The sequence below is a fragment of the Rosa chinensis genome, chromosome 1, assembly GCF_002994745.2.
Source record: "Rosa chinensis cultivar Old Blush chromosome 1, RchiOBHm-V2, whole genome shotgun sequence".
NCBI lineage: Eukaryota > Viridiplantae > Streptophyta > Magnoliopsida > Rosales > Rosaceae > Rosa > Rosa chinensis.
In genome coordinates, this window is record NC_037088.1 from 20373686 (window position 1) to 20443907 (window position 70222).

At 36.2% G+C, this 70222-nt stretch overlaps 7 protein-coding genes and 1 long non-coding RNA gene across 34 annotated transcripts in view; 2 read left to right on the top strand and 6 right to left on the bottom strand.

Moving 5' to 3' along the window:
• Positions 1-1054: 1054 nt before the first annotated feature.
• Positions 1055-2087, bottom strand: LOC112193002. 2 transcript variants are annotated; one of them, XM_040511633.1, is made up of 3 exons: positions 1603-2087; positions 1432-1513; positions 1055-1352 (listed from the first exon to the last, which is right to left on the bottom strand). In XM_040511633.1, exons 1-3 carry the CDS (start codon positions 2080-2082, stop codon positions 1333-1335), a joined length of 582 nt encoding a protein of 193 aa, XP_040367567.1. In that variant the 5' UTR covers positions 2083-2087; the 3' UTR covers positions 1055-1332. The 2 variants fall into 2 exon arrangements, with proteins under 2 accessions (XP_040367567.1, XP_040367559.1); XM_040511625.1 differs by having other exon boundaries at positions 1340-1513.
• LOC112192996 (formin-like protein 7) lies at positions 1431-5817 on the bottom strand. 3 transcript variants are annotated; one of them, XM_024332982.2, is made up of 3 exons: positions 5716-5817; positions 3236-4191; positions 1431-3082 (listed from the first exon to the last, which is right to left on the bottom strand). In XM_024332982.2, the coding sequence occupies exons 2-3, from the start codon at positions 4152-4154 to the stop codon at positions 2088-2090; spliced, it is 1914 nt and encodes a 637-aa protein (XP_024188750.1). In that variant the 5' UTR covers positions 4155-4191; positions 5716-5817; the 3' UTR covers positions 1431-2087. The 3 variants fall into 3 exon arrangements, with proteins under 3 accessions (XP_024188750.1, XP_040367545.1, XP_040367552.1); XM_040511611.1 differs by lacking the exon at positions 5716-5817 and adding an exon at positions 4527-5709; XM_040511618.1 differs by lacking the exon at positions 5716-5817 and having other exon boundaries at positions 1431-2777; positions 2955-3082; positions 3236-5709.
• Positions 5818-5916: 99 nt separating this feature from the next.
• Positions 5917-12718, top strand: LOC112192958. 11 transcript variants are annotated; one of them, XM_040512358.1, is made up of 6 exons: positions 5917-6074; positions 6151-6289; positions 7152-7322; positions 7426-7599; positions 7826-7915; positions 8013-12314. In XM_040512358.1, exons 3-6 carry the CDS (start codon positions 7154-7156, stop codon positions 12263-12265), a joined length of 4686 nt encoding a protein of 1561 aa, XP_040368292.1. In that variant the 5' UTR covers positions 5917-6074; positions 6151-6289; positions 7152-7153; the 3' UTR covers positions 12266-12314. The 11 variants fall into 11 exon arrangements, with proteins under 11 accessions (XP_040368292.1, XP_040368295.1, XP_040368293.1 ...); XM_040512359.1 differs by having other exon boundaries at positions 5936-6302; XM_040512363.1 differs by having other exon boundaries at positions 5967-6289; positions 7996-12314.
• Positions 12719-19154: 6436 nt separating this feature from the next.
• LOC121051681 (NAC domain-containing protein 67-like) lies at positions 19155-20529 on the top strand. Its single transcript, XM_040514630.1, has 2 exons — positions 19155-20020; positions 20063-20529. Exons 1-2 carry the CDS (start codon positions 19267-19269, stop codon positions 20437-20439), a joined length of 1131 nt encoding a protein of 376 aa, XP_040370564.1. The 5' UTR covers positions 19155-19266; the 3' UTR covers positions 20440-20529.
• Positions 20530-24183: 3654 nt separating this feature from the next.
• LOC112181790 lies at positions 24184-24943 on the bottom strand. The gene is made up of 2 exons (XR_002929102.2): positions 24835-24943; positions 24184-24548 (listed from the first exon to the last, which is right to left on the bottom strand). It is a non-coding gene; the product is annotated as an uncharacterized LOC112181790 (long non-coding RNA).
• Positions 24944-35445: 10502 nt separating this feature from the next.
• Positions 35446-36578, bottom strand: LOC112203430 (pre-mRNA-splicing factor CWC21-like). The gene is made up of 2 exons (XM_024344400.1): positions 36269-36578; positions 35446-35888 (listed from the first exon to the last, which is right to left on the bottom strand). Exons 1-2 carry the CDS (start codon positions 36576-36578, stop codon positions 35446-35448), a joined length of 753 nt encoding a protein of 250 aa, XP_024200168.1.
• A 17230-nt stretch (positions 36579-53808) lies between these two features.
• On the bottom strand, positions 53809-58395 carry LOC112180535 (40S ribosomal protein S18-like). Of its 13 annotated transcripts, none has more exons than XR_005802647.1 (8): positions 58144-58395; positions 57878-58037; positions 57034-57119; positions 56872-56961; positions 55099-55199; positions 54927-55004; positions 54733-54801; positions 53809-54140 (listed from the first exon to the last, which is right to left on the bottom strand). XR_005802647.1 is itself a non-coding variant. In XM_040509827.1 (4 exons), the coding sequence occupies exons 1-4, from the start codon at positions 58134-58136 to the stop codon at positions 56946-56948; spliced, it is 264 nt and encodes an 87-aa protein (XP_040365761.1). In that variant the 5' UTR covers positions 58137-58395; the 3' UTR covers positions 56296-56945. The 13 variants fall into 13 exon arrangements, 1 of the variants encoding a protein (XP_040365761.1); XR_005802636.1 differs by having other exon boundaries at positions 53809-54128; positions 58144-58394; XR_005802624.1 differs by having other exon boundaries at positions 54733-55004.
• A 9912-nt stretch (positions 58396-68307) lies between these two features.
• Positions 68308-70222, bottom strand: part of LOC112181559 — a 4189-nt gene continuing 2274 nt past the window's right edge. The window contains exons 7-8 of one of the 2 annotated variants that reach the window (XM_040512877.1): positions 69922-69950; positions 68308-68349 (exon numbers count right to left, since the gene is read on the bottom strand). In XM_040512877.1, coding sequence (XP_040368811.1) covers positions 69939-69950 — 12 coding nt within the window. In that variant the 3' untranslated portion in view covers positions 68308-68349; positions 69922-69938. Of the gene's footprint in view, positions 68350-69577; positions 69951-70222 lie in introns of those variants that run through there. The other variant, XM_024319934.2, reaches the window with a different exon arrangement.

The window sequence follows — 70222 nt, forward strand, 5'->3', positions numbered from 1 at the left end:
CTTTTTGATCCTAAAACTCAATTACAGACCTCAATTTTAGTTTTTAGCTTATGCCTTTTTGAAATTCAACTTTCCAGTTTTCTGACAGCTATTTCTCATAAAGTGACTTTGTAACACATTTGAATACAAAAAATTACAAATATTGAAACAAGCAACTAAATCAAGCAAATTACCTAATGTTACATTGTTACAAACTTGCAACATTACAATTGAACTCAGTTCAAGACTATGTGACTGAACTGAGAATGTGAATTGCAACATTCTAAAATCACAAGTCACAAGCCACAATCTTAACTCACAAAGTCGTAATGCAAATTATCTTATCACTACCTGTACATGGACCGGATTTGAAGTGGATTGACCTAAATCCAAATCCGTTTAGTAACCAAAAAAAAAAAAAAATCAACCCAAATCCGTATCTTGCGGATTAGCGGATACCCAGTCCATTAGTCCGATCCGGTTTTTTAGAGGTATTTAACAAATATATTAACAACATAAAATGTAAGTCCTTCACTAAGGAATAAGATTGGTTCAGTTGGCACACTACATTTCTTTTTCTTACATTACTCCTAGCCTAGCTAGGTTCGAATCATTTTCTGTTATGTATATATTTTTTCTTTTTAATTATTATGATTTTTTTTTTTTGGGGCAAAGGTGTAGGTCCATTTTAATTTTTTCACCTCAGGTTCGGCATTCAGCCTCTTCCGTGTAGTCAATATCATGTACTAGAATTCTAAACCTCATTGTAAATCCGACGGCCTACACTATCATTCCATATAAGATAACAATTTGACGAGAAAAATTTAGGTCGGTCGGACCTCAAATTATGAAAGTGAAATTTTGAGAAAATAGTGAATTGGACGTGGCATGGCACAAGTAAGGATTAAAATATCGTTTGATATATATCCATAGAAATTTTGAAAAAAAAAAACAAAAAACAAAGATATCAGATGATTTGGAAATATCCGAAATATATATATATATTTTAAATAATCAATTTATTGGAACTACATATAAATACATCTGAATGTCAACTTCATCTACATCTAAAACGAGACTCTAGGTGGTTGAAAAGTCGCATGCTGGTCTACAAACAGACTACGTAGACCACATAGAGTCAATTAGATACTACAAACTACATGGTACCAAATGATTCATATAATTGCATCACATTTTTTTACACTCTTGTGCAGATGATAACACAATAGTCTATTCACTTTGTCTAAAAGTTTAACACAATTAAGGATAATCCCATATAATTGAGAAGGATGAAGTGGATGAGTTGCTTTATGAATCATAATTTGTGTTTGGAATCCCCCAAAAGAAAATCTATCAGCAAGTCCACATTTTTCCTGAAAACAAGCGTAAAAGATTATATACCAACAAACAAGAAACCGGAAAAAGGTACATGTGTCCAAGAATGAAGCCTACTTGATTCTTGAAGACCACACACCCACATCAAATCTGTCAAAGCAGAACTGGATAAAATCATCGCAAAATGGCCTCTTAAAAACTGTGAAAAGAAGAGAGAGGAGAGAATGAGGCTCCATACCACTTTAAGAGAATACATCTCTATAGATATTTAAATACACTATCACCTACTTTCCATGATATAACTTTGTCTGGTTTAAAACTACTGCAGTTAGAATCTTCCATCTGAACAATATCAGCAAGCAGCCCATTAATATCAAGAATGAGAAGCTTTTTCTGAGAACACTTAAGAAGAGATTTTTCAGGTGAAGATTGTGCCATCTGCAAAAGACTGCCCTCTCTACTGATAGCAACTACTTCAGTATCAGCTTTTGGAGCCAAATGTGACGAGGAAGGAACTTCATCAAACTTGGTATCTTTCCACTCTGTACTAGTATCAAGTGGATGTGTCACCTCTACCTCTTGTTCAGAGAATATTGCAAGAAGAGGCTGAAGAGATGGATCTGCTTCTGGCGTCATTATTTCCACTAATAGCTCTATATTTTCACAAGAATTGCGCTTTCTCTTTGGATTTTTTTTCCTCATCTCTTGTGAGCAGCTAATATCTACATTGGGCTTGGGACTACTTTCCGAGTTTATTCTTGTGCTCATTCCCTCTAGTACTTGTTCAGAGAAATTGTAAGAGAAGGCTGAAGAGATGATTCTGCTTCTGGCATCATTGGTTCCATTAATATTTCTCTCTTTCGCTTTTTCTTCTTTGTTTCTTGTGAGCAGTTAAAATCTGCATTCAGCCTGGGCTTTTCTGGGTTTAATGTTCTGCTCATTCCCTCCACAAGTGGTCCTGCATCAACATTAAGTGGTTGTGACACCTCTAATTCTTGTTCAGAGAACATTGCAAAAGAACGCTGAAACGATGGATCTGCTTCTGGCATCATTGTTTCCACTGGTAGCTCTTTATTCTCATTGGTTTTGTGACTTCTCTTCTGCTTCTTTTTCTTTGTTTCTTGTAAGCAGCCAAAATCTGCATTAGGTTTGGGGCTTTTTGAGTTTGTTGTTGTACTCATTCCCTCCACAAGTGGCTGCACAACAAGCTGCTCCATAGAAGGCTGTATATATGGATCAACTGCTGGCATATTGCTTTCCATAACAGAAGTACCAACAGAAACGTCGCACACTTCCATACTACAGTCAAGGAGTTTACAGCTTTTCTTGTTTTTCGCTGAGAAACTCAAATCCTGAGGCATTTCTACCTCTTGATCTGTCACTTGTACAAGTTGAGGCTGTATAGAGGGACTTTCACAACTTTTAATATTTGTCTCGGGGGTTTTACACCTTTTCTTCTTCTTACTACTTTGTGAAAGACTCAGCTCCACATGTGACTGGCAACATATTTCTGTTGTTGTAGTAATTTTCTCTCTAAGTGGTTGCGGTGCTTGTTCATCTGAGAGTCGTACAAGTTGAGGCTGTAGGGAGGGAATTTCACTACTTGTATCATTCGTCTCAGAGGTTGTACACCCTTTCTTCTTCTTCTTCTTCTTCTTCATCTTCTTATTTTGTGAAAGACTCAGCTCCTCATGTGATTGAGGACACTTTGAATTTGTTATTTCAATTAAGAGACCACGATCGGCACTGAAAATTCTTATAAGAGGATCTTATAAAAGACCAAGAATGTGGTGATCAGAAATTATAATCTCACAAATTATAATCTCACAAATGACAACCTTCCCTAGCATATACACCAAATTTGACAGACTTATAGATAACAGGGAAAAAAATGGAAAATAAAGCATACTAAGTTACTAACCTTCAATCTCCATGTCAGAAGCATTTAGAGGCCTCGTTTCAGTCAACAGAAGTTTATTAGACCTACGATCAATGTGGGGATGACTAGGAAAACTGAAAGCATCAAGCTTTGGCAATGAAGTTGAAGGTGAAGGAGCGGTGGGCAATGGCGCAAAGGGTGATTGAGGATTTGCTGCTGGTAGGAGAGCCAAGGAAGCCATTTCAGAAGCGCCGGCTGTTAAATGTCCAGAAGTTCCAAGTGAAGTGGGATTGACAATAATAGAGGCGGGAGGGGGTGGTGGATTATGCTGAAGACCAGCCTGTGGTTGTGCTGGATACAAAGCTCTACACCATGTTGGTCCTTGTGCAGCACAACCAGAAGTAGTATTATTTGAAGGGGGTAATGCTCCATGTGGTACTGCAGCCTTTGACATGTATGGGTAGGGAGGAGCATGCGGAGTCACAAGTGCTGGTGGATGAATCCGTTGGAAATTCCAGTTTCCTGCTGTTGAAGAATGTTGCATGTTATGCCATGTGCTTCCATGGACTGGTGGAACGGGGTGTCCATAAGATTGCCCTGTATTTGGCATCCCACTGAACGGGACAGATGAACTTTGGTGAGTAGGGAGAGGTGGGGCAACAAAACCGTGCTGATATAAATAACGACCCTGCTGACCTATCGGAGGTGGGACTGCATATATAGCCTGCTGAACTACATTTGGTGGTACTGGTGCTGCCCGAGAGCCCTGTTGGAAATGGAAATGAAGGGGAGGTGGTGGACGTTGTTGGTTTGCAGGTGGCATAGGTGTCTGATATAAATAAGGACCCTGCTGACCTATAGCCTGCTGAACTACATTTGGCGGTGCCGGTGGTGCCAGAGAGCCCTGTTGGAAATGGAAATGAAGGGGAGGTGGTGGACGCTGTTGGTTTGCAGGTGGCATGGGTGTCTGACCCTGCCCAAATAATAGGATTGATGTACTGCAGAGTGCAGACAAATACAAATGTTACAATTCCTCAAAGATCAAAAGGATATAGAACAGCAAACTCAATACATAAATCACAAACCCTAAGACAGCTTCCATAAAAGCTCAAAGTTTATATTTTCATTAAGAATATTGTCATCTTAAGAATCTATACAATCAAATACATCACTTTTTCAATTCAATCGATAATACTACATAAAAGAGAGAATTTCGTTTTAAAAAGAAAAATGAAGCGCCATAATCAAAAACTCATTACGGCAAACCTAACCAAATACAGGAAATAAGAGAAACTCAAAGAACCTAGTAAGGACATGAAATCAAAGTTTGCACCTTCAAAGAAAACAGTTGACAATAAAAGCCATAGTTTCTGGTAAAGCAATAATAAACGATTAGGATCTGCATCTTCACATTGAAATGTAAACACAAAAGGAAGTTTGGTATTTGAAAGGTGTAAATTGTAAGTAAAGGAGGCAATATATTTGACTCTGATATAATTAATGAAACTGAAAATGAAGGGCTTAGGGTTTGAAGGGTTTGAGTCATTTGCTATCTGATGGTCCATAGCCTGGAAGACAACCACCAGCATCCAAAAGCAGGGTGTAAATAAACAAAATCATGAAAGTAAGAGATACACGTGATATACAAAACCACCATTCACCACATCTACTTGGAAACAGTAATCAGAACAGGAATCACAATAACACATTAAACCGGTCTCATACTAAGACTAACTAATTAATTTTTTTAGCAAAGTACCTAAATCAAACGAATCCCCCAGCAAAACAAAACGAAAACCTAAAACCTTTATAGCTAAGTTCAATTCCCCTATATAGTTACTCATAAACTTAAGGTAATCAATGTCACAAAATGTGCCAGCAGTCCAGCAACAAAAGTATCTTCCACAAAACAAAATAATGCGCTCAACAATCCGGAAACAATAAAGTTAACTCCTTTATACACTTTGCATATGCAGGTGTTTTTTTAATAGAACCATTTCAGCAAACACATGATGGGCAATTCCAAGCAATTACAGACCATGGAACATAAAAATTTCAATAACCAATTTCATAGAACAACAACAACTTGCTTAACATGAATAAACAGAAACCGCCTCAAAATTTCACAAAAATGGGAGATAGTTTCAGGTAACATAGAATTAAAAATTCCAAAATAATCAAAACCCAGAAATACAAATGATCAAAGTTGATAAGCGAGCTCAATCCTCCAAGTTGATCATGGAAAAGGAGCAAACTTGGTATGGGTAGCCAACACTTTCATTCCTCTACTACATATCATCGGAATTAAATCAAAACCCGTAATCAAGATCTCATTCTTCCTATTCCTTCATTTAGCCACTAAACCAAACAGAGCTCCACACACAATCAAATCCCTCAAAACAGATTGAAGATAAAGCCGCAGCAAATGAAAACAATCCGAAAAATCAAAACCCGATAATAATGAAAGCGATAATGATTTGAATCAAAATAAGCGATCGATGGTAGGGTTTTCGGAAGGCTACCTTGTTACCTATTATTATCTATATACTAAAGTTCCTACACTATTCATTTTACTGTTCACCATAACAGTAGAAAGACGGTTCTGCCCTTGAATTACTCTGATAGAAGTTGACATCGATTGGGCCAAAAAATCTAACCGACTAAAAGAAAAAGTTGAGATGCCTGAAGCTATCTAGAAGTGTCGAGGCCTTTATCATGAAATCTCGAAGCCTCTATCACCGACTTATTTACACCGACGGAAGCGTCTATATATACCGAAATTCGTTGTTCCCGATCATCGGGTTTGGTTGTCGATGAATGCTTGGATAGAGTTTGATAACGTTAACTCTTCCTGATAACGTTAGCTCTTCCGGATTATCAGGTTTGATTATCAAGTTTGGTTGTGATCAAAGTTTGATAGTGTTGGGGTCTCTTCTGATTTTGTGTTTTCTTTTCAGATTTTGTTGTTTGTCAAGCACACAGAGAACGAGGGAGGGAAAAAAAAAAAAAAAAGGGGGAAGAAGGAAAAGAAGGAGAGAGGGATCAGAAGTGCCGGTCTTAACTGTGAATAACGAAGCAGCAGCTGTAAGCGGCTCGGTGAGTGTTGATTGTAAGTGGGCTTATTGGAGTAATAGGATGCGTAATCAGATTTCCTTTTTGCGTTCTGAGAGAGCTTTCTTTCTTGGCCATTTATTTTGGTTAATAAAATTAATTGGTCTTTGTATGACATGTGGGTCAATTGATAAAATCCATTAGATGAAAATACACTGGATATTCAATGTTGACGTGAGAACCGTTTGAGGTAAAACTGGAAGTGAATGGAGCTGTTGGATTTTCTTTATTAATGTCTTGCTGTTATGCTTATGTCTACAACAGGGTGTTTGAAGTCAATAAGTATAGTACTTGAGTTTAGTTTTAGTTTTGCCGACCAAGCTATTGTTTATGTGCCAAATATATGTGCAAACAAATCGTATGATTTAAACCGTAAGAGAACTTAGGCTTAATCCACGTTTTCACTCATGTTAGGAGTAACTAAAGTATGTAATTTTTGTTCCTTACTTGGATATAAAGTGGAAACTTATAATAAATTATTTGTGTATTGAGTTTATAATACATATAAGCATTATAGTGTCATATTATGTAATTGGTCTTTTTAGTTTGGCCTCTGTGAAGAATGGCTTGCAGACTGTGTGATCAATCTGTTCCATTTGTGTGTGTGCTTTTTTTTTTTTTTTTTCCTTTCTCTTCCTCCCTTTTCTTTCCTTCTTTCTTTTGTGTATGGAATTTAGGTGTGTGTGATCAATCTGTTCCATTTCTGTGTGTGTGTGTGTTTTTTTTTTCCTTTCTCTTCCTCCCTTTTCTTTCTTTCTTTTTCTCTCCCTCTCTCTTATCTCTCCCTTCGCTTTTTTGGAGTGATCTGCAACTTCTTTTACGGATTTTAAATGATTTAAAATTGCAGGGATGGCATCAAACAATCGAAAGCTGAAGGGAAAAAGATACTTAAGAATGAATGATGGACCAAATGATAATGATCAACAAAATGTGCAGAATGCATTGGATGGTCACACTACTGCTACCTTTTTTGATAACAATATCAATTGTCGAATCAAATCAAGAAGATGGATAGAAGGTTAGTATATTAGTGTGAAAAAAAAAAGAGTTTACCAACATTTGGTTGTTATTTATGGAATGAAAATGACTTAACAGTATTTTTATTTTTATTTTTTAAATAGTGTCTGAAGCGGTGGTTGAGGATAGCCGGGTAAAGCAACACAATGATGATGGTATCAATGTAATACAACATCGAGATAAGCGAGTTAGAAATAATCGAGAGACGTCAAATGTGACAATGAAGCGAACTACTGTTACTGAGGCTAATTCGAATGGTAATGGTCAGGGTGGAACTGGTAAGTGCAATATTCTAGGTAATAGATGGTTATCATGGGAAACGAGTATGAGTGTAAAAAACAAAAAAAAGTTAAGCATGCATACGAGTGTGACTTACCTTTTTTTAATAACAATAATTTAAGTATGAATATTCTATGCAATTTGAGTTTTTTGAGGTTAATGTAAACATAGTTTTTGTACATGTTTAACAATATGATCATTCTTTGCAATTTAATATTTCCACAGCCCCCTTCCTCCTTCTCACTTTTGGCAAATTGTATGCAGGCGAACATTTACATTCATTCGGTCAAGCAAGCTATCAAAGCACTAGACAAGGTAATTTTTTTTTTTTTTTTCAAAACTGTATCTATTATACTTATCAAAATAGATAGTTGCATATGTCGTTTGACAAAAAGGGAAATTGTATTGATAGGTTCAATCATTAGATATGAAGATGCAGGCGACAATATTTATGTTTGTGATTACTGTGATGCACTGTTTTGGCTTGAAGAGGCAATTAAACAAACATCGACGAAAGTGTCTCCTATCTATACAAACTGTTGCAAAAAAGGGAAAATTAAACTTCCACATGCTAAACCAACTCCGAATTTTCTTAGAACATTATTAGATCCAAATAACGGTCAGGAAAGTAAACTTTTTAGGGAAAATATTCGAATTTATAATTCAATGTTTTCGTTTACATCAATGGGAGCAATAATTGATCGAAAAATAAATACTGGATTAGGTCCGTACGTATTTAAAATCAGTGGTCAAGTACATCATTTAATGGGTTCTATATTGCCATCTGAGGGAGAATTTCCTAAATATGCACAATTATATATATATGATACTCAAAATGAGATTTATAATCGCATTAATGCTATTGATCCTACCCATATGAATAACAACATCAAACCATATATAGTTGAAGGACTTATTAAGATGTTCGATGAAATTAATGAATTGGTTAAACAATTTCGAACGATAAGAGATAAATTTGAAAATCAGTGTTTACCTTTATTTACTGTGAATGTACTTGATTGTTTACGTACTGATAGTAAACAATATGAAAGACCAACATCTGAGGAAATTAGTGGTCTCATTGTGGGCGATATTGGAGAACATAATTCAGAGAGAGACATAATTATTGAATCAAATAATAGACAATTGCAACGAGTTTCGAAAATACATCCAAAATATATGTCATTACAATATCCGATTCTTTTTCCGTATGGTGAAGATGGATATAAACCAAATTTATTGATGCACAAAACATCTACAAATTCCCAACAAAAAAGAGAGAGAATATCAATGCGAAGTTATATTACGTATCAAATTCAAGACAGACGTAACGTAGAAAATACTTTATTACAGGGTGGACGATTATTTCAACAATTTTTAGTTGATGCTTATGCAACTGTTGAGGAAGATCGTTTAGATTGGATAAGGAAAAATCAAAAAAATTTCCGAAATGAAATTCTTAAAGAAATGTATACTGCATCTTCATCTGGAATTCATAAAGGTCATGACTTAGGACAAAAAATTATTTTACCAAGTTCTCATACTGGAAGTCCTAGAGATATGATTAATAATTATCAAGATGCTATGGCAATTTGCAGACAATATGGCAATCCTGATTTATTTATAACTTTTACTTGCAATGTTAAATGGATAGAAATACAAAGATATTTTAAAAATGATCCTAAATCTAAAATTGAAGACAGGCCTGATATAATTTCGAGAATATTTAACATAAAATTACAAAATATGATTACATATATTAAATCTGGGGAACCTTTTGGACAAGTTGAGGCAGATGTTTGCACAATAGAATTTCAAAAAAGAGGACTTCCTCATGCTCATATGTTGTTTTGGTTAAAAAGAGATTATAAATGTTATACAGCAGCAGATATAGACTCTATTATTTCAGCTGAATTACCAGATAAAAATGTTAATCCAGAACTTTTTGATATTGTAAGTCAATTTATGATTCATGGGCCATGTGGACAAATTAATCCAAAAAGCCCTTGCATGAAAGATGGAAAATGCTCTAAATTCTTTCCAAAACCATATAACACAAAAACTATATTCGAAGCTAATTCACCACCAACATATAAACGTATCAATGATGACACAAAATTCGTTGAAAAAAATGGCGTTCATGTTGGTAATAATTTTGTTGTACCATATAATTCAAACTTATTATTGAGATACAATGCTCATATTAATGTTGAATTATGTTCCCAATCTATGTTAATTAAATATTTATTCAAATATATTAATAAAGGTCCAGATAGAGCTCGAATTTTGTTACAAGAAAACTTAAATGATGAAATTCAAACTTATCTTAATTGTCGTTATCTAACTCCTCATGAATCTGTTTGGAGATTGTTTGAATATCTAATTCATTCTAAGCATCCTGCTGTACAACGTTTACAAATACATCTACCGTTAGAACAAAATGTTATTTTTAATGAATCTGAATCTCTTGAATCAATCATAGAACGTAAAAGTACAGAAGATACTACATTAACCGGATGGTTTCAAGCAAATAAAATTTACCCAGAGGCACGCGAATTAACTTATGTAGAATTTCCAACTAAGTTTGTTTGGCATGATCGCACAAAATGTTGGGCACCAAGAAAACGGTATGAAACAATTGGACGAATAACATATATACATCCTACAAAAGGCGAACTATATTTTATGAGAATGTTATTAAATATTCAAAAAGGTTGTAGTGATTTCAATTTAATAAAGACCGTTAATGAGATTACATACCCTTCTTATCAAGAAGCCTGTCAAGCCTTGGGGTTATTAGGAGATGATAAAGAATGGATTGAAGCATTAACAAATTCTTCATATATTGCAATGGCTTCTGAAATACGCCAACTTTTTGTTACAATAATCTTATTTTGCGATGTTGCAAGTCCTCAAACATTATTTGATTTACATTGGTCAAATATGTGTGATGATATTTTATATAAAGCTAGATTAGAAACTCAAAATCCAAATTTGACCTTACCAGAATCAGAACTGAAGAACACATTGTTATTTGAACTAGAACACCTATTTAATATGTCATCAAGTTCATTAAAAGATCATCAATTACCAATGCCTGATAAAAATAAAATATTAGAATTGAAAAATAAATTATTAAAAGAAGAATTAGATTATAACTGTCAAGAATTAAAACATTTACATACAAATTTAGTTGCTCAGTTAAATACGTGTCAAAAAATTGTTTATGATGAAGTAATTGAAGGGATTGAAAAAAAAACATGCAACGCTTTTTTTGTTCATGGTCATGGAGGAACTGGCAAAACTTTTTTATGGCATACAATAATAAGTAAATTAAGATCTGAAGGAAAAATTGTTTTAGCTGTTGCATCATCAGGAATTGCTTCAATATTACTTCCAAATGGTAGAACCGCTCATTCTAGATTTAAAATACCTATTACAATAAATAATTTATCAATATGTCCGATAAAGAAAGGTACTCATCTTGCAAAATTAATTGATAGAGCAGAACTAATTATTTGGGATGAAGCTCCAATGTGTCATAAACATTGTTTTGAGTCATTAGATAAATCTTTACGAGATATTTTATCAGATTCAAATAATATACAAAAAGATAAACCATTCGGTGGTAAACCCATTTTATTAGGTGGTGATTTTAGACAAATTTTACCTGTTATCACCGGAGGAACTAAAGAACAAATAATTGAAGCTTCATTAAACTACTCATACCTTTGGCAATCATTTAAAGTATTTCATTTAACAGAAAATATGAGATTATCAAAAAAAAATTTAACTGATGAGGATAGAAAAAATATTTCAGCTTTTGCAAATTGGCTATTACAAATTGGAGAAGGTAAAATACAATCTATAAATTATGAAAATGATATAGATACATCATGGGTTGAAATTCCAAACGATATACTTATTGATAATTATATAGATCCAATAAAAGCAATTTTTCTAGCAACTTATCAAAATTTCAATGAAAATTACAACAAATTTGATTATTTAAGAGAACGTGCAATAGTTACACCACGAAATACTACAGTAACAGAAATAAACAATTATGCTATAAATTTATTGCCAGGTAATGTGAGTACTTACCTAAGCTCAGATACTATTGTTCAAAATTCAAAAAATCATGAAAATATGGATGTTTTATATCCAACAGAATTCTTAAATAAATTGGAATTTCCTGGATTACCATCGCATAAATTAATTTTGAAGATCGGAATGCCTATTATGTTATTAAGAAATTTAAATCAACGATCTGGATTATGTAATGGTACAAGATTAATAATAACAGCATTATTTGATAGATTAATAGAAGCAAAAATATTAACAGGAACAAATATAAATCAAAAAATTTTTATACCTAGAATTGTTCTTACAGCTACTGAAAATAAGTGGCCATTCATTTTTAAAAGACGACAATTTCCAGTTAGACCATGTTATGCTATGACAATTAATAAAAGTCAAGGTCAATCTTTAAATCAAGTTGGCATATATTTACCTGAACCTGTTTTTACTCACGGACAATTATATGTTGCACTTTCAAGAGTTACATCAAGAAATGGTTTAAAAATTTTAATAAATAATAGTAATAATATACCAAATAAATACACTAAAAACATAGTGTACAAAGATGTGTTACTAAATTTATAAATCAAAACATACATTATATAATGTTAATATATAATGTATGTTTTCATCTGGAAAGATGTGGGATTGATTGACATTGAGAAAGAAAGAAAGAGAGGTGAGGAACAATGTCCTCCCGATTTGGACAGTGCCAGGAATGAACTGGACATAGCAAGAAAATACCACAAATGGAGCAAAAGAAACACCACAAAGGTGAGAGAAGAGCAGCAGATTCTTGAGGATGCTGAAAAGGATGAAGGAGAAAGGACCTCCCCCCAACTCTTAGGCCTTCAATCTAGATCTTCAGGGAGGCCCTATCCAAATCAAGCTTCGTAACCAACTGAGCTTGGCCGGAGAAATCGAAATCAAAGAGAGTAAAGATTGGTCCGTTTGAAATTTGTATTTAACTGAAATTGATCTATTTGAAATTTGTATCTAGCTCATCCAATCCAACTACCAATTGTTTTTTAACATGTATCTATTCTTTTCCAACATTATGGTTATGATCCATATCCCGCAGCAAAGCGCGGGCAAACCTTGCTAGTACACACTAAAGCTCCTATACCGTTCTTAAGCACTGTTCATATCAACAGTGAACCGACGCGTTTGTCCATGAGGTTTATTTATGCCGAGAGAAAAGGGTCAGCTTGTTTGCGCGTTCCATCGACCGTCCGATCTCACTGTCCTGCCCCCTGCCCATCTTTTCTTCATCACTGTTTACGGGTTTTACCCCCAGCTTTTGACTCAAGTTACAATTCTGCTATGACCTTTTCATTTTTTTTACCCAATTCTGTCATATTCTTTTTTTTTTACGGGTGTGAAATTTACACACCCAATTTTACAAACCGCATGCCTTATTATTTTTTTAATTATATTTCATCTCACTTAATTTTACACTTCCTAATATACCCTCAAAGTCAGATTTTCCTTTTTCTTCTTCTTGGCTCTCTCTCTCTCTCAAACCACGACTGCCCATAGATGAACAGTAAATTTGTGGCTGGGTTCCTCTTGAATCATTGCCTGGAAACGTGTCTTTCTACCCAACAAGTTTCCTACCCCATTGAATCATTGGGTATTCTTCTATTTATACCCCCCAAACCACCAAGTACCATCCCACTCTAAATCTAACCCCTTCCACTCCCAGTCTCCATCTTCCTCTAGTTTTGAGGTTTTGGTTTTCCCATTTTAGGAGGGGGTCTGTAGCAATGGCCGTGGTCAAGTTTGTTGCTGCCTTGATCCTTCTCAAATCCTAAGGAAAATCCACAATTGCTATCCAAACCCAAACACTCTACTCCAAGGCCAGCCCCCGAATCCAAACTAGAAATGAAGAAAGAAGGCAAAGATTTGGCGTGCAGCAGACACCAACAGCGAAGAAACCGTTCGCGGTGGCCGGAGTCGAAGAAACTGACACTGATGGCATAACCCTCTATGCTTCTTCTTTCTTGTTTGATCTCTTCCCCTTTGCTTGTTTCTTTGCCCACAGACCCTTCTTGTGATTATGATCATCACCATCCATTGATTTTGGATTTGGGATTTGATGAGGGACAGAGGAAATATTCTAATGGCCGAGGAAGAAGAGAAGGAATTCATCTGTTTGTGTTGTCGGAGTTTTTGTGTGTTTGGGGAGAACACGTGTCGATCTGCGAAAAAGCCACGTCGTGGTTCGTGAGGACTAGTCAGCCCGTATTATCCAAAAAAGAAGAAGGGTATATTAGGAAGTGTAAAATTGAGTGAGATGAAATGTTATGGTGTGCGGTTTGTAAAACTGGGTGTGCAAATTTCACACCCATTTTTTTAAAGGAGAATAATTTTTGTTTTGTATTTGTAAATTTTGTATTTGTAAATTTCTACAAATCATGAAAAAAGTTTATTTATTGTTGTATCTCATTTGTTGCTAATCTATTATTAACAACAAAACAAATTATATTATGAGTAGTGCCTATATTTTTTAGATTGCAAGTATTCATTTATTGCATATGAAACTTGAAGGAAAAAACAAAAAAACCAAACCCGCAGCATCGCGCGGGTCAATTTACTAGTTATCAAACTAAAGAAGAAGACTTTGCCAAAAAGAAAAAGATAAAGTAAAAAAACCAAAGAAGAACAGTAACGATACGTTACTTTCAATAAAAAAACCGTTGGTATTTTAGTGAAAATTAAACACTTTTAATTTGAATTAGTGACTCTTTAGTGTAAAGGGCCAAGGCCCCGCCCCCCGGGGACCCGGATATTTACTATATACTAAACGTGAGTTTCACTGTAGGGCTGTTCACTGGGAATTTGAAAAGACTCTTTTGCCCTTTCTGTTCGGTTTAGCTACGGTTTTGTTGTTGGAGTCCTGACCTGGATATATCGCCTGGCGTTGATTTCCTCCTTCTAGAGAAGTCCCGTAACCATCTTTATCAATTATCAAGAACGATCGAGGGGAGAGAGCGAGAGAGAGAGAGAGACAGAGATCGGTTGTGTTTCTTTGCTTTGCACGAAGAGAGAGAGAGAGAGAGAGAGAGAGAGAGAGAGATCGGAGGCAAATTCTCACCCCATCGTCTGAGATCGGAGGTTAGTTGCTCTTCCTCAAGTTTCAACCTTTATTGCTTTGGATCGTTCGTCTTATCGTTTGTTTAGATTTTGGTGAAACACGTCATGAGGTTGAATCAAGTTACTGTGATTAGAATCAAGTCACACTTTGGTCTGAATTTCATGTGCTTCCTTCTGATCAGATTCCTACTTCTGAATCTGTGTAATCATCTATTGACACATTTTATTTCTCCTAATTAGTTTGAGCCATTATCTGGAATAGATCTATTTTTTCAGTGTCCTAATAAGGGACTTCGATTTATCATACCCTCTTCAATTGAATTTCTGTATTCAAGTTTTTGTTGCTAGAAATTCCTAGAACAAATGTGTCTTATGAGGAGAAGCATGATTTTGGTTTTTGTTGAAGAAAGAAAGAAAAAATAATAATAATAAAAAAAAGGTAGTCTATAGTGAAGAATCAGGACTCAAATCCTTTTCTGAATTCAACCATGCTTTGTTCTTTATTTATTCAACTCTTAAACTATGGAGATATATCATTTGTGTTTATCTACTGGATATGTGGTTGTAAATAGCATCATGGTCTCAGAGTTTACTGCATGATTATTTTTATTTGTTGCAAATAGGATCATGGTCTGAAAGTTGCACAGTTGTCAAATAGGTATGCATGTCTGGAAATCGATGTCAAAAATAGGTATATAAAGGCAGCAATATCTCAGAGCAGTCAATTTCAAATAGTTTTTATATGTTTAGATCCTGTTTATAAGATGGCCTGCGATCAATCATAATTATATGTAATAACAGAGTTTTGTCTGTTGAAGGTCTTAATGTCAGTTGTTATGTGGCTATTGTCTATATGTGTGGTGTTTCACATTTTCTTGACTCATTGATTATTGTTCTTACTGTTTCTTTTTTCTTTATTTGTTTTTAGGCATTGAAAATGTAATTTTCTGTTTGTATGTAGTTCAGACTCAAAAGTTGCATATACTCAAGAACTTGGGAAAACCAGTTTTTTAAACTTCTTGACGCAGAAGTTTGACAGTTTAAGGATTCTGCTCCAAGGTTAGCATTTTGTATATATGCTAAAGAGAGAATTGTTTTAGAGTTGTAATCTGTAAAGGTCTTTTCTATTGCTCAGCTGAATAGTAAGTCATGTGAAGAAGAATTATATATCTTTTCATTCTTTTGGAATTAACTAAGAACAAATTTTGATGCAAGAGATATACTTTTGTTTAATATACTCCATTCCATAGTAGTTAGAAATATTCAATTTGGCACTATGGCAAGGTATTAGTTAGAGTGCAGGTGTGTGTCATGTTAGGGAACAAGAAGAGAGGGAAACAAATTTATAGAAACAGATTGGTTACAATGACTTTGTTTTCATCCATATATGTTGGAAAAACTGAAAATCGTTACACTTTAACACTTAGGCTTTTGGTCCAAACAGCTTTCTCTTTTCAATGAGAAAAAAACAACTTAAATTTTCTTCATTAGTAAAGATTTAGTACAATGAAGCTGCAGAAGAACTAAAACACAAATAAGTACCAAAATTAATCACCTGTATCAACTTTGTACTTTACAATGACTAAAAGTTTTGGTTCTTCCAAATTCTCATCAATTAAATTGTGAAATGATAGCTTATCAATAATATCAATCATGCTCTTTCCAACCAATTTTTTATCGTTTGTTCACTGGTTTGTTAATCTGCATCTACTAATTAACTAAACTAAAAACCAGCTCTTCACTTTATTTATACCAGTAACATGCTTTTAAACAGTACCTTCTGCAGCCTTGCCTTTCTGTCAAAAGCTGAAATCAATTGGGAAGCACGAACAAACAAGTGGTGACTCTGTATCCTCTACATCAAAGGTGAGTAAATTTGATTTCAACTAGAAATCATAAAACTAAATGATTTTGTCGGTTTATCAACTTTCCATCAATTCTGGATCGATTTTGGGAAGTCATTGTTGTTAATAATCAAAAAGATTTTTAATTTTTTACTAACAGTTATGATCAACCTTGCATCTTTTCAATTAGTTTTAAACATAACAGTTATGATCAAATTTGCTTACAACTTCAATTTTTTATATGTTATTTATTAACTTTGTATCAAATCTAGATTGCCATCAAAATTTGTGAATTCTGTTTAATGGCTGATACTTGGTCCTTCAAATTTATGTTTTCTCATACCTGGTCTGAATTTTTCATCATTCATGTTCACAACTTTTAATTGATTACGAATTGCTTTGTTCAGTTGGAATATAGAGTGTGTTTTACAAAAGATTAATGGAAGAGCTGGAGTCATTTGATTGGTAATATATGAAATTAACAGGGGAAGAAGGTAGATAAGTAACTCGGAGAAAAGGAAGAGGGGACGGAAAGCTCAAAAAATTAGCATCAAAGAAATATAGTTGAAATGGTATAGTACTCAATACATGTGTAGAAATATAGTTGCACGTCTTCTGTTACTAAAATTTGATATTTCATTTGGTTTCTGATTTAATTAAAACTGTGTTATTCATTCAGAGAAACAATATGCTATCAAATTCTCTGACTGTTTATTTCTATTTTATATCAAACTGCAATTTCCAAATTCCTTCCTATAGCTCTAACTCTGTTTTCTTTGTATTAAAGTGACAGGAAATTAACCCAAAAAAAAGTGGCAGGCAAGGTAAACATGGAGCAGCAACATCATCACCATCAGGAACTAAAGCACAGCCTCGCAAGCAGAAAAATGACGAAACATAAATTACTATTGTTGTACAGCTATAACTGGAAGAACCAATGCCTTGAACCAGCTCCAACAACTCCAGCATTTTGCGCAGCTTTTGCTAACCAACTCCAACATTTTGAGCTGCTGAAACTGAAGCAATCAACTAGAGCATTTTGTACAGCGACAACTGGAGCAATCACTTTTTTGAACAAACTCCAGACGGAGCTTTTTCCAAGTTTTATAACTAAACCAGCTAGCTCTTTCAATATACTGCATGCAGCTGCTACTTTTACTATGTTAATAGCTCCAACTAAAGCACCCAGCTTTTTTGTACAGCTAACGTTTATGTAAAATGTATAATAACTCTTTCACTATTTTAATAATATGTAATTATTTCCCTTTTGTATTTTATCGTTCTAATTTATACACAAGAACAAATTCCGCAGCAAAGCTTAAAATGAAAGAGAGAAAGCGGAAGCATACATTCATTCAATACAAACTTCTTTTAGGGAGTCAAAAGTATAGTGCAATTGGTACCTCCCTGAAAAATGATTACATCCAACCATGCAAACAAGTTCCAGATTACCTCAATACGATGTCTGTTTAGAAGGCTGGAAATCCAGTGCAATGCTTCGATTCTAGTAGCCTCCCATTCACTAGATAGAAAGTGACCTTAGCTCTCTGTTCAAACAAATCTAAAAGAGGTGGGGGTTAATGATGGTATGAATTAATCCATTAGGAATGATACCACTCAGAGAAAAGCATTATGGACTGTTAAAGAGACCTCAGAAGCTTATAATGCAGCAAATACCAATTCCTTATAATTAAAACAAGGGTCAAATTAATACCAACAACTATCTTCAACTTCAATTGAAGAAGTAGATATAAAGTACAGAAGAAGAAAAAATTCCTGACAACCATATATATATATGAACCCCCTATTAGAGTATTAGGTGCAGGTCTTATATGTAGCCGTATTTTACAGTCCAGCTTATCCGTATTTCTTAAATTGCAGAGCAAACTCATATCTGCATCTAATAAATGTTAGTGATTCTCTGCGATATTTGAGACCTTGTGAAAGAAATTGCAGGCTTTTAAATATTAACGTGCAGGCAACCAATGGACTACACAACACTTTTAAATTCATCCACAGAAACAGGACTCTAAAATTGAGTGAGACCAGGGGTTTCAATATATGGGATTTCAAATGTGACATCATCAGGAGGTTCTGCAGAAACAGCTCTTTCAAAATTGAACAGCTATGCCTTTCAAATACATTTATGGAAAATCATAGACAAGCCAGAATTTTAAACAAGAAAACAAGTCATGGAAAATCCACCAAAACAAATCTTCCAACTCTCTATTCAATACCAAAGACAAGACAAGCAAATGCTATCTTTTTCACTCTTCCAAATAGTTCCGCCATTCGGTGGGAAGGAGTGAGCTGGAGGAATCTTTAGATGCTAGGCGGTGAGTTGCAAGGTGCCCCAACGTCGTCGTTTTGTACGAGTACTTCTGGCGCGAGGACGAGGACACGTGTTGGCTCATAGGCTAGTGTTGTGCTCAAGAGGAAACCTTCCTTATAAACTAAGCTTCTAATCCTTCTATATAAACTGAAGTCCTAAGTTTCTATAAACTATAGCCCTAAGTTTCCAAACCCATCAAAACCCTAGCTCGTCTTCTTTCCAGAAACAATTCTATCCATCAAAACCTAGCTACTCATCTTCTTTCCAAAACAAATCTTTCCGAAACCAAGAAAAGCAAGAGAAGATCGAGAAACATGCAGAAAGAATTTCCGATGGAGGAGAGCAGAGGCAATCAACTTCCTGGCCAGAGGTTCTGCCCCATGGAAGATGAACTAGTTCTCTTCTACCTCAAGCCCATGTTGTGCGGACAGATCGTGCCCGGCAGAAACCGCGTGGTGTTCGACTGCGACCTCTACGGTCACCAAGAACCTTGGGAGATATGGGAGGCCTTCAAGACCAAAAGACCACACGACTTGAGGCTCAACAAGGACATTTACTTCTTCACCCAACACAAGAAGATGAGTTCCACAGCCAAGCGCGTACGCCGGAATGTTGGAAGTGGCACCTGGAAGGGCGACGACTCCGGCAAGCCAGTACGATCTGTTGAAACTGGTCGTGTTGTTGGCTTGAAGAAAAGATATACTTACAAGAACGATGACTCGGTTCACAACGGCTGTTGGATCTTGTATGAGTTCTACCTTGATCAATCACTCAGAGACAATAAACAAAAGCTGGAAGACTATGTTCTTTGTCTACTACGAAAGAATGGTGAACCCAAAACCAAGATCGAAAAGAAAAGAAAGCAACGTGAAGAGGAAGAAGTTCTTGAAAACAATTATGCCTTTGATGATGGTGAAAAATCGAAAAGGGAGCAGGAAGAGTTGCTTGAGCCACAAGCGAAGCGGCAACGAACGGTGCCATCCATTGGTAATGCACCACTAACAATGCCATCAGAAGATGATGCTGCATTCGCAGCTGAACTAGAAGAGTCATTGGAATGCTTTGAAGATGATAATGCACCCACAGAAGCTCGAGCAATTGGCTTTGAAGGTGGGGAGAATGGTGGACTCCAACAATTAGCAGCCGAGGTGCAATCAGGCCCTTCATTTGTAGACGATCATGGAATATTTAATCCGCTGCCGGAGGAAGACTTTCTCTTAGCGGAAATGTTAGAAGAAATGGGTATGGTGGACATGGAAGAACTAGTTCTTATTAATGGTAAGAGTATTAATATAGATGTGGCAGCTGAAGAAAACGTGGAAAACAGCACCCTTCTCTCTGCTCCCACATCATCCATGTCTTTGGTGGAGGTCTCAAGTACTGTTGAGCAACAAAAGACAGCTGATGAAGATTGTTCAGATTGGTTGGAGTCAATCAATTTTAGTCCTGAGGAGAACAACTTCCTTTTCAGTGAAATGCAATGGTGATCGTAGCTGATATTGGCATGAAAATTGCCTAGCTGTTTAAGATTAATTGACAACAATGTCAGTAAATTTTGTTTTAATTTGTTATATGTATGAACGCGTGGTACTCTTTCCTTTGGCCGGGGTTTTATCCCAATTGGATTTTACCCGGAAAAGGTTTTAACGATCGAGGCCACATATATTTGCGTTCTCTCACTTTTGTAAGAAAGTCTAGTATTAATGAAATCTTCACACCTTCATAAAAAACAACAAAGAGTCTACATTTCATATTCAACTAAATTGATAAAAGCTTTTATTAGACTCCAAATCGTATTACCTGCCATTGGCTAAATTCAGTAGGTGCAACCGTGCAACATTATTTGCGAGGAAATGTTTTGTTCTCTTGATGTCACCTCAAGAAGTTAGCAGATGGCATGGTAACTAATCTGAAGATTTATGCAGCTAGTCTTAAAGAGATTATTCAAACTGACATCACCTAGTACTTGCATTAGACTACTGTTGATGGACTACTAAAGGAATTGGACTGGAAGGTGATAAAAGAAGTAAAATTCTCAAATCATACAAAATGTATTTCCGAATATCAAACCCATTCCTGTAATAGTTTACATTCTTCACTTCCCTGTCTTCGGGTTCTTTGGGTTGATGCAATCTTTACACTTGAATCGGGTTTATGGAGGACTGTAGAAGACTTCAAGTTTGTTAGATTGCATAAGCGTGGGTGCCTAGTCAATGGAACTCTACATTGGCTAGAATACAAAACTCCCATTTTGTACGGATTCTTCATACGCTGCTCATTAATGAAACTAAAACTCCCAAATGGAAACATCGATGATTGAAAACTTCCCAACCTTACATAGACAACAACATAATGCGGTTGTATCATTTTCTAAACAAATCCAAATTACGCTCTCACAATCTCTCTTGATTAAACATAACTACGAACCTCAACATTTGGTTTTCAGATTACATTGATAAGGAAGTAGCAATTATCGGAGAAGTAGCAGGGATTCTCCGATATCCAATTGTCATTGACAGTCAACTTTGTTGCACTATATATACATCCAACACACTTTATATTTCTGTACGTGTAGCTTCAATTGGAATAGGAGCAATTGATAAGCTGCCCTATTCTGTATATCCTTTGGATGAAGCAACCTTATGTCTCTAATCACAATTCACAACTGTGTGTTTGTAGTCACCCTGGTAAAAGTCCCGAAATCAATTAGTTATATAGCCACATTATAAGAACAGAACTATAAACACAAGTGAGAGGAATTGTGTACAAAGAAAACTAGGCATTGATCATTGTTAGTTACCACAAGTTAGCATTGCACTAAACCATGGTCAGTGTGTGATATTATCTTGTGTCGGAAATCTAGACTTCTTAATAATTATTGATTCTCATGCTCGTTATATTCATTGTCTTATTATTGATAGAGTTTTTCTATTGGAACCTCCAAATTTACTCACTTGACCTCTATGCTTTTTACACCTCCTATCAAATTTTCAAATACTAAATTCACTCATTAAACCTCACTAAAGTTCCTCAAATAACCTCACTCATATAATTAATTTACAAACAAACAAAGATCTTTATAATAAAAAACTTAGTCATTTCAATGATTTAATTACTCTATAAATCTTAATTACATCTCTATTCCTTAATCAGATAACATAAATCTCTTATCCAATAAAAAAAAATCAAACACAAGGTATTGAGTTTTAAAAATTGATAAAAATAAAATAACATGAACTATTATGTGATTTTTTTTATTTACTTTTTCTTTTTTAGCTGTTCAAAAAAAAGATTAATAATTTTTCTTAATGTTTCTCTATTTTCTGTCCCTCATGATTAATTATTTAAATATTTTTTATTTATTTTTATTTGCTAGTTTTTTTTATTCTTCTTTTTACAAATATAATAGATAGATTTAGATTTAGGGCATAATACAATTTATTTTGTTCTCCTTGACTAATATGCGTTCAATATGCATATCATACATTTTTATCTTAATCATAGTTTTATTTCTTAATATATATATATATATATATATATGTGAATGTTTTAATGAGTACGTAGTGAAATTGTAAAATGAAAATAGATAGGGAAAATAATAAAGAATGCAATCTAATATTATTGAATTGGAAAGTCTAGAGAAAATAAATATAACCATTTTTTGGGTATAATTATTGTCCCTAATAGTCATTTTATAGTAGGTTATATATGTCATTTAATAATTCATAACAGAATGAGGTCAAGTGAGCAGATTTGGAGGTCCCAATAGAAACTCTCTTATTGATATCAATTCAAATGTTGCTTGGTCTACACCCTTTATTTTTTCTTTTCCATAGAAACATAAACAATGCAACAACCCAAAAGGGAAAAGTATAAGTAGGTAATGTTCTCTTTCCTAACAATCTAAAATTGTACATTGTTATACAGTTAAATGTATAATATTGACTGCCTACCACATTTCCATTGGCATCACCATAAGAGAGGAACAACATAAATGCTAACAATAAATTGCATACTCGACCACCCTTGAGGGGGGGATTGGTTTATTGACAAACTGACAGATTCTATAAGAAATTGACCTAAGGCAGTCAAATAGAATTTAAAATGCATCAATCATGAAGATTTTCACAGAGAGCCAATAATATAAGTACTGCATAAATTATAGGGCATGAAAAAGCAATAGAGGTGTGTACATGGTGACATATCAGCAGGTTGAAATTTCAAGTTGCAAAACTGTCTTGTGCATATCATCAGCTTGGAACAGAGGCAACTTTAGCCAGTTATGTTGCATACTACTGCTTTTTTCCTTCTTTTGCAATTTTCCAGCCAAAACACACTCCACTTTTAGTTTTTTAGAGCATCATCTCTTAAATTTCTAAGCCAGTCATATACAGATTGACTATAATATAATGCATAAGGAACCCTCAGATCTTTGTAGAATCTATCCTACATAGGATAAGCAATTTACTAGGATTAAGTGGAAAGACCATCTTCATTTGAAACTAACCATTAAATGGATTCAACTTCTTACTTCTATGAGGAAACATCCTGAATGATTTTGCTGGCCATCTTTTTCCATCACCTTATCTGTTAAACAGTATATCTTATCCCTCAACTCAGTCAAGGTTTTACGTCCAACGACTAAGAATCCTTGGGTCTGCAAGCAAAACTAGTATCAGTTCAGGTCATCATTGCTTGATAATGACTTATTACAGGGGATAATACCATTAATAAGTAAATAAAAAGAAGTGACAAAAAAAAAACAGAAAAAAAATTTCACAAGCTTATTCAATGACTTTTTTTGGTTTTTCTTTAATTGCTATGGGATATGAAGCTTTGGAAACATAGCTCAGCCACAAGGCTTATTACAACCCTACACCCAACAACCAGCTGGCTGGTTAAGAGCTTAAGACCAACTCCAAATTGAAAGGAGAGGTATCGGTTGTTGAGGATTTACTCAGACGTTCCATCACTACAGATACCATGATATTGCAATCTCTGTATAGGAAGTCAACGGTGCAAAATCTGCAACAAAGTTCCCATCCAAGGTTATGAATGGAAGCATCTTCAGCCAGCCAGATTTAAGCATGGATATCTCTTTGGAGTTGGTTAATGCTTGAATCCTATCAATTGTGTGAATTCCTTTCTTCTTTTCTTTTTTAACAATATATAGCATATGGGTTGCACTTACACAAATATACTCGCAAATAAAGCGGGACCCCAAAAAAAATTTGCAAATCTATCATGCCAAAAAATTGATAATGCTCAGATTGGGATGTGCATATGGAAACTAAATATCTAATCGAACTATGGTCCATAAATAACAAGTTACAAGATAAACAAGGAGCTCTCGATCAGCTAGCAATAATCTTTGCTCATTAGCCTATTTAAGTGTACTAATGGGGTGAACTTGCTGAGACAAGGAGGAAGAGTGAAAGAAGAGGCAAATAGCGGAAATGTCATCCATTGCACAACTCCACCTCTTCTTCCTCCATGCTGCAGCTGCACATTCCACCAGTCGCTTGGCACACTTTTCCCTCTCTGCTGTTGAACCCACAATTTCCACTGCTTCTTCGTTCGAAATCACATCCCATACCTACAAACAACGAACGTACTTGAATCAATAACAACTACTAAGATTAATGTACAAGCACTTTTTAATGCTTTATAGAGAAGTATGTGACAGGTGCTTTCCTAGTTTCCCAGATAGTGTTTTCAAGTGAATTTCCCAGAAGTAGTTTTGACAAACTGGTGAGTTGTAACCAATGCGCTTTGCGCAAAAGTGTTACTGAACAATGCCAAAGGGAACTCGATCACAATTCACAAGTAGCTAGCTGCCTTTTTCAAATTGCAAAGTATTATTAGTTCTGTTTTGTTCATACCCCATCAGTTGCTAGCACAACAAATTGATCTCTGCTTGTTATGTTTCTGTGAGTAACTTCAGGCTCGGAAATAAGTCCAAAATCCTTGACGCACTAGTCTCCGAATGCCCTAGCAAATCTAGCGAGAAAGGGAAAGGTCGAGAGTCTTCCGGAAGGCAAAAAAAAAAAAAAAATGAGAAAGAAGCACTTTCTGACACACATATACATCCCTAATTTTGATCTCGGAGCTTTAGATGAAGTAACAGCAGTTCTCAGGAGAGTCAATAGGCAATAGCAATATGATTTGCTTGATTCTGATTGGTATCAAGAGAATTCCAGAGAAAAAGCTTGCTAAAATTCATATTCTTCGTTACTTTAGTTTTGACTTTTGAATTTAATTCTTCTTTGTTCTTGTGTGGAAAGACATCGTCTTAGTTTAACACCTCTGTTGTTTGTATGATCTCTTTGTTGATGAAGCAACTTTCCAAAGAAGTATATTCATATGGGTGCATTCATGTGATCCAGTAGAGACCTAACTAAAGGAAATTTAGATGCCACCAATACAATTATAGAGAAGTTGTGCAGAAGTAAAAGATGCACAGAGAGTTAAACTAGCCTCCATACTTGATTTTGGAAGGTTTTCTGTATTTCCCTCATGTGTATTTATTTGTTTATATAGAAGTGTATTATTCTTTTCTGCTATGTATTTGTATATGTAATTATACATATATCCCGTCAACGAAGCCTGGGAAGGATGCAATAATCTCCGCTCCACCGGAAATTCCCTCTGCCCCTACCGTACTCCAGCTTGGTAGTTTCCACCGCCTGTCCAGGGTTCAGCCCTGGGATTTGACGGGGGACTTAAAAAGCCACCTACAGACACTTTACGCCCAATCATTCCAGATAACGCTTGCATCCTCTGTATTACCGCGGCTGTTGGCATAGAGTTAGCCAATGCTTATTCCCCAGATACCGTCATTGCTTCTTCTCCGAGAAAAGAAGTTCATGACCCGTAGGCCTTCTACCTCCATGCGGCATTGCTCCGTCAGGCTTTCGCCCATTGCAGAAAACTCCCCACTACTGCCTCCAGTAGGAGTCTGGGCCATGTCTCAGTCCCAGTGTGGCTGATCATCCTCTCGGACTAGCTACTGATCATCACCTTGGTAAGCTATTGCCTCACCAACTAGCTAATCAGACGCGAGCCCCTCCTCGGGCGGACAAATGCCCCAATGCCACGTCCTTTTGCTATGACTTCCCCTTCTTCTTTTTTTCAATTTATTTCATGTCTTCCAACAAATATTCAACGCATTTATCATATTACTCGATTGATTAACAGTTTGAGATCATTTCTATTTCTAAATATCTAAATAAATATAAATAACGAAAATATGATATAAATATGATATTAAGTCGTAATCTTAAATATATTTATTACCAATTGGTTTTCTTTCTAAACGGAGCCTGGATACTTCATTTGATTGGTCTAACCAAGCCCTCCCTAATATTTATATTTAATATTGGAATTGAATAAACCAAACACTAGAAAGAGAATATTCATTGGGGGGGGGGGGGGGGGGGGGGGGGATATTTTTACAACTCAAAAATATCGTAACCTTTTTTACAATTATTCTAGATCGTCTATATCTTTATTTATACCTTAATTGTATATTTATCTTCCCTAAGTGGATTGCCGGTCCAACATACATACATTATTGGACCTTTTGAATAACAGTCAAGAAGATCTTATAAAAATGAAACATTTGCGCATAGAAGATGTAAAACATATATTGAATATTGTAGAAATAAAAAAGCATTTAGAATAAATTTAAATGTGTTTTTTTTTTCTAAGATTTTGTCTAAAAAGATAAAAATTTGTTTTAAATCTTTAGCACAATCCATATATTCGGAATAGGTCAAAAATTAAATTGAATAGATGTATCTAGGGAAATTTCACTTTGAAGCCACTTTAATATAATAGAAATATAATAGAAGTCTTTTACTATTTTTAATATAATTATATGTTATATGAGACCAAAAAGAAGCAAGCTACGTATGAGTTAAACTTGGAGGTGGAAGTCTTCTTTCGTTTCTTGACGGTGAAGTAAGACTAAGCCCATTAGCTATTCAAAAAATGGTTGCCAAGTGATTAATAATTCAGGAATGCAGGTAATTATAAAACATGACCCACCCTTGCAAGCTACGTTAGAATTGAGCCATACAACGCTATCCTAAAGCAACCTAAATGTAGCTACCCCAGGCTGAAGCTATATATCATTTATATCCCAAGCTATATAGGAACCGTGTAAGGCTATCCAAAAACAACCTAAATGTAGCTGCCCTAGTATGAAGCTATATATTGTGTTATAAGGCCTTTCTCGTGAGGGATCCTTTTTTTTTTTTTGCTATTTTAAGTAATCGCTTATTAAACTCACTTTTCAATCACTTATCCACATCTTGACCGTTCAGGTTTTAGGTCTATTTGAGTAGATCACCTCTGCAAATTTTTAGCCAAATTGATAATGGTTAAGACATTAATAACTGCGATTTACAATTATAAACATAAACGGTTCAGATTTTACAGATTTAGTTCGTCCATTTATTTAATCTATTCAGATACCTTAACGATCATCAATTTAGTTGAAAATTTGCAGAAGTGACCTATACATTAGGACCTAAAAACTACGGTCGAGATGTCAAAATGTGATCGAAAAGTGACTTTCACAAGAGATCCCTTAAAATGACCCAAAAAAAAAAAAAATCCTTTAATGGAAGAGCCCTCTATCACTACATATCATTTATATCCCAAGCTATATTATATAGGCACGGCTGAGCTGAGTTGAAATGTCGGTAAGCCAATAAGTTGTCCCAATGCGGTACGGGCCAGTTCAAAAATCAGCTGATTTAGCCCATTCGGCCCAAAATGCTAGCGTTGAAAATTTGTATGTACCGGTACCGCCACATTTTAGGTTCCAATGTAAATTGTTCAATTTTCCTCACTTTCTGTTAAATATCCACCTAGGCTCAACTTTCTGCCATTTTCAATCCCTTCAGGAATTTCCGGACAGAAGAAAACTCTCCTGGGCAATCTCATAACAAACAAAACAAATACATAATCTCCAACTCATGTGATTCATCAATTACACAAATTATGGTCATCAACGCAGTTCGGGCCGTCATCAAAAACAAAACAAAAACCGCAGTTCGAGAAATAGCACTAGAATGATGGATAAACCATTGCATCCTGCTAATAAGGCCAAGAACAACGAAACAGATCACAACATCTCAGGTCTAGATCAGATGGCCAACTAAAATATTAAAGGGCTAAATATTGTTTAGTCCCTGAACTTTGGCTGAAAAAACGCTTCAGTCCCTTGCCTTTTAATTTGACACGTTTACTCCTTGTTTTTTCAGTTTTACACCCAATAGGTCCATTCCGTTAAATTGTGCCATTAACTTCCTATTTTAAGAATAAAATTACTATCATAGCCCTGACTTTCTCTTTCTTTAATTTTTTTAATTGTTTTTATTCTTCTCTTTTATTTTTTTAATTATTTTTATTCTTCTCTTTTATTTTTAATTATTTTTATTCTTCCTTTTTTTTTTTCCTTTTGATTCATACCAATAAAATTACTATTTTTTTAATTATTTTTATTCTTCTCTTTAATTTTTGTAATTATTTTTATCCTTCACTTTAATTTGACACGTTTACTCCTTGTTTTTTCTATTATGAGTAATTTTATGGGGTGTTTGGGTGAACCGCAGAAGAAATTAATTTGTTGCTTGAGGCCAATAAAATTAGTCATAACTTTTAATATGACTTTTATTAATTTTTTTAATTATTTTTATTCTTATCTTTTATTTTTTCTTCTGATTAGTACTAATAAAATTACAAATTTTTTTAATTATTTTTATTTTTCCCTTTAATTTTTTCTTTTGATTGGCACCAATAAAAGAGAAGAATTAAAATAAATAAAAAATATTAGTAATTTTATTGATGCGAATCAGAAGAAAAAATAAAAGAGAAGAATAAAAATAATTAAAAAAATTAATATAAGCCGTATTAAAAGTAATGACTAATTTTATTGGCATCAAGCAACAAATTAATCTCTTCTCCGGCTCACCCAAACACCCAATAAAATTAGTCATAACAGAAGAAACAAGGGAGGGACTATAATAGTAATTTTTATCCTTAAAAGAGAAGAAAAATAATAGAGAAGAATAAAAATAATTTAAAAAATTAGTAATTTTATTAGTATGAATCAGAAGAAAAAAATAAAAGAGAAGAATAAAACAATTAAAAAATTAAAGAAAGAAAAAATTAAAGAGAAGAATAAAAAAAAATTAAAAAAATTAAAGAGAATAATAAAAACAATTAAAAAAATTAAAGAAAGAGAAAGTCAGGGATATGATAGTAATTTTATCCTTAAAATAGGAAGTTAACGGCACAATTTAACGGAGTGTAACGGAATGGACCTATTAGGTGTAAAACTGAAAAAATAAGGAGTAAACGTGTCAAATTAAAAGGCGAGGGACTGAAGTGTTTTTTCAGCAAAAGTTCATAGATTAAACAGTATTTAGCCCAATATTAAAAGACCACCTTACTGTGATTTTATACTGTATTACATGATCTCATACAGACCAAAGAAAAACAGTAGAATTCAATATGCCAACGATACACTCATCCACGACTCCATCTTTGCCACCAGGGGCACAAAGTGCAACTCTCAACAGTACACGACTTGATTCACTTACAAAAGTTCTGAGGCCATGTAACCTACAACAAACTCAAGCAAATGAATGTTATATTGTGATAATAAAACATTTAGTTCAGAACTAAACACTACAAAAAAGAATTCGATTGGCCACGGCGCAAGGCCGTCGCTAAAAGCCAAATTGCCGTCGCAAAAGACCAACGGCGACGGCAAAATTGACGATATCGTTGGTGGCGTCGCCATTGCTATTTGCGACGGCAATTACGCCGTTGCATGAATTTTGGCCACGGTCTTTACGCCGTCGCAAGGAAATTTTGCCGTAGCGAAAGGTCATTCGAGACGGGAACATTGCCGTCGCAAGGTGTGAATTATTAATAAAAAAAAATCTGGCATGCAAATTGCATGCAATATTTTAAATTTTTATTTGGGCAAAAAAGAAATAAATACATTAGATTAATTTTCAATATCAATTTAGTACATATTCACCAATATTCAAATACATGAAATTCACAAAGTTAAAATACATGTAGTGTTAAGACCAACTCCTCACCAACCTAATCTCTTCTGCAAATCCATTACCAGCAACCCAAAGAGCCTTGCAACGATTATGTATCTCAGCCTAATTCAGCTAGATGCCAATCTGTTGTGTTCCTAAGTACCAAATGAGTTCACCTTCCTCTTAAAAGAAATGAAGGTCAGGCTAGAAGCACAATTAAGACATAAAGGTATGCCTAACTATTACAGCCTAGAAGTCATAATCTGTCATTGGACTATGACTGCTATTGAAGCTGTAAATGTGATTACATGTACAAGATCACCACTTTTGTGAAAAAATGTTCACTATGCACAAAGGGTTCAGTTCACAAACTCACCTTTCTACTTCAGAAAGAATGGAGTCATATGGCCTGAAACCCACATTCGCCAGGTGATCCTACACCTCATGCCTACTTTGGAAGCATCTACATATAACTTTGTTTTGTCGATCTCCACAATCAGATGTGCATACATAACAGGTGAATGTGGAATGTCACTTCCTCTGTGCAAAACAAACGACACATGTTCAAAAGATAAGTGAAGCACCCATTTTAAGAGAAGAAGTATTGCTCACAAGGCATAAGTAATAACAGAACCTATTCAATTTACAAGACATAAGTAATCAGTCACCTTGTGCTTCATTTAACTGATTAGAATTGAAGAGGTAATTGAAATCCATATACAAAAGTAACCAATTCAAGAAGCCAATAAAAACAGTACAACCAAATGATGCAAACATGTAAAAAAGATAAGTGAAGCACCCATTTTAAGAGAAGAAGTATTGCTCACAGGGTCAATGCCAACTCTCCCACCAGGGGCCAAAACATCATTCAGCCATTCAATAGTTGTAGGTACTCCGAGACTACTAGCTCGCATGAGAATCCAACTAGAGCTCAGCTGCTTTTCAGCCTATATGATAAAGAGACAACAATAAGAAAAGGAAAGGAAATTCAGAAAAGCTTCATATTTTCATTCATATCCGATACTGAAGGGAAATACAGCATATAAGGTAGCTACTATTAGGGACCATTTCATTACAGCTGTACTCAACACGCGTCTAGGAGACTTGGGAAAATATCTAATTAACTATTCTACTGGGCTGCTAAGCCAAAAGGAAGGGCAACTGAGATGTTGAATATGTTAAGGTCTGATGAATGGTGCTAACATTATACTTCTGCATATTTCCATGAATATCAAAATAGAAAGTAATATATGTACTTAATGAAATTGTATTGATAGCCCGCATTGAAGAAATAGAGAGCTTAAAACCAAACATGAAAATGACAAATAAAAAAAGCAATGAACAAATACCAGAAAGAACATATAATAATCCAATATTCAAGAAAAAGAGAAGGAGAACGTACTAAGTATTATCTCTTATGTGAAACATCAAAAATTCAATGTTCAAAACTACATATAGCTACATATAAGCCAAAACAATTCTTTTTTTGTAGTGATAGCTTAACATAAAAATTGAAGAGTAATATGCTCCTTGATACAGAAAAAGTAAACAGAGCTGAACAAAAGTATGATTAAAATGAATGTTATATATTCAATTAATTAAAAAATTTACCTTCTGTAATCATATGTGCATTTTCATTTGGAGCTGCAATGATATCTTGGCTGTTACTCTCTGATGCTTCAGCAGTTTCTGGATGAGATACTATAACCAGAAATCAAACAACATCAATGAATTGATTTGTCCAAACAAACATCATTCTTTTATTAAAACTACTTATATAGATCAACATTTTGAAAAGCATAAAATAGACCTTCCTCTTTTCCATCTACATGATATAATCTGATCAACACGATTACATGTAGTTCTTCTTGTAACAAAATCTTCACCATACGAAATTTGTTGAATTTTTTGTTCATTGTCACGATTTCCATCATCACACTCTTCTAACAATCTTTTTGCTCCTCTCATTACAGTTTTTGGTGCCATCACTGCATTCAAATATATAACGTAGTTTAAATTTTAGATATTTATCCTTGGTAATAATAATCATAATCTGCAACTATCATCAACAAACACCAAACTTTCCCAGTTCACAACAATTATAATTATATATATACTTATGCTAGTGCTACGCCTGAAACAAAGTAGACAAAGAATTTTAGTAACTAATCATCAAGGGCTTGCAGGTACTCTTTCATTATTATGCCACTGCTATGCCTAAACTGAAATGGTTATCAAACATTATACATATATCTTCAAATTCAAAACATATATATATATATATATATATATATATATATCTTGCTTTCTTAAGTAACCTAAACTGATAACCCAGCATTGTTCACTCTTAACAACTCATGTTCTTCCAAAGAACACAATATTTCTACAACGGATATCAATTTCCAACAGATTCTGCAATTATTCATTAAGAATGACAAAAAGAAGATAGATAACTAAACTGGAAGAATACAAAATATAAACAATCAATTGAAAAGCCACAGTAGAAATTAATGAATCACTACAGGATAGTACCAATTGCACAAATTTCACCTTGTTCAACGAAGATCTTCAGTCTGTCGTCTTCTTTCTCTTAACTCAACGATCTACCATCAAAATCAGAAACCTTACATCAAATCCAAAGGAAAGGGAACTACTATATTACAGGCCTAGCATCTTTCACCTAGAGGATGGGTTGCAAAAGCATATACGTGAGTGTACATATGAGATTTTGTAGGTAACTAATTAAAGACCAAGTAAATAAAGCACACCTCTGCTACTCTTAGCATTCTTAAGCAATTCCAGCCAGAATAAACAGAAAGCAAATCTGATATTGAAATGTTGTACGTATAGGATCCTTCTAGTTAGGTAATTCCAAAAGAATAAACATAGCTGCAATACAAAGAATTCATAACATATACTAGGCTACTTTATGTATATGGGTAAAGTACAAAAATTACAAATGCACATATTTCATGAAACAATTGAAACCAGACCTACTAGGATCAAGAACACCTACAAAATCTCGATAATACATCAAGTTATCTTATTCATTACACACGGTTCTATCAACTAAAACAATAAGGTATAGTTATCTCACTCATAATACACAGTTTTATCAACTAAACCCATAAGTTATCCTCACCCTAAAACATAATTGAACAAAACAGTTTACTCTCAATCCCCTAACTTGTCATTATAATACTACAAATCAGTGAATCACATAATACATTTTTTTTACTGTTACTGAACGAATGGGTTCCAAGTTGCAACAAACATCGATCCAAAGTAACAAAAGATGAGATTACAATGCCATACCTCATCAGTGTCGTCAAGGACAAAATGAAATGCCTTTAAAGGAGGGAATCGGTCCACCAGCCTTTGAAGTACCTAAAGCCTACAGAAGAAGAGAAGCAGAAGCAGATATAAACCACAAATACCTTGTTATAATATCATGAATACCTTGGTTTATATAAACCATAGATATACGCGGTCCAGTCAGAGATTCCGGCCTTCCCGCCTCGGTGATTCGTCGTCGCCGCGTCGATATTCACAGTGACCCAAACAAATCAGAAGTAATCCCGTTGATGAATAGCAACTAGCTATGTCTAGTTTGAGCTACAAATCCTAGCAATTTGTTAACGCAAATTGTAAACAAAATGTCATATATTAGAGCTAGAAGCATGAAGATGATACCTTGAAGAGATAGGTGAACTCGGGATCGTTGCAGCCGATTGGGGCTGCGGGTGGGTGAGGTGAAATGTATTAGATTAGGTTTTTGACATTGAGAGGAACGATTGGTTGGTAGATCTCCTGATAAACTCGATGGAGTTGACCTAAATCGGCTTATTTAGTTGTCGGTTGTATTCTGCTGGATTTGGTAAGATCTGGAGAGGAAAATAGCTCAAGGAGGTGATGGAAAGAGGAGGAGACGAGGAGGAGATCTGGGTAATCATCGAGGTATCATATCGAGATGGAGTTATGGGCTCAAAGAACTGAAAGACGAAAGAGGGCGGAGCAGAGTTAATTAGGATAACGCGACGGCAAGTCTTTTGCAATCGCTAATTGTTATTACCTTGCGACGGCAAATTCTTGCCGAAGTAAACCATAGGGGCTGGCGACCACAACTAACGAGGGGAAATAATACGGTTGCATAACTTTTATACAATTGCGATGGTCAAGTTTTGCCGTCGCAAAAGAGTAGGCTTTAGCGACGGCAATTGCACGCCGACGCAAATTGGTGAAGCGAATTGAATTCTTTTTTGTAGTGAAATGAGCAGCAAAGAATCAAACATTGATACAGGGAAAAGACTCAGGACTGACATTATTAGACACTACAAATGCAACAGATAGTGACATGACCACGAACATTTCTATTGAACAAAAGTTGATTTGGATGTTTGAATGGGAACTCATAATATTTGAAATAGTTTGCTGATATGATGCACGTAGACGTAGTGCTATGAATTTGCATGTGATCCCTCAAAATATTATATAAAATCAAAAGCCTTCCAACAAACAGTGAATGTTAAGATTGACAGAGGATAGTACAACACACCATAGAATCAGTCACAACATCATTGTTCTTTGTCATTCTCATACCTTCTCCTCAAAATTGATCTGGAATCCCGTCTATCTCTCTCAATCTCCTTATTTCCCCATTGTTCCTCCAGTTTTCCATGTCATCTGCTTCTACGCTCCCCTTCATATCTTCTCCATGCCTTCTAGACTTACGCTCCTCTTCATTATGTTAGTTTCATGCCTTCTCCTCTCACTTGCTCTAGACTCCATCATATTTTGCTCTTCTGTAATCGATATGTCTATCCCTCTCAATATCCTCATTTGCCCCTTCTTCCTCTCTAGTACCATGCACGCTTTCTATTTCCAAGTTCCTATTCCAGACCTTCCCTGGGCCTTCTATAATCATGATCCTCTTCATCTCTTTCATTTTCCTTCCTTTTTGCAGTTCACTCTTGTTGTGCCTTCCACGTCCTCCACCCTCTTCAACCCTTGCAGGTCTCCTCCCAATATTAGTATCATCATCATTAGTATCATTCCTACCACTTCTTCTACTTTTTTCTGTTATTGCACCTCTACTTTTTCTGGATCTTTCATAGTCAGAAATAGAATCACTATCATACGATTTTATGCTTTTTCCACTTCTAACATTGTTGGCTTTCTCCACATCAAAATCATCTCGATCTACCCTGTGGCTGACCTCTGATTCCTTTGCTGCTCAACTTGGCTACTTCTTCTTTCCATTCCTTCTCCTTTCCATTCTGCTGTCAAAGTCAGACTCATCCCCAGAGTCATGCCTTCTGTTTGGTTTCACATGTTGTTTGCCCTTTTCAGTTATGCTCTTTGGCTATTCTTCAGGATAACCAGAGACACCATCTGATTCATGCCTCCTACGAGGTTGTTTGGATTCTAGACTTCCTTTGTGGATCTATCCTCGGCATCTTCACTGGCAGCAGAATCATCATCAGTATCATCGTTTCTAGTCTTATTATGCTTCATTACAACCTTCCTCTTCTTGTCAACATCATCGATCTTCATCTGAATCATGCCTCCTACGGGGTCGTTTAGATTTCTTAATTTCGTTTCTGGATCTGGCCTCCACATCACCACTGGTAACAGAATCATCAGCTCTATTGTTTCGGCTTTTACTATGCTTCTTTTCAACCTTCTGCTTCTTGTCAACATCAACTTCAGAATCATCTTCTTCTGAATCATACCTCTGCTGCCCTTTTTTTTGTATTTCTCAACTTTGTTTTTCGATGTATTAACTTCATAATCATCTTTGTCACTGCTGCTGCTTCTACTCCGACGCCTTTTCTTTTTATCAGGTTTTGGAGGGCTACCACTGCTATCTGTATCAGAAGAATCATCTTTATTCGTTATCTTCCTACTTTCTTTCTTTTTGTTCCTCCTAGATTCTTTAATGCTCCTTTTCCTATATATCTTTCTCAACCTTCTGTTTATCCTCCACCCAGATTCTCTATCCAAAAACGAATGTTCTTTCCTCTCATAATGCCTGCTATCATCATTCTTCAGACTAATGATTAGTCCATCCTCTATCTCCTCCGTATTTGTTCTGTGACTTCAGGTTTTAGTTTCAAAGCATCTTAAGTTGTCCATCTTCTTCTTCTTCCTAGTAGCAATTTGGGGGGTCTATGTATCTAAAACCCTGGTTGAAGTAAAAACAAAGATAAATGAGGAGAGTGAGAAATTATTTGTTATCTCCAAGAACAAAGGTCCTTGGAGGCGGCGGCGGTGGCTTCGAGAGTCCTCCTGGCCTGGGCGACCTTGTCAGGAATCTCAACGTTGGTGAAGCCCTGATCGGTGAAATTGTCCTCGAGGACAACAAGATGGAGCTCAATCTGGAGCTTGAGAAGGATGTCTTTGTTGGGCTTCTTGGCCATGCCCTGGTCGCCCTCGAAGCCTCTGGAGTTCTCGGCGGCGACCTTGCCGGTCTTGGATTTGATGAAGAACTTGTTTGTCTGGATATAGCCATTGGTTCCGGACCCTCTCGGTGTCTGTGACCCTATTCTGTTGTACATATTATAATCACCAAATCGCGATCCAAATCTCAAATACCAGAACAAAGTATATGAATCAATTCACTGCCGAAACCCTAGATCAAAAATTACCAGACCTAAATCGAGAACGCGAGGAAGGAAAAAACGAGAGGGATTTGGCTACCTTTGGATTGCCTTCCCTCTCTCTCTCTTAGTACGAGAGGCGGGAAGAGACAAAGATCTAAAACCCTTAAAGAGATTGATTTGCTTTTGTCGCACTTCCAAAGTCCCAATGGCCTCTACATAACATTATCAATGGTACTCGCCCTTTGCCGCGGGGGATTTGTTGTGGGTAATGAAAGATATAATTTAAAATGACTATTATTGATCAAATCGATAAAATACATTATATTACATTCATCGAAATAGTGTTTTTCTGAAAGATGCAAATTGTTCCCGATTGAAACATTAATCGGAATAGTGTTTTTCCATCACCACAAGCTATTCTATGATACAATATGCGTCCCTTTGGACACTGTTTTATTTATTTATTTAATTATATTTATTTATTTATTATTATTATTTTATTATTACCAGAATTCATTATTTCATTGAAATACATTAGATAAAAATTACAGCTAACTAATATGGATGAAAACAATCATGAGAGGTTCAATAAGTGGAGCACATTTAAAAAATCATGCTTCATCAATGGTGAAATATGATTTTAAAATCTGGAAAAAAAACGTCTTCCTTTTTGCTCTGCTAGGGTTTCTTTGCCCTAGCTGTCCAAATTGGTCAAGACTGTGTGATGACGATGGAGGAGATGATGGCTCCTCCTGTAATTTCTGAGGAGCCCGTTGTGAGCCTTGCTGGAGGAGAGGATGCGATCCACGACTCATTTTTCTACTTATATGGTCGGCTCTTGTCCAAGAAGACGGTGGTGATTCCGTCATTCTTGGCTGCGATCTCCAACGTTTGGGAATTAAGAGAGTTATGATTCGGCAAGAGGAGGAGGACATCTTCGTCTTCCAATTCAAAGATAGGGAGGTGCAGAATCGGGATCTTTTAGGAGGTCCATGGTTCTACAACAATTCCATGTTGCTACTGGCTGAATATGACAAAAATTCGGCTCTCGATCCGGCACCACTGCACTTTCTTGAGGTTTGGGTGGCCGTGAAGGGTCTGCGCATAGCTATGCGCAATATGAATGCATTGACGCTAATTGGCCGTGCTCTAGGGTCTTTCGTTTGAGTTGAGCAGGGGCCAGTGTAAAGGAAAGACATGGTTCAGAGGATTCATGTGATCTAAGATGTTCGCCGGCGGATATGGGCTCGGCGGACGTTTGAATTTTCGCCTAGTGTTTAGGTATAAGTGGAGCTCCATTACGAGAAATGCCATGCCTTTGTATGTCATGTGGATGATTCGGGCATGGAGGTGGGATCTGTGATCGGAGACTGGAGGGGGAGGCGTGGCCGCTGGTGGTGTCGAGTCGAGAAAGTCTGGAGATGGACCGTAGGGTTGTGCCAAAATCGCTAGCTTCTGTGGCGGCAGCTGGTGGGCCAGGGTTGACTCGTATGGCATATGTAGGGATATTGTCGGAGCAGGAAGGTTCGCCTGTGGAGTTGGTAGTAGGAGCGGCGGCTATAGCTGCAAGTGGAGTTGTGGTCGTTTTGGAAAATTCGGCAGGGAAACCCTAATTTTGAATTAGGGTTGACCGCGGCAGGTCAACATGGACTTGGGCAGGGTCTGCATGGGATTGAGCTAGGGCTACATGGTCTTGGACCATCTAATGGTGGGGCCAATATGGAGGACCTTGTTTCTACTGGGATAAATGCAAAAAGCCCTTGGGTGTAAAAAAGAAGATTTTTAAGCCTAGGTTGGCTTTCATTCCTCCGAAATTTTAGCTTGGTGAGTTGGTGGAGGTTCCGATTTCACTGGGGACAGCTCCAAAGAAGAAAGGCCATCCTGTTGGACGAAGGAATAAGCGTAGTTTGAGCAATGAGAAAGTTGAAGGTAATAATGCTGGTGCAAATATCAGCTCCAACTCGCAAGGGAAGGAGCTGGCTATTGTTTAGATGCTTTGCTTGGGGTCATAAGCCTGTTTGAGTGTGATTAAGTTTCTATGACGTTTCTAGTTTCTTGGTTGTACCACAATTGCGTGCCTAACAAGTGAGGGCTAGTTGAATGATTTCTTTCTATAGGAGGCGAAACTTTCTTGCTTGGGCAGGCTTGCTTAAATGTGAGCTTCCTAGAGATTTTAATTAGTTTGCTTTAGCTTGTATAGGTTTTACTAGATTTTCTTAGTAGATTGCTTATGTAAGCTTTGTAAGCTATGGTCAATTGGCTGTTGATTTATTGAATAACAATCAACTTCTATTCCAAAAAAAAAAAGAATGCAAAAGTTATCGAGTATGCCGAGTATACATATGCTTTTGCATTTCAAAAATCAAAGGCCAGCTTTAACTCACATGATACAGATATGATGATAGAATATGACATGAATTGCAAAGTAAAAAAGGCTTTCATAACATTCTTTCCAAGCTTGAACTCTAGTAATCATGCAACTAAGAGCGAGGTTTTGCCAAGGTTAGCCTCATGTATCTGTACTTCCTCGATACTGTTCTATCATTCTATGTAAAGCTCTAGGATTTTTGACATGAATCAGACATTAATCTTAATATCAATCAGAAAGAGCAAAGAGATAAAAATAAAGTTTAAAAATATACCCAGAGATTGGAAATTTTGAAGCACTCTGCATTTAAAAAACTATGTGTACTGCTAGACCATAATAATTAACTGATTTGTGATAAATGTAAAACAATCTATGCAGAATGGTCCATAGAATCATAATGAAAAAAAGAAAAGAAAAATGATGGAAATGGAACTCAACCAACACTAAGCAATAACCTTCTTGGCAAAAGAGAAAAGAGGACAACGTGCATAGATTTCGTTGTTTTCTGTGGTAAGCACTTATCAGTACTCAAATCCTACACAATATTTGGTTTAAAAAAGAAAAACCAGCAAAATACTAATATAACGTAAGAGTCAAAATAGTGTTTTGTTTCCACTCCCACAGTCAACAGAACCCAATAAATTCCAAATCTTCAGCTCTCTTCAGCACTTAGTATGAGAATATGGAGCATATATCCTAGCATCAAATCTTTCTCTCCTTTGGGTGAAAATTAAACCAACATCTTCAGAAACCCAGGGAAGAAGGGGGAAAAAAAAAAACAATAAACTCCAAACAGTCAATATGAACATGAATGAGGTCGTGTATAGAGAATCAAAGTAAAATTTTTGAGGAAAAATATGTCGAAACTGAATGTATTACCCCGAAAATTAGTGTTAATTTCTCAAAATTTCCTAGAATTAATAAAGTGTTCATTAGTATGATTTCGTGGTTCGAGGATAAAGCAAAATTGTTCCGGACGATTAATTATTCGAAATACATGTTTTAGGGGAGTTACGAAGTTTGACTTTTTATACTTTTAGATTCTATGAGAACTTCCTTCACGAAAGTCATAGAGCACGTCGATACGAGTTCATGGACATGCGGAATGTGAAAATCGGAGTTCGTATGAAGAAATTATGGCCTTCGGAAAAAGTTTTCATTTTGGGATATATAGAAAAATCCGAAAATAATTTCAGAAAATTAGAATTTCTGAAAATAGAAAGCCTCTCTCTCTCTCTCTCTCTCTCTCTCTCTCTCTCTCTCTCTCTCTCGACCGGAAATCGCCTCCAATCTTCTTCCGGCCATATCTTTCTCTTTCGACCATCTCAGGATGTGAAACCACATCCATTAGCTTCGTCTCGACCTTTCGCAGCTGCCAGTGGTAGCCTTGAGCCGTGGCACGGCCTGTAGCGGCGGCGAGGAGCTCGATGTTAGCCAAATAGCCACCCTCAAGTATAAGGGGTACAAGTAATAGTATAAGGATTTAAGAAAGGTTGTCGAACCCATGAAGATATGGATTCCTTTCACTAGCTAGGATGTAAACCTAAGGAGAGCTAGAATATGCAAATGTACAATCACAATCCTAAATTCATAAGGAAATCTAGGCTCATGATGAGTATGTGTAAGATGGAGTAGTGATTTGATTTTGGTTTTTGAAGATAGTTTTGAATTGAAAACAACTAGATGCTCAAATGTAAACAAAGTAAGCAGGTTGTTAAAGCTTCAGGTCTGAAGATGCTCAGACTTTGACATTGCAAACCTTGATGAAGCAAGTATGTCACCGGGACTTGAAGTTGGAAAACACTTTGTTGGATGGAAGTCTAGCTTCTCGCTTAAAAATATGTGATTTTGGGTACTGATCAAAGGTATTATTCTCTGTCTTCTATTTGTTACTTATCTTTTTTTTTTTTTTTGGATAATGTCTTTGTTACTTATCTAGTGTATACTTTGTGTTCACACTTTTAATAGAAAGAAAGGGAGCTTAGAGCTAGTCAAGATGAACTTCTAATAGAGCACTTCTTTCTATATCAGTTGCCTTGATGGATTACCATAGCTAATCATTTGTATGCATTTCTTGGATTATTATATTTTATGTATCTAATAATTGGTAGCTTTGGGATCAGAGCACTCAGTGGTTTGTTTTCTTTTGTGTGTGTTTTCCAGACGTTCAGAAGTTTTACCAACAGAGTTATACATGTGGGGGACGAACTCATATGGGCAGCTTGGCCTTGGAAAGAGTAAGAATGCTACTTTGTATTGATTTTCTTTCTAAGTTGTCAACTCTGTATTCTATTTAAACACTTCTTTCTCAATGGTAGTTTATTAGCCATTGAATGGTAGCTTGGAACTTGGTTCCTGGTTTATATTCTTCTCATACGCAGGAGGAGCAAAAGCAGTTCATGTACTGACAAAAGTTGAATACTTGGCTGGAATCACCATTAGGATGGTAGCTTTGAGATCAGAGCACTCGGTGGCTGTTACAGGTATAGTTTAAGACACCTTAAATAGCTTTAAAAGAGAGATCAGGGTATGAGTCCCTTTCAGAATTTCAGTTGCATAGAGTTGGTTCTTCTAAAAGTTTAATTTGTCAACATAGCAATCATTAGATCACTTGATGTTCAGAGAGTTCAAAATGTGAGTTGATTAAAGATGCTAGAGTTTGGTGGCATATGATGTTATCGTTAAGTAGTACTAATAACTGCAAATATACAACAGCCCCAAAGGATTTGTCTTCACAGGTTGAAAGAAACTCTAGACTGTATATATTTTAACTTCTGAAAAGTACTTATACCCTGCTTTTCAGGTACAATTTTGCTTTACTTGAATACCTCCTGTCTTCGGCATCATATTCATTTTAGTGAAGACAACTTTGGGCAGGTTGCTATGATCAATAGGACTTAAATAATGATATGTTCACGACAGCTTTGGAAGTCCTACATTAAAAAGCCAATGATATTGGTTGGACCAACGTTGCTGTAGCAATTGACTTTGCAGCCCTCTATCCAGAAGTAGTAAGTGCTTTCCAGTGTTTGATATCACTTCGTATAAGAAAGTACAAGAGTTAATTTAATCGTGCTGAAATTTTCTATTTATCTAGCCAAAGACACTCTTCAAGTATGGTAAAAGAAACTTTGGTTTCATATGTCTATTTAATGTCTATTTACTTAGCCAAAGCTTGCTATACACCTTTCAACTTATATTTAATTAGTATGTCTATTTAATGTCTACTGCACTGGTGGCATGGAAACTTGTTCACAGTTTGTCAGTGAATAATATTAGTTGTGGATCACAATTCTGGTTTCTCATCCTTTTTCTGGGTTTCATCTTTTGTAGGTGTGCTGCTGCTGCCAAGGTATTTCAGCTCAGAATGGTCAGTGGCCAAATTTCACTTGCAAGAAGGTCTGCAGCATATTGTTGCCTTTGGCAAGCGGAAGAATACCTTCATGATCATTGGCATGGATGGAAGGTACCCAAAATTGCTTCCTGGTTTCCTTACTTTTGTTCATGTCTTGATTCGTGATTTCAATTTTGTAACAAGAATATAGTGAATCAATTGAAATTTATTGCAATGCTTACAAAATTGTATATGGTGAATCAACTGAAGTTTGTTTGATGTATCAAAATGGCTTATTCCATGTTATTTTGGCATCTTATAGTAGAAAATGATGCAAAAAATGAAGATACTGATATTGAGGAGCTCATCAAAGCAGTTGCAGATCAGGTGGCAAAGTAGTTGTCAGTGGAACAACAATGGACAAAATACTGTTTACTCCCTATACTTATAGGGTCTCGACGTTTCAGTCCCTGACGTTTCAATTTCACCTAAAAAGTCCCTGAACTTTCCAATTTCATCTAAAAAGTCTTTGCTGTTAATTTTCCGTTAAAAAATCTGTTATCTTGCTGACGTGGCACTATTTCAACAGTAAAATGACTATTTTACCCTTATTGACCCAAAAAAAAAATTTACTCTCTTTTTTTCTTTTTTTTAACTCTTTTTTCTCTATTTTTTTAATTTGTTCTTTTTTATTCCTACTTTTTTTTTAACTCTTTTTTCTCTTTTTTTTAATTTGTTCTTTTTTATTCCTACTTTTTTTTTAACTCTTTTTTTCTCTATTTTTTTTAATTTGTTCTCTTTTTTTTTTCCTACTCTTTTTTTTAACTCTCTTTTCTCTTTTTTTATTTATTTATTTGTTCTCTTTTTTTTTAGGGGTTGTGCCCGTTTGCCCAAAAACTCATGGTATTTTGCCCAATCAATCCATCATCCATGTATTTTGCCCATTTACACAACTTTTAGGTGAAAAGACTCATAAGGGTAGTCCTTTCTAAGTAGTGCCTAGTGTATCCTATGCTGACTTTTGGGTCTAAAGCTCATCTTTTCTTAGAAAATCCTGTTCCAACCTCTGAGAAAAACAAGACTAGCCTTCAACATGCCCAAGTTTTTCACCTAACTGCCTCCTGCCTAACGGTTACTTTAACAGGCGGAATCACTGCTGCATGTTTCTATCCTAAGCTGTGGCAAGTTTTTTCTAAAAAAAAACCAGGAATTCTGAACTTAAAGAAAGTATAAGATACTGGCTGAACATGATCAAAGATAAGAACATAACAGAAAACTTGACTTGCTAACTTAAAAACTGATGAAGTGGGTGAACACACTAAAATTATTTATATAAACATAATTACAAAGCTAAAATTTCAGAGCCTCATTCTCAGGTAAACAGCTAAGAAGCTGTTTAGCTATCCATAAGAATGATTACAGTACTTACTTGAAATGAAAGCACACTTCTTCACACAGGCAGAAAGTAAATCACTTAGCTACTAGAACTAATCTGAACTGATCTTCGAATTTTTCGAATGCCTTCTAAGAGAAGCTAAAGCTCCTTATATAGGGAGCGGAACTACAATTCAAAAACATAAAATGTACAGAACGACTCCGTGATTTCCTGCTTTCCTTAGTGCTCCTGCTGGTGGAGGTCGGCCGGGGAAAAGCAGTTATTCTTAAGTGCAATGTTTTTTTCACCTGCTTTTTGAAAAGCAAAAGTCACTTTTGGGAAGAGTCCAAAAGAACTTTCGGTGTTTTCTACACCTGCTGCTTCACATGTTCTCGTCGGTTTCTGAATTGTGACCAAGGACAAACGAGTCGTTATCTGCCTGGGCCATCCTTGCTGTTGTTGCATTGTCTTCGACATCTGTATCAACATACATCTTGTAGTAGTTGTCAGTTTCAAGCTTTTCCACCCATCGTAAGCATGCCAGTGTCGAATCTATCTCCTTTCTGGTAAGAGATAGGAATAAGTCACTGCTGACTACGTCAGGATGATCGTAAGCAGTGATGATAATTTTCTCTCCTGCTGCCAGGAGGTATTGTAGGTGTCTTCAGAGATGATCTTTTTGATATATTCTAGAGTCATGGCCTTCATCCATGGGATGCTTGAGTTTGGTTGGCCATTGTACCCTACACAGGCTGGTTGAAGATATTTCCTTTGAATAATTCTTACATAATGATAAGGAGGAATATATTCAACTTCACCGTTTGCCTTCTGGATCCATTCTGGAGGAGTGGACCTGAACTTCAGTCGAAGCATACAGTCATTCTTTCTTACATTTTTGACTGTGTTGACAATGATAGGCGGCAAACCTTTTAGATCATCATTTGTTTTAGTCCACAGATTATGGACAAAACCATTTTCAACAAGCCAAAGCTTGTGTTCTTGAGGATGTTCACTCTGAACATTAACCAGGTATCTTCCAACATAAGGACCTGAAACAATAAAGAGAGTTGGAGGAACCAGGTCTTCAGGATTATGTCTTCCTATCAGACTATGGAATTCATGCCAGTCTGATTCATTAAGTGCCATGACAGGAACCCTAGCACTTTCTGGACTTTCAAGGAAGAAAATTTTTTCTTTTCTTACAGCACTCTGCTGTATATGGCTTTCTTCAAATTGTGGTCTGGCATTCTCATATAGTTCTTCAGCTAGTGCAAAGAGTGCCGGGAACATTAGACCACTGCTTCTTTCTTGAAAGGCAAATAAGAGATTATCTAGGATTGCCTTCTGGTGATAAGCAAGTCTCCTGCCAGTTCTGAACACAGGAGTGTCAAAAGTTCTTAATTCATAATTAAAAACATTTATGACTCCAGTTGGAGTTGGTCTGCTTTTTGGCAAAGCAGCAGCCATCAACGGTCTTGATGAGCCTTTACCGTCTGCCGTTTGAGACGGGCTAGCCAATCCTTTACCCTGGGATTGATCAGTTGAGGCTAGTCCTTTAGGACTTAGCAGAAACCTTTTAAGAACCTTTTCTTTGGTTTCCATAGGATCTTCTTGAGGTTCTTGTTCTTTCCCAGTTCTTCTGCTTCTGGGATTACGGCCTTCGTCGTCTTCTCTTTGGCTGAACATTGCCATTTCCCTGGTCAATGCGTCTGGAAGATAATTCTTGTTACCTGCAATTAATTCAACATTATAATCATATTGGTTAAGAAATAATTGCTAGTTTGCTAGTCTTCCTCTATCAGCAGCTTTATCAAGTTTGAAATTTTTGAAATTCTTTACTCTGGCGCAATCGGTGCGGACAGTAAAGGGTTTTCCAAGAAAAGCTGGAGAATTTAAAATCGTTTTTTTAACAGCCAAAATTTCTTTTTCCCCTGTGGGATAATTCAGTTCTGCAGGGCTGAACTTGCCACTACAAAATTTACAGATCTTTTCAATGTTAGTTCCAGGCGTTTTTGCCAGAACCACACCGGACCAATAATTATCGCTCGCATCTGTCTGGAGGATAATTTCATCATTCTCTTCTGGTTGTTGCAGAGGAGGGAGGTTCTTGCAGAGATTTTTTATCTGCTTCACGATTTTTTCATCATCTTCTGTGAAGTTCCATTTTCTTTTGGAACTTGTCTTAGGAGATAACATCGCTGTTAACCCTAAGATTTTAGGGATGAAATCTCTCCCATAATTTATGACACCAAGGAATCTCTCTAGACTCTTAGCATCAGGAATTTTGTCTGGGAACTTCCAGATCTTTTCAAGAATATGAGGTTGGAGTTTTATGACCCCATTCTTGATGTTTATTCCTAGGAAATCTACTTCATCGAGGATAAAGAAGATTTTCTTCTCTCCTAGGATGATTCCATGCTGAACTATCAGCTTTACTACCTCGTGGAGGTGTCTCATGTGTTCTTCTCTGGTTTTGGAGAAGACCAGGATGTCATCTATGTAGACGACACAGAACTCCGCCACATGCTTGAAGATGTTGTCCATCTTTCTTTGGAAGATTGAGGGAGCTTGCTTTAGACCAAAAGGCATTACTAACCATTCGTAATGGCCTTGTGGTGTTCCAAATGCAGTGAGAGGAATGCTCTCAGGATGCATCTTGACTTGCCAGAAACCCGACTTTGCATCGAATTTCGAAAAGACTTTGGCTCCTCTGAGCTGGTTAATCAATACTCTTACTTGAGCAATTTGATAACCGTCTTTGACAGTTTTTTTATTGACATCTCTGTAGTCAATAACCATTCTAGCTTTTCCTCTTAGGTTTTCTGCATGATTTCTCACGTAGAATGCTGGAGCATGATGAGGGCTAGTGGAAGGTTGAATTAATCTCTTGTTCAGGAGATCTTCAATACCTTTTCTGAATTCTCTTTGATCTTCCTCTTTGTACTGAGGAATGGCTTTGACATGGCAGATAGCATTCATGTCATGCAATTTCAATTCACAGACCACTGGGTCTTTTTCCCAAAACTTCTGAGGATTTGTATCCACATTTTGCTCTAGTGTTTTCTTGATTTTTTCAAGAGTGGGAATTTGCTGAGACTCAAGCTTGTTCTGAAAGTGCTTGAGGTTATGCTCATGGATGAAACTAGCTTCTTCATCTTCACTAGTTTCTTCTTCTTCAGAAGATTCTTCAACAAGTAATTCTTCTTGTTGCTTGATTTGGAGTATGGGTTCAAATTTTGGTTTGTAGGGAGTAAGACCACCACTATTCTGTTGCGATCTCTGATATTGAGTAGTAAAACCGGGACCAACCACAGTTCTGGCTTGTGTGAGGCGGTCTGCCCAGAACACCCGTTCTCCTTTTCTGAAGCCTATTGCTTCTTTATCCTGAATGAATCGTTGTTGGAGAATAAAATCATTTCCCAACAAGAAATCAGATCCTTGGCCTTCAGATTGCCAAACATTCTGGATGATAAATGTTCCGCCACCAATGGTGAGATGAACATTTTTTGCTACTTTTTTCATGGTGAGATGGCTTCCATCAAATGTAACACCAGTAGCAGATTTTTTCTTATCTTCTTTCCAGGGTTCATCTGGGATTGCAAATCTTTTTGCAACTGTAAAACCTGATCCATTATCTACAAAGGCATGTAGATGATATTTTCTGTAATCAGGGAATTTGAGTCCAATCTCTATGTAGTTGCTGTAACTACTTGTAGAGACTACTTTCGATTGATGAAGCTCATTTTCTTGGGCTTGTTCTTTTGGAATGAATGGTTTGCATTCTTCCGAAACCCTTTCATGAGTGGGTGATTGATCAAAACTTTTTGTATCTTCCCAGTCTATAGGAATTATCTCTTTGATGTCTGGGTTACTGAACCATGACGGAGGGTCATATCTGACTTTATAATCAAACTTGCCTGATGGTTGGCCAAGTAGATCCCATGTTTCAGTAGCCTCTTGTCGTTCTAAGAGATGAACAGTTTCTGGTGGTTTCACCAGTTCTACATCTTCTGGTATCTCAACCAGTTCAAAATTTTCTTTTTCATCTATTTTTTCTTCATCGATGATTTCTTCCTTTTTCAAGGAAGGGGGAGAAGGTTCCATGATTTTTTGGAACAGAGTTTCTACCTCTTTTTCTTCTTCTTTCTCTTTTTGTTCAGAGAAATATTCTTCATATTCTTGTTCAACTAATTGGCTGACCAGGCCATTCTTGGTTTTTCTTCTTGCTTCAGCTATGAAGCATTCTTTGTGATAAGTCTTCTTAGACTCTTCACAGAACATAGGGAGACCATTCTTTTCGTGACATAAGCAGTAGTCATAAACGAATGTACCAGGATTCACCTGATAAGAAGACATTAATGCTTCTGTGTTGCTTTCTTCCCAATTTTTGATTCTTAAAACATTCATTTGTCTGGATTCGAAGTACTCTACTTCAGAATCGATCTCAGACTCATCTGATGAAATTTCTTCTTCAGACCAGGCAGAGTAGACTGACCTGCATCTTTCAAGCTGGTGGTGAAGTTGGGGAAGCAGTTGAAATACGCCACTTGGTCGCATAAGGACGCTTCGAGTGTTCCTAACAAACTAGCTTGGAAGTCTGTTAACCTGTTGTCCTGTAGAACACATAGGACTGAACAGTTTATTCCTTCACGAGCAAGCAGATTTATGCCTACTTGGACTGCTCCAATATGCATAAATTGGTACTTCTTTGCTTGAGCTCTGGCTACTTCTGCTGGAGTAATTAGTAGAAGATCAGTTTCTCCACTTGCTGTAGCGGGGGTTGTAATTTCCAGTAGTTTAAAATAATGGCTATCCATTAAATCAAACTTTCCTCTTTTGTAGATCTGTTTGAAATCTAATTTTGGGATTGAGGAATTTTTTACTTCTTGTTCGATTTCGTTGAATTCGAATTCTTCAGCATTTAGGAGTTGTACTCCTTTCCTTTTTCCAAAGATGCTTAACATCTTCATTTCTCTCTTTTCCGGGTTTTCATACCGGATACTAGTCTGACTAGTAGATGGTTCCAGAAAAATCATGTTAGGAACACGATTTGTGTCTGGTTTTTCTAATGGTTTGAATCCATTAGTTTTCTTTTTTACTGTAGGCACTTTCTTGTCCTTCAGTATATTTTTCATAGAATCCAGCGTTTTTTGCTGTTCATTGATTTTTCTACTGACGACTGTCAGCTTTTCTTCTTCCGTTTTTGGAAGTTCTTTGATATAATCCAGTTTGTTTTCCAATCTTTCCAATTGGTGGATTATAGCAGGTAATTTTTCTAGATGAGTTTGACATCTAGATATTTCTAGTAACAACTTCTGATATTTCTCATCAGAAGATTTCAATAGAGAGTTTATTTTCTCTAATAACAATTCTGACATTGTCCCCATTAAGGAGGGGTTCTCCTTGAGCTATTTTACAAGCTCTGATACCAGTGAGATGCGGATCTAACCAATGCTCAAATAATCAAGAGGGTTTTGTTCCTCTTCCAGAACATCTAAGAGATTATCTATCTCTTCTTCTATTCTATAGATTCTAGTCTGTAGTCTATAGATAATATCCCAGTAATTGGGAGAATCTCTACTAAGATTATCTCTATAGGTTTTTAATTTTCTCAATTTCTCTCTTTCCTTTTGCAGTTCCTTAGTAGTAATTTTGCAGATAGCAATCAACTCTAGTCTATCAACAATCGAAATTATGAATATTAAGATTTAACTGTTTACCGTCGAATAGAGGATGCAATTTAGCTGTACTTATATCTAGACAAATAAATTCAGGATGGGTCCACCACGTTTCATCAAAAGAAAATAAAAGGAAGCAAAAGAATAGTAAAAGCAAGAGAGAGGGGTATTAATAGGATAAACATTAAGTGAAAGGAATAGTTGGGAGAAAAAGAGAAAACTTTTGGGTAATTGGGGTTGAAAATAAGTTGGTGGAGTGTATGGGGTTGTATTTGGTATTCTATGGGTAAATGGTCATTAACCCTTTTTTTAACCCTCTTTTCTCTTTTTTTTTTTCCTACTCTTTTTTCTTTAACTCTTTTTTCTCTTTTTAAAAAAAAAAAAAACTTTTTCCTCTTTTTTTTATTTGTTCTCTCTCTTTTGTTTTTTTTTTTCCTTCTCTTTTCAGTTTACCTCTTCTTCCTCTTCCTCCTCTCTGCTCTTCGGCCTTCTTTTCCTCCTCCCTGATCTCAGCTCCATTTTTCGGCGAGCATCACCACCTCTCCTAATCACCGTTGGCGTTCCCGCCGCTCCAAGCAAGTGCTGGCCATTCCACCATCCATCCATCATCTCCGTCATGCTAGCAAGCATCACCACCTCTCCTAATCACCCCTCTCCATACAGCGGTTCCAAACCAAATCGGAACACACCCAAATCAAATCAATTCACGTTCCACCTCCCTTTCTTCGGTGCCAAAACTGTTCAAACATTTCTCTCTAAAATTACGATCAGAAACAGCCAAATAGACCAAAACATGGAGACTCGCAGGAAAACTCAAATATCTTATCCTCTTCGAATCTCTATTGGCTCATCATCTTAGCAAACCAACACCAAAGAAACGTTATTGACGTCGAGAGAAAGCTTCTGATATAGCTCTGATACCACGAAGGGGCCGGAATCTGAAGGGAAGAGAACCCGACCATTCCGGCTTCCAGGTGTGGCCGAGAACTGGAGCTGCGATCAGGGAGGAGGAAAATAAGTCCGAAGAGCAGAGAGGAGGAAGAGGAAGAAGATGTAAACAGAAAAGAGAAAGAAATATATATATATATATATATATATATATATATATATATATAAGAGAACAAGTTAAAAAAAAAGAGAAAAGAGAGTTTTTTTTTTAAAAAAAAAAAAAGAAAGAAAAGAGAGTTTAAAAAAGAGAGAAAAAAGAGTAGGAAAAAAAAAAGGACAATGATAAAAGAGGTAATTGTAAAGTGCTTTATTATAATTCAGACACCACAAGTGTCCCAATGATAATTAAGGTCACCTCTTTACAAGCTGACACTGAAAATACAAATAATTACAAAGACTGCCACTGACAGCCCTCTTTCTCTACCCCTCCCGTTAGTCCGTTACCCAAGCTCGTCTAAACCATTATCCATCGGACTCGACCTTTGCCAAAATCTCTCTCTCTCTCTCCCTCCCTCCCTCCCTCCCAATATGATAATGCGATTGCAATCACCGCGATCTGAGTCGCCGTTTCCAATTCATCGGGGTTTGATTGGACTCGGGCTTTACGACAGCGCGGCGGCGGAGAGGCGACCTAGGTTGGTGTTTGAGTTTCTGGAATTATGTTGATGGCGGAGAAGAGTTCTAATTAGAGTGCCGCCGGTGGATTTGCCGCCGAGGATTTCGACGGCGAGGACATGTCGATCGATCTTGATACATTCTATTGCCTTCTCGAGGAAGATCCCCTGGTAATTATCTGAATTGGTATTTCATCATTGTATTTTGATTTAATACTTCGAAGATGCTTAGTTCTATATCAACACGATGTGATTTGATTTTGCTAATTTGTTTTTTTGTTGATTATGTGGAAATTCAGTCTGTAATTGATATTGAATTATAGGTTTCATTTCGCTAATCGTCAGGAAATTATTGGATACAAGAGTGTGTCGTTGTGTATATGACGATCAATAGAAAAGATTCCACATGGTTTGCTAACAGCTGCGTTCTATTGTTACGTTTTTCTTTTGCTTCTATTTCCATCAAAGATGGTCATAGTTCTTTGAAGGACAATGATATAGGGATTCATAAACAAATTTGATCAACAATATATCCAAATTCACTCAAATGGTACATATGTTTCAAATAAAACAAATCGATCATCTGTCAATTACATGAGCTTCTGTTTGGTATATTTGTCTGTTATTAGATACTTGCTGAGGAAAAGTAAGTATCTAACTGCTTCCCACATGTTTTGACTTGCCAATTTTAGACTGCAAAATAATTTTTTACTTGAACTAGTTTCTGTCACAGTGATTGCTGACATATATTCTTCTAAAATGCCTTTGATATTAGGCTTTTGTAAAAGCTTGGGATATTGCATGCGTACAACAAAAGCCGTTTTCCTGGTACCCCAAGGATGCCGCTATCTAGTAAATGCAACAAGATTTCAGGGTCTATGCCCTTAATTTTTAGCACCCTTATGTTACTTCTTTATGCTATTTGATACTCTTACTGATCTATTAATTGCTTACTGTCAGCCGAAATACTAACAGAAGAAGGTACAATAGAGAAAAAAGGAAAGATAAGGAGTTCTTTATCATGCAAGGCTATTGCTATGTCAGTTTGTAGTTCATGCTTTGTTTTTGTGTATGTGTCCATCTTATTTTGTTGCTGTTTCATGATTTCATTTCATATGGTATTGTGTGTTAATACCCATTTGCGATGGAAGTACAATTAGTTAGTTTATCCATTATATGACAGCATAACACAATATGCATATAGATAATAAACTTCACGGACCCTCACTTGAAGATGAAAGACTATGTTGAATGACCATGCCTTCAAATAACCCTCTTTGCCATAACCAGCCCCTGTTTTGCATTTTTTTTCTTTTTTGATGCACTGAGTAGACATTAAATCTATACTAGGTTTGATGCTGAAATATGCATATAAGTTGAGATGTTCATGTCAGTTACATCCAATTCAGGTCACTGGCTAAGTCACTGTTAACCTCAAGTCATTGGCCATGTGACTGGCCAAGTTACTGACCATGTCATTGATCATGTAACTGTTAAAGTCACTGATGATCTTCTTATTTTCACAATTTTGTACAGGATATAAAAAGATAAGACACATGGCGGGGTAAAAGAAAACATGGGGAAGAAAGTGAAGAAGAAGCAGAAATTCCAGCAAGGAAGAAAAATGATATGCAAAAGAGTAATAAGGACAGATGAAATTTTTAGAAATATGTTTAGGGCTTAGAATGCAATTGACTAGCTAGTGACCTGCCCAATTGTAAACTCCAGCTTACTAAATCAATTAGTTTTTTGTATCTTTTTATGGTGTCACTATTATGTTAGTTTTTCTTAATGAAACATTATTGTTATAGATCTTTTGCAGCAATTCAAGTTTTAGACATCTTCTGAAGTGACAAAGTCACTGTTATTGGTCGATATCATATTGCATGTCACTGGTTATGTCCAATGTTGATCATAAGTTAGTAGCGAAGTCACTGATCAAATCATTGACTAAGTCACTATTAACCTCAAGTCACTGGCCAAGTTACTGGCTAAGTCACAATTATGAACATTTCACTGTCAATCCCTGACCAAGTCATTGTTAAGCTCAAGTCTGCGGCAAAATCATTGACCATGTCACTGTTAAGCTCAAGTTTTTGGATTGCTTTACTATATATAATTTTGTTTGGAATGATATTTTGAAAGAAATTTATGTGCTTAGATACCTTCTAAAGTAACTGACAAAGTTACATAGGAACCGAATGTCACTGAATCTCTGTGTAACTGTCTATGTAGCTGGACAAATCACTGTCCATGTAACTGATCATGTAGCTTTCCATGTGAAGTCGCTGGCCAAGTCACTGTACATGTAGCTGGAAAGACAGTGACATGGTCAGTTACTTGAGATTAACAGTGACTTTGGCAGTTACATGATCAGTGACTTAGTTAGTTACTTGAGGTTAATAGTTACCTAGTGACTTGAAAATTCCAAAATATGTAAGTGACATGCAGTGTGACTTGGGTCAGTGACATGGATATAATAATGACATGACAAGTGACATGTTATTATCAGTGACTTGACCGGTGATTAACAGTGACATGGTCAGTTGCTTGAGATTAACAGTGACTTTGACAGTTACATGATCACTGGCCAAGTTACTGGCCATGTCACAGTCATGACCATGTCACAAATCACGTAACTGTTAAAGTCACTGTCAGTCACATGTTATTTGCTAAGTTACTGGCCATGTCATATTGCATGTCACGATGTCACTGTTATACACACGTCGTCACTGACCAAGTTACTAGCCAAATCACATTGCATGTCACTGACCATGTCATTATTATACACAGGTCACTGATCAAGTCACTGGCTAGTGAAATCATTGGCCAGACCAAGTCCCTAGTTACGAAGCAACTCGAAGAAGCTAGAAGAATAATAATAATAAAAAGTGAAATTCTCACATAATCTTGAGATGAGAGCTCGTTTAAGAATCACTCCTCGTTTAAGAATAAAAAAAGAGAATTTGCATTTCAATTCATCGAGTTCTGCCTCATGAGCAGATTTTGGTAATTGGTCAGCGCTAAAGCTGCTTGTGCAGAGCCACTCAAAGCTCCTCCACTAGCCATGTGCTGGTTGTTATTACCCTATTAAATGTGTTCCTATCAGTTGGCATGCCCTGAACACTTGCTAACTGCTCCATTTCCTGCATATGAAGCTTGGTTGCATTCGCATGTCAAGGATAAACCTGCAAGCCCTCCTCAATTTTCAGCAGAAGGTCAATCAAAGAAATCAATATAAAGAAATAGAATCAACAACTGAAACAAGCAACAAGCAAAACACAGGAGCTCACAAAAAGTTTGGCACAACAAAGAGGGAGGAAGGAAATGAGAAAGAATCAATGAGAGCAAGAAATAAGTAGCCAAATACCCACTTCACCGCATTATATATCAAATACAAGAAACAAGAGCAACATTACTTCCTACAAGAAAGATGTGAAGACGACGACAAGCTGATTCTAGTCAACTCCAGATCCACCATGTCCAAAACCTCCATTAAATTAATTAAACATAATACTCAAGAAGCATGCCTATTAGCTCCAAATTGAACACTACAACTACTTCACCAGAAGATAGTTAACTCATAGAATGAGTAAATTAAAGCTACAAGCAATACCAAGCGGATATCAGTGGCAAAACCATATGGTTTGTTCAAGAATTTGTCTAAGATGGTGCCGGAATACAAATATACAACTAATTGAACAAGAAATTACTAACAATATGCTCAACTCCATGCAAAGCAGCAGCAGAGAATTACAAGATGGAAAGAGGAATTGAAAAACAGGAAAATACCAATTGGGCCAACTTTGTTTTCCTGGCAGAATTCGATCAAATCTTTCATGTTGTTCACAACCTCTGAATCTATTAAAAGTTAGAAAGTTAGCAACTAAAAAAAAAATTCAAGTATAAAGATATACATAACATAAAAACTGAACATTATATTCTAACTCAACAATCACGTCCATGAATGCAATAAAATATCTCACATATCTTTTAGAAAAGCCAAGTCATTTAGCGACTGCAACTCCAAACTCTTTGCGAGCTACCGCCCAACTGTCAGAACCCTGAAGGAAACAAACAACATCAGTGAAGCCCTACTTCTTTATGAGGAGACATTAAAATTGAATACCAAACTGGTTGATCGCCTCAAAAACTCACAAATTACTATTTGCTTGTAGATCCTGTTGAGAAACCCCATCTGATCCACTTTCAGCAATCATACTGTAGCACTTCTGTGCAACCTGAACCAACTGATTGACCTGGAAAATATCATGCCTTGTAAGTTCACCACATGAGTCTATACTTAACCTTATCTACTTGTTTCTTATGTTGCTGTATCTACTTAATTCATCGGTTTTCATCATTTAATTACACAGTACACTTGAAATTCTGGCATTAAGGGGCACATTTGTTTCTTTCAAAAACATAGAGAAATTATCAAAGTAAAATTTCAGAACTACAACAAAACATAACTTAAGATGGCTCATTGGAAAAAAGTAAAGAACGAGACACTACCTTACCAAATTATTTCAATCACTATCTTACCAAATTATTGCAATCTCACATAGTCAATTTTCTCATCCAAGAACATACATGCAATCACTACCTTACCAAATTATTGCAATGTCACTACCTTACTGATAGGAGCATAAATGCGACAAATATAATGTGCAATTCTCTACACTTTTCTTAGCCAAATTGCTAGCATGTTAGTCATGAACATGTCATTGGCCAAATTGCTAGCATGTTAGTCATGAACATGTCATTGTCAATCCTTGACCAAGTCACTGTTAACCTCAAGTCATTGTCAATCCCTGGCCATGTCACTGTTAACCTTAAGTCCTTAGTTAGTGAGATCACTAGTTAAGTCACTGTTAATCTTAAGTCACTGGTTATGTCACTATCCAAGTCACTGATCATGTAACTGAAGTCACTGACCAAGTCACTATCAATCACATGTCACTTATCAAGTCCTGGCAAAGTTACTATTATATCCATGTCATTGTTTAATAGTGTAATTGATCTTTATAGAAGGTTTCTCAATTTACGGCAGTGAAGTAAATGAATGGAAGTTGCTATCAATTTATTCAAGTATAAACTGGTCTGGATTATAGTGATAGACAAATTAGATACACCACTCCTGATACAAATATATACAATGATGAGATGAAAAAAAATATCTACTGATTTTAGCCTATAACTAGATAAGAGAGCTATCTTTTCCCGAAACCAATTTTTGCTATGGCTTTGTAAAAATCCAAATGCGTTCACAGGTGTGATATTAAGTGGACTCCTCGTGCATTTCCCGAAGAGCTTATATGGAAAATTCAAGACAATCTTTGCATATGCTGGAGTAGGAGCCAAAAACACAAAATCAGAATTGTATTAGAAAAAGCAGATCCATATAAAGCTCTCTTTCTGATAGTTACAATTTGTAGTCTTCTTCTCTTTCAGTTCCTAACTTCCTATCTGCGATGATTGAAATATACAACTGAAAAATGAAATTGATTTCATATAACAGATAGAAATTGATGGGATAGTATCAAAAACAACAATCAAAATTCTCAATTTGTTTGATAACAAAAGACCAAAGTGTTCTGCTCAAATGAAATTAGTTCATTGTTAACAATCCTAACGACTTTCAGAAGTGTGATATCCCTTGATACAAAGGCTTCATCTAACTCCACAAAACTAAGTTCTTATACAGCTATAATAAGAAGTGCAACTCTTATTTTGTCATTGAAGATTTCATAACTTATTCACTTGCAAGTTGCATTAAAGGCGTAACTTCAGATAGATATCCAAAATACTTGCTTATGCAGAGTAACGGTAGATATCAGTTCTTATATTGCTGAGTTATGCAAGATCACATCAAAATCAAACCACAAAGCTTCTTCAATAATAGTAGGAATGAAAGAAATTCAACCCAACCTTCAAAGTAATTTTGAAATGAAAGTGTAGTTGGCCTTTACTTTGCACCCTCTTCCAATTCATCTGAGTCAGAATCACTTGCATGGTAACCTAACACAGAACAATAATAGATCAATTTAAACATGTCACAACCAACCAATGATACAGTTGCTTATCGCTTACTTCCTATCTGAGATAGTTACAATTTGTAGTCTTCTTCTCTTTCAGTTCCTTCAACTTCTTGAAGCTCTACTGATCCAAGCATGTCCCTAATATACCAGATAAATCACTACCATCTTCAGAATGCACAATTCACAATTTCAGAATAAGGAGAGAGAACATCCTAAACATGATAGCTCATAGTCTCGTGTGCTCACAAAAAAAAAATGCTAAAACTATCAGATGCTTCATTACACTGAATCATACACTCACAAATTCACATTTTTTAAACTCATATCATAAGTTAAAGCTTGGTAAAGACAACAGGCAATAAACAATTGTCTAGTTATAAGAAACTAATCATCCTCATTATAGATACTACCCAGCACCATACAGTAACAAAAAGAAAGTTCCAAGACGTTCAATAGCAACATCAACCCCTAAATAGAGAGACCACAAAAACATTCTTTTAGTAGCTTAACATTTAGCACCACTACAGCCTACAAGTTTGCACAAATAGAGAGAGCACAATAACGGAGCACCAGATCAATTTCAGCTCAAATACAAACAGTGATTGAAAATCAAAGAGTTCAACCTCAACCTAACCCTAAAAATAGTAAGAAATTAAAAACCAATGCCTCAAAAACTAAAAGCTTGATCAATACAAAGCATACACAACTCCAGCAATGAAATTGATTCCACAAAGATCATTTTGATTCTTCTATCACAAATAGAATTAAGCAAAATCAAATTGTACCAGTAGACCTACTGAGATAACGAAGAACTAGCTATTGATAAATTGCATTAGAACCAAACAGATCTATGGCTATTGTAAACCAAATGACCTAAAAAAAAAAAAAAGACGAACCTCCTGTTCATGTCGACGTTGTCTTTCTTGCAGACGATGTTGGCTATATGGCGACCGATACCCTTGATGGAGGTTAGAGCAAACATGATCTTCTGATTTCCATCCACATTGGTGTTCAGAACTCGCAAAATGTGCTGCAACTCTCGTTCACGACGAGAGACTTCAAAACCAGAAATCAAAAATCAAAATCAAAATTGAGATTTCACGATTAGAAAAGAATCAAAGGAATCGAGATACTTCTCAAAATAGACCGGCGCATGCATCACCTCCATCACCTGCTCGACGGTGTTCATTACGAGCTGTCTGATTCCGTCGCCGGGGGTTATGTTTTGGCACTCAGAGCTCCATCGTTGGGTCGGGGCATGTAGGTGACCGATCGGGTTTGGGCAATGACGCTAGGTGAAGTTTGAGCTTCGTCTTCTACCTTTTGGATTTCTAATCGAAGCTCTGGGATTTCTAATCAAAATGGAAAGAAGATTTGCGCTCTGATATTTTTGACTATAAAGCTATAAACGTATATTTGGCTTTAAGGGGAGAATCGAAATAAAAAAATTAAAAACTGACCTTTTTTAACATCATCTCATTAAGGACCAAATTAATATTACTAACAATTCATAATGGATCTTTTTATCAAGTGGGAAACTAGGTGACCTTTTTATCATTTCATACTCTAATGTGACCTTTTCCATTATTTCCCTAAAAAAAAAAAGAACAAATTAAAAAATTAGAGAAAAAAGAGTTAAAAAAAAAAGTAGGAATAAAAAAGAACAAATTAAAAAAATAGAGAAAAAAGAGTTAAAAAAGAAAAAAAGAGTGAGTAATTTTTTTTTTTTGGGTCAGTAAGGGTAAAATAGTCATTTTACTGTTGAAATAGTGCCATGTCAACAAGATAACAGACTTTTTAACGGAAATTGACGGCAGAGACTTTTTAGGTGAAATTGGAAAGTTCAGAGACTTTTTAGGTGAAATTAAACGTCAGGGACTGAAACGTCGAGACCCTATAAGTATAGGGAGTAAATAGTATTTTGTCCAACAACAATTGGAATGATATCTAGGAATGATTTTATATCAGCTTTTGATTCAAGTGTATGTAGCTAGGAATGATTTCTTGTTTGGTACATTATCTAGTTACTTGAATGTCTGGATGTTTGAAAAATGGTAATGGAATGACATGGATTAGAGTATTGTTTTTGTGGTAATTGCTATCCAATATTTAGTCATACAACACAATACAAAACAATATGTTGTATGACTATAAAAGAGTTTACAATTGAGGCTTCTCCTACAACAGTCACTGGTTTGTTACCCAATTTAATTACAATATATTCACACCACGGCTAACCAAATAGAGGAGTTATGTGAACTAACAACCAACAACAAAAGAAAACAAAGTGCTATTGTGTGAGATTCATAACACACAACAGAAATGAAATCATCTCTGTTGTCTGAGTAATCAATAGACAAGGGAGATAATTTCAGTTCAGTTGTGTGTTATTAATTTCAGACAACAAAGAATGAGTAATATCTGTTGTGTGTTACATATCTCAGACAACAAAGAATGAGAACTAACAACCAACAACAAAAGAAAACAAAGTGCTATTGTGTGAGATTCATAACACACAACAGAAATGAAATCATCTCTGTTGTTTGAGTAATCAATAGACAAGGGAGATAATTTCATTTCAGTTGTGTGTTATTAAACGTCCTCGTGTTATGCCTCCATCCCGGATCTGAGAAGGACAGATCGAGATCGATCCGAACCTCCTGAAACTAGAGAAACATCCACCCTCCCTAGACCATACCGCCACCCTGAAAGTCCCCTACATCTCCAAATCATCAATCCTCTCCCGGGCCTGAACACAGCGGCGGGAACGCCAGCCGTGTTCGGCTAGGAGAGAACACACACGTCGGTTTTTTCTTTTTTCCTAGGCGCGTTCTCCTTTAGACTTTAACTGGAACTTTCATCAAACAGGTGGTGTGCATGTAAGGCCAAACACACACATGATGCTCTTAAGCATTTTAACTAACACTACTACAAAAAATGGATTTAAGGACATTCAAAAAACGTCCTTTAAAACTTTTAAGGACGCTCGAAAAAAAGGTCATCTATCAAGGAGTCATAGTAAGTCATCTTTTAGAATGTTCAAAAAACGTCCTTAAATGTCTACAAGGACGTTGAAAAAGTGTCCTTGTTTCTATTTACAAACGTCTTCTAATGTCTACAATGACACTAAAAAAACGTCATTATAACTCAAAAAAAGGTCATTTAATATCTACAAGGACACAAGAAAAATGTCCTCGTATTACTGTAGTTGTAGTGGATACCACTGGCTCCCAGATCATATATTTATTGATTTTGTATATTGCTCCCTTTTCAATCATAGCACTTCAAGACCTATACAAACTCTCAACGAACCGCCACAGCTGACTGGTTGGGGATTGGATGGGGACCCTTGCAGTATCTTTGAGGCCTGGGACGGTGTGCTATGCGTTGGGGCTAATGTCCATTGGCTGTAATGACTTATTGATAATCAATAGTTATCTACCATACTTGGTTTGTTTTAGAGTTATATTATGAATAACTCACTTGCCCTTTAATCTTATGCAGGTTACTTGATGATTGTAATTTGACTAGCTACATCAGCCCAGAGATCAGGCACCTCTATAGGTTGCAGAAACTGTAAGTCGTTCCACATTTTTTTTTTCCCGCTTACTACCAATGTTTTAAAACGCTGAAGGCTTACCCGAGGCGTTTTCAGGAGAACCTTGCAGCCTTGAGGCATAAGGCGCATAAGGCGTAAGCCTTGCAACATAAATTTTTGTCGTCACATTAAGAGCAACCACTAGTAGTAGTACTAGAACTCATTGTTGCTGCACTAAACAATTAAACAAAACATCCTATCAATTACATATAAAATAACAATCTGGGCAGGGAATTTGAACAATACCAACCAACATATACAAAGTAATGATACAGAGCAACATATTCAGTCAATGATCCAGAGCAACAATTAATCTTGAAATCTTGTACCTTCAAATCTTGTCTGCAAGTCAATGATACAGAGCAACATATTCAGTCAATGATACAGACCAACATATTCAGTCAATATGATACAGAGCAACATATTCAGTCAAGATTTGTACCTTCAAATCTTGTCTGCAAGTCGAACTCCAAATCTGCAAGCACCTCTCAAGTCTGCCAATCGAACTCCAAGTCTCGAAATCCAAGTCGAACTCCAAATGTGCAAGCACCTCTTCAAGTCTGCAAATCGAACTCCAAATTGAACTCCAAGTCTTCAAATCGAACTCCAAAATCCAAATCGAACTCGAACTCAAAGGCTGCAAATCAAACTCCAATAATCGAACTCCAAGTTCGAAAATAATGGGTTCTAAGAGATTTGCTTCCTAAACCCGAAAGCTGAAAAGGGGAGGCGAGGTTGGTACTCTGCTGAGCTGCTGAGTCTGCCGTGAGTCGCGACCTAGGTCTTTAAACCTCAAAACCAAAACGACATCGTCTCGGAAATCAAACTTGCGCGTACGCCTAAGACGCCTCAAGCGTCGTTTTTTACGCCTTGGACGCCTTGGACACCGCCTCAGAAGCCTCGTCGCCTTATCATCGAAACTCACTCAATTTAGGTGCTGATTTTCACTTTTTAGGCCTTAGACACGCCTCAAGGCGCGTTTTTTAATTCATTGCTTACTACAGTTGTGTAACTATACATGTTCCTAACATCTTTTCATCTTTCTTCTTGCAGGGATATTAGTTCCGATACCATTGCTGGTGAAATTCCAAATGTCGAAATTCCAAATGTCTTACCCCTCAATGTGACTCAATAGTAAGTAATAAGCCTCATTCACGCAACTTGGTAATTTATGAATTTATAAGTTTCCAAAATATTCCCCCCATCCTTACCTGGCATGAAAAGTCTCCGACATTTGTGAGTTGCTTATTCCCTCACCGCTAACTTTTCTGGTTTTCATTAATGTGTTTTCAGTCATAATCTCATTGTACTCAATACCATTATATTCTTTTTAATGCAGGAATCTAAGCCACAATTTGTTATCTGGACCCATAGGCAATGTTTTTCCAGGCCTACAGAATTTAAGAGAAATGTAAGCTTTAATTTACATTGTATTTTAATGTCAGCGGCTGGGGAATGAATTTGTCATTACTCATTACACAAAAGATGCATAGTTTTTAAAATGTTTCTATATTTGCCAGAGAAAACAATGAGCTGTTTCCTTCCAACAATTCACATTACCGTCGTGGTATCTGTCAAGTACTGTCTTACTAAGCCTCTCTGTTTTAATCTTCAGCTTGTAGGCAGGCTTTCACAGGAGGAACTAATGGCTCAATTACCATCTTTTCTGCCTGCATTGAAGTGTCTGGAAACCAGAATGCTGATGGTCGCAAGGTAAGGGCTATAATTTATCTTATCCCTTAATCCCTGTAGTGCATTAGCAATGACCATTCAAATGAAAACTGTCACAAATGATCTAGACCTTAAGTTGCTTGGTATGAGTTCTCTAGATTTTTATTTTTCTCTCTTTTCCCCTTTAATTTCCCTTTTTTTTTTTCAATTCTTTTTTCATACCTTTTCCTTCTGTGAAAGTGTTTCTGAGATTAAATTAAGTTTAGATCACGTGTTTGTATTCTCATTATTTTTCAAATTCTCGTGTGTCTGGTTTGGAGGTAGAGAGCATTTTGTGGGAAACATTTAGTGTTACAGCGCACATAGGCCGGATTTGGTACACATGACAAGATTGGATTTGTTAACTTGACTGAATAGGATTGCATTCCAACAAGTTAAGATAGCTAATCCTAGTCTTATCCAATGTTCTAAAAGATGCTAGGCGCTAGGCAGGCGGTAATTTGGTCCTAGCACTTAAGAAGCCCACGGGGAAGCCTAGGTGGGGACTAGGTGTTTTTTTATTATTTCTTTATTTGGCGTACGACGAAAATACGAGAATTTCAATCGAGTTGTAGATATGATCTCGTTTTGGTACAATCACTTACATGATTTTAAAATTACTAAGAAAATGATATGGCATGATCGAAACGTAAAAAGGAGAGAGCGATGCATCACATATGGAGCCATGCTACAAATCAAAACCGGTTAAGGAATATCAAATAAGTTTTAGTGAGATTATATACCTTCAATACAAGTTTGTGCAAAAAAGGAGATGCCGTCATTAAAGAAACCAATTGAAGTAGACAGCAACCGTCTTTCAATCCTAGTTCCAAATGCTTGAGATTTACAAATGTAGGACACTCATGTTTCCCCTCGTAGATCTGAAAACCAAACGGGGGACGAGGCACTAACATTGTGCAACAGAAGGAAATCAAAACGTTATACATTATTAACTGTTACACACACACACACCCCAAATTTGTTCAGTCAGAGAGCCTCTAGCTGAGATTTGACAACCTCTCGCTGAGAATGACAGTCTAACTGAAAATCGGTGGGAAGAAATGGACAGCTCAACAAGCTGTGGTACATTCTTAAGCAGCAAGTTTATAAGTGTTGGGTCATTTCCACAAGTGCTTTAAAGCAGACCCTATTTAAAAGTTTGGAAATTATTCTATGCACCGACGGTGCAAATGACCCAACACTTATAACATGATCTCAACTCTTGATATTTATATTTAATATTTTTATTAATAACCTAAGAGTGTATTTAATATAAGGGTCCTTGACCCAAAGCCCCAAAATGAGGGAAAATTATCCCACTTACCCCAGCAAGAGATTTTTGTTCTCACTTGTCCATTTTAAAACAAAATGACAATTTCGCCCTAAGCTAATTAATGAATTTACATCGTGCCATCGACCCAATCTGCATACGCACTCTCTCTCTCACCTGAGTCACCTCGATCTCTCTCTCTCTCTCCCCAACTCGGTCACCAAGGCGAACGACTTCCGGCACCGACTGACCAAGACGATCTCGCCGGACATCCCTCCGCTCACTCTCACCTTGATCTCTCTCTCATATCTCTCGCACCACCGACTCCGACGCAGCCTCGCTTACTGCAAGTTTCCTGCTCCGACGACCAACCTGCTCCGCCTTCGTTTTCTTCTCCCACCGCCGATCAGGTCCTCGCAATCTTCTTCTTCTTCTTAATTCACTTCTTAATCCACTTATGCTTTCGAATCCGTATGCTCGGCACCACCCAAATCTTCGCCATAGTCGGAGGCGGACCCGACCCAGCCTCCCCGGTCAACAAGTCATGATCTGGGACTACCTCAAGTCCCTTGGGCATCCACGACATGTCGTTTCAGTCTGAGGTCAGGGGACTCAAGCTCCGGCATCGAATCGTCGTCGTTTTGAACAAGAAGATCATCGATTTGTTCATAGGTTGTAAAGAATCACAGTTGCGAACTTAGGGGTCCGGTCCAGGTTCTACAACCGGCGAAGAAGGGAGAAGACTGGGTGCCCAAATCAATTTCTAGTTTTTTTTTTTTTTAAGCAACAGGACAGAAGGAAAGGAAAAAGGAAAAAAAAAGTTTTGAATGTCTATTGCTCTCTAATTGACGTCTATTACCCCTCTATTAGAGGGCAATAGATGTTTTGAATTTATGTAATCTCCTTGTTTTTTCTGTAATCAAAGTTTTATTTGTCTAAATTTAGGGAGATTAGTTCTCATTTTGGCAACTGAAAGTCCTATTGGGGGCTAATAGACGTCTATTGGGGGGCAATACATGGCTGATGGTCGTCTATTGGGGGGCAATACATGGCTGATAAAAGTCTATTGGGGGGCAATACATGGCTGATAGTCATCTATTGGGGGGCAATACATGGTTGATAGTCGTCTATTGGGGGGAATAGATGTCTATTGGGGGCAAAAAAACTTTCCAGTGAGATTTTCAGCAAATTCCGGTGGGCGGCAGCCGGTGACCGGAATCCGGCGGCCGGTGACCGGACTCCGGCGTCCGGGATCGGGCTCCGGCGAAGTCTCTCATGGTTTCTCTCTCTTCTATTTTCTCTCTCTCTCTAAGTAACAAAGGGGTAAGGGTAAAATGGTATTAAAAAAAATTAAAAAACAAAAAAAAAATCTTAATGGGGTATTAGGGAAGACCTCCTTAGAGTGTTTTGGGTAAGAGAGAATTAAAAAAACTTAGTGGGGTAAGTGGGAAAAAAATCTCTAAAAATGGTGTAAGTGAACAAAACCCCTTAATATAATCTAACCATTTATTTATGTCGGTGCACTAAATCCTCCCTATAAAAAGTTGGCCCGAATGTGGAAAAAGTACTAAAGACCGCCTTAATCTCATTTCCCCCTTTGGGAAAAACTCAGTTTTTCAAGATGAGCAAATTGAAGTTTTAGACTCTCTTTCCCAAGGCGAATTGGACCCACGTGTAAATGGAACTCGCACCCTTGGATCATTTATATCGTATGCAGTTGAATAGTTGTGCCTCTTATGTTGTTTCACTGCACTGTTCACCCAATTCAAGTCCCTATCGATCTCCGACTCTATTCTTACTCAAGTCCCTATCGATCTCCGACTCTATTCTTACTCATGTGTATGAACATTGGACGCAGTTGAGAAAAATATCATGGTGAAAATCGAGTGTGGTAATGAAGGTCCAGAAATGGCGCCATCGAGGAGATAGGGTGCTAGTAGCTGCTGCTTCCAGGGGCGGATCCAGCCACAGGCTGGGTAGGGCTCAAGCCCCACCGGGCTTTCTGTGCCGGAAAAAAATATTAGGTATATAGTCTTGTTTTTTTTTGTTTGGGAACTACTCCTCTCCTTCCAAATTCACAAGATCCATTTTCCTTGAAGCCGGGGTCTATATCTGCAAACGTTGATCAATCTAGAACATCTGAAGCTGGAAGATCTTTGAGTCTCAATGCAGCCATAGCTGGTGCACGAGCAGCTGCTAAACAGTTCTCCAAAAAAGCTCAAACTTTCCCAACTACGTCCGTAAATGATGCAGCCAAATCTGTGACAATTCCAATCAAGAGTGAATCTTTTGAACGGGGGTAGAGCAATGATCGGTAATTTCAGTAAGAGCAATGACCGGTAAGAAATCCAAGCCCCACCGAACTTGGAATCCTGGATCCGCCCCTGGCTGCTTCCTTTAGGGGCAACAAAGATACTATACAAACTATAAGCTCATCTGCACTGATTCTGTCCACCACCACCTAGTTTTGCACACCCTTGAATAAACCATAAAAGAATCAAAATGAACAATCAGTGAACCAACCAGACTGAAACGCACTCTGGGTTAAGTTGTTCATTACTAAGACCATTATATTTCCAGAATTTTCACGGTGATAATTGTGGTATGTTTCTAGGTTACATTGGCACAGATGGAACACCAGCTACCTCGACTAACAAAAATGTAGACTTATCTTGAGCGTCAACCAGGAGGTCAAGTGAGGGGTATGGGTGAGAAACAAATTTTGCATTAATTGTTCAAAGTTGGCAACATGTAACGTTCTAAATATTTTACCATGGATTCAATTCATTCTGAACTATTCAAAATTTATTCTATTAAATGAAAAAGTTCCTTTATGTTTTATTTTGGATCTAAATTTGCATTTTGCCTTGTGTTGCCATTGAAGATGTTACCCAATTGCACTTATTTGAAAAATAATTTTCAATCCCAAATGTTCATTGATGAGATTCATACTGTTGTAGAAGTAGGTGTGTGTGCTTCTTCTGGCAAAGCTAGTTATTTTCTAGTTAATCTGTGAGATTGTCTTTTTATATTCTTGTAACGTGATTGTTTTTGTTAGGGGCTACAGATGGATTCTGGGAACTTGTTGAAACCAATGCTTGGGTGGGGTGAACTACGATGTATAGGAACAACCACGTTGAATGAGTACAGAAAATATCAGATAGCGCCCTTGTTTTTGCAGCAGTTCTTTCTGACGGATACATTACAGAAACAAGCTGACACAGATAAACACTGGGAAAGCGAGAAGGCTCTCATGACTCAGATAAATCATCGAAAGAAATGTTAAGCAAGCTGGGAAGTGACCTCGCATTGCTCAAACAGAAACAAACAGTGGGATCGTGAGAAGGCTCTCATGACTCGGAATACGATCAATTAAAGAAGAGGTATTCCTCAATCTTGTCTGGAAATGCCCGTCATTTAATGGCTTTGTTTTCTGATATATGGGTTCTTATTTTGTAGATTGATGGAGTAATTCTAATATAATGAACTAATTCTAGCATTTTCTACCCTATACGCCCCCCTCCCCAACCGCAATCTATTTGTCAAGCCAGAGTAAGATAACAGCAACAAATTCAGGCCATGAGTCTATTAAGCCACATATAACTAAAATCCTGGTCCGCAACTGGACATCAGACCAAAACCACTGAAAAGAGTCAACGTATGAAACATAATCTGAAAATCTACCAACTCAAACATAAGTAAAATGCGGTATTAGCATTTCCAACCATAGTCCTCGGAGAACTAATTATGTACATGACCATGAAGTAGATGTAAGCACAACATAGGATTTATGAATTTGTAAGGCAATTAAGATGCACATGTAATAGATGCTCAAGTATATGGATGTGTTGACCATGTGTCAAATCAATCCACCATAATCAAATAGGCATATAGAAGACCCGACATAACCTACTAAACTCACATAGGTTCACTAAATATTACCGCTAAAGTGTTTAGGGGATATATGTGTTTCACTCAAAAACAATTTCACAACATGCGCCGCCATATGCTTAATCTTCGATCTCATCTCCGCTGGGTAGTCCACAACATTCAAATTCAAGAGGTCTTTTATTTGGTTGTAATGGGGCTAAGGGCAAATGGTTAATAGAAATGAAGGATAGGGAAAGACAAAGTCCATGGAAGCCAGTGAAGCAACTCTCTCTTGTAGAGATTTAAGACTTTTGCTTTCGAATACTAATCACTCACTCTAATCCCATTGTGCAACCCACGTTAAACTACGTAATACTCTTCTTCTTTTTTCTTTTCTTTTCTTCACACAACTTTTTCTTTTCTACTTTTCTTTACCATAAAATTTCTTTCTATTTTCACAAACTTTTTTTTTTTTTTTGAGAACTTTATTTTCTATACAAATCACTCACCCCCACACTTATTCTTTTGTAACCTCACACTTTTGACTTTTCTTCTTTTCTTTTGAAGCACTCAAACATAAAGTCATTCTCTCAAATCACTTCACCAACTACCATGGAATGGTCGGATAAAAGTGTATAGGCTAGGTAGGAATTTGTGGTGTGAATGAACAAAAAGATAATAAGCTGATAATCCAGAGTCCCCACATTTTTCTATTGGAAGATTTGGAAACAGTTCCGAAGAAACGAAAATAAGTATCAACATAGAGACATAAGCATCTGAGAAATGAAACAAGAACTCCAGTCTCACTTTCCTAATCCACTTAAAACCATTCACCATTAACTGGATAACGATTTAAATGGAAATAACAGGTTCCAATCCTGACAAATCAATTCCTGAAGTCAACCTGCCATTTCAATATCCTGCAAAATAATTGAATAAATTAATAAAAATAAAAAAACCAACAAGTTTGGTAAGTTAGGGGGGTGTATTGTATTTGGATTTGTGCAGACTTTTTTTAAATGACAGACTTTTTGAAAAGTCCACAGACTCTTTAAAAAGTTGATAGACTGTTATGGATTTCTTAAAACCATTGATTTTAGCAATAGACTTTTATTGATTCATGAAAATCTATATACTTTATTATGAATGACTTCTACAAATTTCCTAGGATGTATAAAAAATAAAAAACAAACACAAAAACAAAAAACAAAAAAAATAAAACAAATGCAGCCCAAACACAAAACAAAATAATAACTTGTTGTCTCTTCAATGCTCTAGTTTCTTCTAATAGAAATTGACTCAAATAAATGATTGTTAGTCTGTCTAGCGAGTTTGTTCTCATTCCTAATCTCCCAGCAACATAAATATACAATATAGATCACTTGATGTTTATGGTTAATTATTCTCATCAATTTTGTTTTCACCGATTAACATATATTATAGCAATATTGGTCAATGTCTTGATCTATAATCAATCAGTTGAAATTCAATTGTTCAACCTTTTTTTGAACCATAATATAAATTCAAATTAATGAGAATAATTAATTAATAAAATAAAATTTAGTATGGTTCAAGGTCTTAGGGTTAGACCACAATATTTGAGTTTTAGGGTTTCATAAATCATTTTTATTGCCATTAGGGTTCGAAGTATCACAATTGAAAAAAAAAAAACAAAACAAAACAAAAATCACATTCAACAACTACAATGAACATGTTGTGTATCAAAAAATGTTGATATCATAAAAGATTAGAGAAAAGAAAAAAAATTAAGAAAGAGATATGATGAATGACAAACTTCTTCGTGCGTAGAGAGAAGAACTTTGATAGACCTTTTTCTTTTTTTTTTGGAGAGGAAACTTTGATAGACTTTTTGAAATCTTTGGTCTGGAGGCTGGAAAATTATTGGAGTTTGGTAAATATAGTTAACACTACAAAGTTCATGATTATCCATGATTTTCTAATTCCATAAGTATGAATGATATTTTGAATACCTCTGTACTTTTATTCATTTTTAAAAGTCCTAATTGAATACCCCCAGATTTTGGTGGAATTCATGAAGTCTTTAAAAATCCTAATTGAATACCTCAAGACTTTCATGGACTATTAAAAGTCTATATTAAATACACCCAGACTTTTAAATTCCATAGATTTCTTTAAAACTTCCACTAATTCCATATACAATACACCCCCCTTAGTTTGTAGGTGGTGTTAATTAGTAAACAACGTTGGGTTGACCTGGCACCCCTTTCTCAGATCTCCTGTTGGAACAAGGAAAAAGGTTTCCAGTTCACCCATCCAATGCCTTATAAATAATTTTATCAAATTTAAAAAGTATATAAACAAAGCTTCCTGTTGGAACAACAGCACCAGGAAAAAGGTTTCCAGTTCACCCATCCAATGCCTTATAAATAATTTTATCAAATTTAAAAAGTATATAAACAAAGCTTTTTGTGATGCGAGTATATAAACAAAGTTCATGGTTCTGTTTCCACCTGTTTGGCAACATTACTCAAGCAGCAGCCTGCAAATCAGACAAAAATATTAGCTCCTTCTCTCTAAAAGACGCAGAATATATTTTCAAGAGTGACTCCCAACATATGCTATCAAACATAGAACATGAAAAATGTATTCTTAGCTGTAGAAGATGCTAATTAAACCAGCCCATTTTCTTCAGATTTACTTAAAGAGAAAATACAAATAGATGCAATAACCTAATGTCCTAATATGCCTATGCAGGATAAAGCTCACAGTCCTCTTTTTCAAGATAGAAAGGGAAAAAAAAATATTAAAATG

What these genes read in the sequence shown, in the direction of transcription:
- LOC112193002 (XM_040511625.1), bottom strand. Translation starts at nt 2,082, where the DNA reads ATGAGCACAAGAATAAACTCGGAAAGTAGTCCCAAGCCCAATGTAGAT. An exon ending in ACAAAGTTATATCATGGAAA is followed by an intron (nt 1,514 to 1,602) that starts GTAGGTGATAGT and finishes TTCTTTTCACAG; the next exon opens with TTTTTAAGAGGCCATTTTGC.
- LOC121051681 (XM_040514630.1), top strand. Translation starts at nt 19,267, where the DNA reads ATGCAGAAAGAATTTCCGATGGAGGAGAGCAGAGGCAATCAACTTCCT. An exon ending in GTCATTGGAATGCTTTGAAG is followed by an intron (nt 20,021 to 20,062) that starts ATGATAATGCAC and finishes TTGGCTTTGAAG; the next exon opens with GTGGGGAGAATGGTGGACTC.
- LOC112203430 (XM_024344400.1), bottom strand. Translation starts at nt 36,578, where the DNA reads ATGTACAACAGAATAGGGTCACAGACACCGAGAGGGTCCGGAACCAAT. An exon ending in CGCCGCCTCCAAGGACCTTT is followed by an intron (nt 35,889 to 36,268) that starts GTTCTTGGAGAT and finishes CTTCTGATACAG; the next exon opens with ATAGCAGTGGTAGCCCTCCA.
- LOC112192958 (XM_040512358.1), top strand. Translation starts at nt 7,154, where the DNA reads ATGGCATCAAACAATCGAAAGCTGAAGGGAAAAAGATACTTAAGAATG. An exon ending in ATCAAGAAGATGGATAGAAG is followed by an intron (nt 7,323 to 7,425) that starts GTTAGTATATTA and finishes TTTTTTAAATAG; the next exon opens with TGTCTGAAGCGGTGGTTGAG. An exon ending in CTATCAAAGCACTAGACAAG is followed by an intron (nt 7,916 to 8,012) that starts GTAATTTTTTTT and finishes TTGTATTGATAG; the next exon opens with GTTCAATCATTAGATATGAA.
- LOC112192996 (XM_024332982.2), bottom strand. Translation starts at nt 4,154, where the DNA reads ATGCCACCTGCAAACCAACAGCGTCCACCACCTCCCCTTCATTTCCAT. An exon ending in TTCTGACATGGAGATTGAAG is followed by an intron (nt 3,083 to 3,235) that starts GTTAGTAACTTA and finishes GTCTTTTATAAG; the next exon opens with ATCCTCTTATAAGAATTTTC.
- LOC112180535 (XM_040509827.1), bottom strand. Translation starts at nt 58,136, where the DNA reads ATGCGCCGGTCTATTTTGAGAA. An exon ending in GCGCCGGTCTATTTTGAGAA is followed by an intron (nt 58,038 to 58,114) that starts GTATCTCGATTC and finishes CTGGTTTTGAAG; the next exon opens with TCTCTCGTCGTGAACGAGAG. An exon ending in AACGTCGACATGAACAGGAG is followed by an intron (nt 57,120 to 57,877) that starts GTTCGTCTTTTT and finishes CTGGTATATTAG; the next exon opens with GGACATGCTTGGATCAGTAG.